Source organism: Peromyscus eremicus, chromosome 4 (genome assembly GCF_949786415.1).
Source record: "Peromyscus eremicus chromosome 4, PerEre_H2_v1, whole genome shotgun sequence".
Classification (NCBI taxonomy): Eukaryota; Metazoa; Chordata; class Mammalia; order Rodentia; family Cricetidae; genus Peromyscus; species Peromyscus eremicus.
Window position 1 is genome coordinate 77,961,366 of NC_081419.1, and position 72,089 is coordinate 78,033,454.

Genomic DNA, 72,089 nt, shown 5'->3' on the forward strand with positions numbered 1-72,089 from the left:
CTGGGAGTGCAAATCTTAGTGTTGCTTAAAATCTGAGGAGTCTTGATTTCATAGGAACCCACAATTTATTTTATTTATTTTTATGAAAGGTAAGAATGGAAAGTACAGCTAAAGAGTTTGATTTTCAGGTGATGGGAATCTTTTGAAGACCTCATCGCCCAGAGCTGTATGTTGTTGGCAGAATTGCCAGGCATGGAATAGATGTGGGGGTGGGGGCATACCGGCAATGTTTTTCCTTATTTCTTCTCTTTGTTTGAGATAGTACCCCACCCTTAGGTCCCTAGAAATAGAACCTCAGGAAAAAAATCAGAAAAAAAGTGTTCCCCCTACAACTGTGTGTTTAAAGGCAGCTCCTCCTAACAGAAGTGATAATAGAAAGGCTTCAAAGACAGCTAGACTTTAGTGTGTTTCTTGTCCCAGACCCTTGGCACTCACTGTACGAATTTGGTAAGGTAGGAGACCACAACTTTCCTGAATTTCTTATCATTTTTTTCCTAGCATTTTCAAAATGAGCACACTCACACCATAGCCTTACACATGTCGAAAATGATGTCATTATCATAGCTGAGCCCAAATTCAAACACAGACAATCTGGCCCCAGAGCCTAGTGTTTAAATATCGCAGTATATTTTGGACTCTGAGAATCAAGATGTTGATAAAAGTCCCCAAATCAAACACATCGCAAGAGATGACTGGAAGGCACCCCACACAGAGCAGCCTGTGATCTGCTTCCGTGTCGTCCGACCATGCGATTGGCCCATGGCTCCCCTCAGATAAGAGGCAGAGTGCACTGGACTCAGGACTGGCCAGGACTGGACTGGAACTGGGCTCCCAGAAGGCTGCAGGAGAGAGGGATTTGTCCTACAGACAGACTACTGCAGTCAAAATTCTGACAAAAGCTGTCAGTCACCTTCATTAATACAATTCCAGGTTTCTCTTACTTTGGATTCTGTCTCCACTTGACCTAGGATTGCACAGTACCCAGCGCCTTAAACCACCCTACCAGAGAATCAAATGAGCTCCATTCATTTGCCAGGACAATCCCTCTCCCCGACTCCCTGCTCTTCCCACAACCCCAGCCTCCTCGGTACTTCTGCATACTCTTAGCTGCCAGCAAATGCTTCCAGTGATAGCCCGTGATAGACTAGCCACTATCTCAATGTCCCATGCCTCTTTTACATTGAGAAAACTCTACTCCCAAAGATCAGACCACATGCCTTCAGCTTCTGGCCTCTGAAGTTTGTTCCTATCATGTGCTTTAGAGACTGTGTTTACCATAAGCCCCTGTCATCGTCTACTTTTATGATGATGTTAGCTAGTACTATTCATTTTGCAATCAACAGAGACTATCTAAAATACAAATTAATAAATTGTATTAATTCATAAATTTCAGCTCGGTGGCTGAAAAATCTAGTATCTTGGATAACCTTAAATCTAGGTCCAACCTGTCACTTTGTTGATGTCACCAGGCGTGAAGTCCTGTTCTAGCACTGCCACTTGGGGAGCCCATCGTCTCAGGGAAAGGCAATGTCCTTCATGAGTTTTCAATTTCAAATTATTATTTGTCCTTTTAAAAAATGTTTATTTTATGTGTATGAATGTTTTTCTTGCATGTATATATGCACACAATGTGTGTGCCTGGTGCCTGTGGAAATCAGAAGAAGGTGTCAGGTCCCCTGGAACTGGAAGTAGAGATGGTTGTGAACCACCATGTTAGTGCTGAGAACTGAACCCAGGTCCTCTGCAAGAACAAGTGTTCTTTGCCACTGAGCCATCTCTCCAGCCCCTATTCAGATGTTTGACAAAACTCTGCATTCAACTTTCCGATCTAAAGGGCAGCCTCCCCTGGAAGTAGTTACAGACACCCAGGGACCCAAGTGTTGGCAGCATTTGCTTCCCCCTCCCACCTCTACAAGCCACACCACCACGAGAGGTGACTCAGTGGTCACTTCAGCTCCACAGTTCGTTCTAGGACAGTGAACAAAAGCCATTGCCAAGCTGTTTGGCTGAATTATACACATTTAAATGAATATTGGACTGAAATCAAACTTATTTTCACAAATTCTAGCAATTTTCTACTTGAGGCAACTTCAGAGATGCTCAGGTCCAACCTGTCAATTGGCAAATGGAGAATTTTAGAAACTTCTTCATGTTAGCAGTAGAGCTGTGACTAGAACCCAGGACCAGTCTTCTGTCTCTCCACAGTTACCTATCACTGATCACAGTGTGGCTGCTCAACCCCCCCCACTCACACACACACAGTACTCACTACAACTCAGAACTCCCTGCTCATTCGTGAGGAACCAGAGGTTGAATAACATAAAGTCATTTGTCCAGTCACCAAGATCACAACTGAAGATGAAAACCAGAGCTGTAATTCTCCCAACTCAAAGGCCTGTGTGTACTGTGCTATGAGCCTGTTTTCCCAGCCTGCTCATTGGCCATTATTCTCCTTCTTAAAGAAAAAATGGCCATCAATAGAGGCAGGGTGATAGAGTAGCACTGGCTGTCAGGTGACCTCTGACGCTGACCGACTATATGAGGTTGGAGCAGACACTTGACCTTGTCTTTAGTGTGTGGTGCACTGTGGCAGCCCCCAGCAGTAACTGGCTCAGGGTTGTCAGCAATACCTAGCTGGACGTTGCTGAATAAATGAGATGCTTTTTTTTTTCTTATACCATGAAAGTGTGTTGTTCAGTTCTTCCTGCTTTCCCTGCCCAAGAAACCTCAGAGTCCTGAGTCCTGTAAATGCCCGTTCAGGTGAGCCATGTCCTCAGATCCAGCTTGAGAGATCACCTCTGTTTTCACAGCTCCGGCAGGGATCACTGCCTCTATCTAGTGTGAATGCCCTGTTTGTTTTCCTTCTTCTCTTTCTGTTTGCTGTTGGAAAAGTCCATTAGTGTTGAGTGACATGACTAAACAGTAGAGTGCAGAACAGTTGATGTGCTAATAACCCTTAAGTAAATACCATGTGTTATTGTCACCTCCGAGCCTTACAGAGAGGTGGCACCATCCCTGGTCCTGGACCTACTCCTCTTTGGCTATGTCTTTCATCAACCTGGAAAGGCAGGTTTGGAGAGAGAAACAATCTTGAAAGGATCCGTGAGCAAGAGGAAGGAAGAGTATGGTAAAGAAACAGGGTCACCGAAATCGTCATCGCAGAGAGCAGGGACATGTGCACCTGCTCACGTACATACAGAGTGGAGCAGAGAAGAAACAAGAGCTGATGATTGAGGGGAGCATTCCTCAGGGTTCACCTCTGAGGCCTCTTCCTCAGAAGCACTGGAACTCTGCAGGCATCACGCCCTAGTGGCTCTAACGCATACCCTCTGCCTCCACATCTGCTCTGTTCACTATTTAGGATGTGTGACCCTCCTGACTCGAGGTGAGGTAGAGGAGAAGATGAGTTGGCTGTGACATAGGGAGGTTTTATGACGTCAACATTAAAGTGGAGCATCCTTATGATGCTCTCTTTGGGGGATGGAAGGAATGTGACACGATCAAGAAGATTCACATTTGACTGGAGGGATTTATGGCTAGTAAAAGAAAGGGCAGATGGGCTCCTCTCCTAGCTAACAGCAAAGACCAGACAGTCCTATCAAAATAAGGTCCTTCGCTCATATGTTCAACAGATACTGACAGTGTCTGGGGCATATCCTAGGTGCATATCCTAGGTGCATATCCTAGGTGCATATCCTAGGTGCATATCTAGGTGCATATCCTAGGTGCATATCTAGGTACATATCCTAGGTGCATATCCTAGGTGCATATCTAGGTACATATCCTAGGTGCATATCTAGGTGTATATCCTAGGTGCATATCTAGGTGCATATCCTAGCTCTGGGAATGTGCTGGTGTCAGGTCTCTTCTCGCTAATGACTCGTGCCCTAGCAATTAAAGTAAACATTTTAAATATAAAATAATTAACTGAAAATAGACTGAGCAGGTTTTACTTATGTATTTAGAAATACACACACACACACACACACACACACACACACACACACACACGTATATGTGTATTCTATGGTTTCTATTTCTATTACAGATTCACAACATACATCAACATAATGACTCTGAGAAGTTCTATAGTATACAGCTCTGGAAAACATCACTTAACTTAGAAATTCTAACATATTTAATAAAAGGGTCCTTTGTGCATGTGTGTGTGTGTGTGTGTGTGTTTGTGTGTGCGTGTGCGTGTGCGTCTGTGTGTGTGTGTGTGTATGTGTGTGTAACATTAGCATCTTGAGAAACTAGACAAACAGGGCAAGGGCTAGGACTTTGATAGCAAACAATACCAGACTCATTACTAGCTCATGATGTTAAGAAAGTCGGTTAAGCATTCTTGCCATTTAATTAAGTTTCTTGCCAAAACTTATTATTATTAATATATCACCAGGTTGCATATATGTATGTATATATATATTTGAGGGAGAGCAAGGTAAGTGCATGGGAGAGGTTGGAGGGAGGGAAGGGAAGGGGAGAAATAATTCTAATTTTAAAAAGTAAAAATTATTATAAAAAAGAAAATGGAATGGCAAATACTGTGTTTTCTGAAAACATAAAACATGGACAACCTAATAGAAGGTGATGTGGGGTAGGCAGGCAGCTGCAGCAGGTGTATCTGGAAAGGTGACTCTGTGCTGTGAGACCTCAAAGGAGCCAGTTACATCAAGGCTGAAAGAAAAGAGCATTGCAGATGGAAGGAACAGTGGACAGTGAGGCCTTCAGGCAAATGGAGTTGGCTGTGACTTTCAGCAGAGCATTGCCACTGCCTTGATATGAACAGAGAGAACCGGCTATGACCAGCACAGATGAGACTTACCTCTGAGAAGGGACAGAGCTAGATAGGCTACAAGTCAGTGTTCTCTGAAGGAAGGAAGACAATGGCTTGGGCGCCATTTTTAGTGCATAGTGTGTGCGGCAGCCATTCACGTTTGGGGACCTCTTATTCCTGTTCCTGGAACAACCATCTCCCCTCATTGTCAGCATTTAGAACCAGAAAGCCACAGATTCAAGCTATCCATATTAATAACTGTAGGGTACTTGTGGGCCTTGGAAATAATGGAATCCTCCCACTCCATACCCCCACTGGCAACATCAAACTTGTTTGTTCTTGAGGACACTGTCATTGTTCCAGCAAAAGCAAGGACATTTAACCAGTCTCTACTTTGCTGTTCTCTACATTTCAAAGTCACCTCTGGTTCCTAAGGTTATGGGATCTTGTTTCTTGGTGGTTACCTTGGCTCACTGCTCGTTCCATCTCAGTTCTAGTGTGGTAAATACACTCTTCTCTGATGATGGCTGTGTCTATAACCTGTCTGTCCAATGAAGGAGCCACTAGCCATCTGTGGCCATTCAGCACATGAAAGGTGGACAATGTAAAAAACTAAATGCTTAATTTATCAAATTTTACCTAGTGTAAATAGTTTTAAATAGATAATTCCAGAGAGTTAAATGTTTTTGGTTTTGGTTTTTGGTTTCTGATTACTGAAGAAGTACTGAAACGCATTCACACAAATAAGCAATACACAAGGCAGTTAGTGAGAAATTTCTTCTGAAAAGAATGGAACATTCTTAAAGTTGGCTGAATTGGCATGCAGAAATGTACCAGCATAGTTATTTGGCCAGGTCACAAAAAGGCCAACTCATCCATATCTCAGAAGTCATCTCTAAAAATCATTATATCATTAGGTGTTCAAAAGCAAATGATCAGGTCTTCTTGGATGGAAATGGTCCATCCCAAATACGCTTGGGAAATGGCCATACTTTCTGTTTCTCTTGTAGATCCAGTGTACATCAATATAACAAAGTCTCCAAGAAGTCCTACCGTATACAGCTCTGGAAAACACGACTTAACTTACAAATCCCAACATGCTAAAGAAAGTGTCCTGTGTGCACATGAATATGTGTGTGTGTGTGCGCACGCACGCGTGCGTGCGTGCGTGTGTGTGTGTGTGTGTGTGTGCGCGTGTGCGCGCGCACGCTCCAAAAACCTTAGCATCTCTAGAAACTAGAAAAACAGGGTGAGGGCTTAAACTTTGATAGCAAACAATGCCAGACTCGCACTAGCTCATGACTTTAAAAAAGTCAGTTAACCTTCCTCACTATTTTAATCAGTAAAACAAATGAATATATCACCAGCTTGCATGAGGATTAAATACAGTGAGTAAGAGCCTATCACAGTTCTTCACACCTTGTGAATTGTCCCCCAAGCAGTTAGCTATTATTTTCATTACACCTGTGTGGGGTTAGGTGACTGAGTGACAGACAGTGGGTCTATGGAGAAAGGTACCATAGCCAGAGCTCAGTTACTGAAAACATTTATGAGCATTGTATTAGAAACCAGAATGAGAGAGGAATCTATGCTGCATCTCATTACTATGAATGTACACCGGGCACCAAATGTCTTTCTACAGAAGTTCACTCTCAGCACAACCACCATTTGGGCCAGGAGTTGAGGCATGCTATCCTTTGGATGTCCCACCCCTAGGCAAAGCAAAGAGCAGACCCTTCCTGTGTGCCTGTGCTTTGCTCTGGTCTGCCCTGCCCATGCTTCTCTTTCATCATGGCCGACCACTGCAAGTCTGTTTCTGCAAACGGACTTCTTCGCTGTTCATTAGGTCCGACAGTAACGCGGCCACCTCCGGGCCTTTGCACTTGCTGGTTGTCGGGCACAGTACACGCTGCCAGTGATCTGGGTCTCCTCCTCTTAGATCTGTCAGTCCTTTACTGAGGTGCTGTCTTTCTCAGCTCTCCCTAAACCAGCAACACATCCTCACCTGTTCTCATCCCCTCCAGCCTTTCTCCTGGCTCCACACATGGGATGTGCCATGTTTGATTTCCTTTGTCTGTTTCCACGTGACAGAGAACGTAAGCTACAGTAGAGCTGAGCAGCTTTGTCTCTATCATCCTCCACAACATCTGGCACAGGAGAGATAAGTACCAACAGCTGGGAACTGGAAAGATGGCTCAGCAGTTAAGAATGCTTGGTGTGTCTGTGGAGTACCTGGGTTTGGTTCCCAGCACTCAAATCCAACGGCTCACAACCGCCTGCAATTACAGTCCCATGAGACCTGACACCTTTTCACACACAGTGTACAGACAAGCAGGTACACACACATATGCACAAAATAAATAAATCCTTTAAAAAAAAAAAAAAAAGGCACTGGCGTAACCAGAAGCCACGTTCTGTTCCTGCATTTAGTTTGCAGGACAGCTTATCCCAAAGAAGGAAACACATCTCCAGCATGGCCTCTGTGGTTTTTATTAGTGTTTTCTGGGACCCATCAAACAAACAAATAAAAACATATTTCTGAAAAATAGAATTCTTTCATTGAACAGAAACCATTTGGATTTAACAGTTTAAGGGGGAAAGGTTCTGATTTAAAAACAAAACAAAAACAAAAACAAAAACCAGTGGCAGTAGGGTTGCTGTCCACCAATTACCAGCCCAGAAGCTGGACGGCAAGAATAAAATTTATAGCTACAGAATGATTAACCCCAATTCAGCTAAACTCGGAAGCCCACATGTTTCAAAAGTTTGTGAGACACCGTTCCAAGAAATTGGGTTTTCTTAATGGTCTCCTTATTCTAGACTCTGGATCTCGAGCCTCACAGCTGAGGATCACTCACCTGTGACACGAAGATCGCCATGAGGGCGTTTCATTCTCATAGTCCATGTTCCTCCATAGGTCCAGATCATGTGCCTTTTACAACCTATATTCTCACATACACTCCTCACATACCTGATGCTCCACTAAGCACAGGACACCTGCTAGGTGCTTTATTTAAACTACAGAAGAATAATGTCATTGCTTCTCCCTCTTACTGCTCTCCCTTTTCTTACATTTTATACACTAAAAAAAAGGACACACTTGCAAAACTAACATCTAACGTGCATAGCTAACCTTTTCAAAATATCCCTCAGCATTTTTCAAAAAAGAAAAAAATAAAAACCAACCCCTAAATACTAAAACTGAAAACGGTTTTATGCTTAAATATCAATTAACATCATATAAACACATTTATAATCTTCATTGATTAAATAGGTCAGGGGTTCATTACTGGCATCTTGTAACCAGGTTAAGTCTCACAGTTCTGGGTAAGGCAATAGAATTCTCCTCCAGCAGACACTGATGTGTGGAACCAAGCAGCCTGTTTGAATTTCTTTTCAGCACAGGTAGGAGGCAAAGGAGAGTTGTCACAGTAAAATGTTCATCACAGAGGATATGTCCTTGAAGGTTCGGTTATTGTGCTCTGTTCTGGAGAAGTGATTCACATCCCAGTTATGAATATGACTGATGTCTGTCCAGTCAGAGGAGTCTCCCAGAAGACAGTCATCATTCATTCAGTGAATAGTTATCCTGTTGCACCCCAGGTATGAGAATAACAAAAGGGATCAGACTTGGTCCCTGCCCTCAAAGAGCTTACAATCTAATCAGACAGGAACTTGAAGGAAGGCTCTGTGTATGAAACTCACGGCCTGGGTCTGCCCTGCTCAGGCAGCACACTGAAGAAGCTGTGGACCTATCCCTGGGATCCAGGGCCTTGCTTAATTTTATCAAGTCATATAAGAGCCTCAGATGATCTCAAACTTGTGAAGTATTAATGTTCCATTACTTGACTTAGGTTCCCATGGAAACCACTAATATGTCACTTTGGAATATTCAAGGAGACTGTATTTGGTGAGCCTTTAGCAGATTAATCACAGATGAACTTATCAATTAAGTGATGATTCCCTAGAGAAAGAGGGCTTCTCTGCAGGGCTTTCTCGTTCCTTTTGAACCGTGGTGGGACACACTCTGCTACTCCCCAAGCTGGCATAGCTTCATTACCTGGAGTTCTCCAAGTCATGAAAACAGCAAATTCAAGCCAAGAAAATAGATATGCAGAGCACTTAATACTGCAGCCTATTGAAATAGGTACCAGGTGCCAAGAAACTGTCACTCTCAGAGAACAGCACAATCTATTTATCCGCAGATCTGTTCCCACCAGTCCTCTCTAGACTCTCCTACTCTCTGACAAGGATAGCTCTGTGATGGAGAACCTGTAAAAAGAGCCAAAGCCAGTTACAGGAATCAGAGAAACTCACAGGCTTGAGGAAAGGGAACCCCTGGGAAAGACCTCGCCACCCTAGACCAAAGCCAGGGAAAGCCATGCAAAGAACAACAGAGAGAAGACTGACAAATGCCCCTAGTACCATCACATTACACACACACACACACACACACACACACACACACACAGGTACTTGAGCACACATACACACACACCCTTGCAGAGAGGCACACAGCACCCCCCCACACACACACACACATAAGCACACAGGCATGCATGTTCACACACACTCACACACAGACACACAGAGGAACATGCCACCCCCCCCACACACACACATAAGCACATGGCCATGCACACACAGAGGAACATGGCACACACACACACACACACACACACACACACACACACACACACAGAGGCACATACACAGATTCTTTCCTCAGTAGATCCTTCTGCAATATAAGCTTCTCTCTGCATTCCCAGTGCAAACATTTCCTCCCGAATTTCCCACTGTGTCATTGCATTCATCTGACTTTGGCTTTCACGTGGCAGCCTGAAAGAATGTCTTCCATCTATTGCATCCTGTTGTCCCTAATGTTAAAAAAAAAAAAAAAAAAAAAACAAACCTAAAAGTACATTGACTTCAAGGTCTTGCTTCTTCTTTACTCTAGGGACTAAAAGATTCTACAAATCTCTTTGTTCTGAGACTGAATGACTGCCTTTATATTGACTGGTTCAATTGATGTTCTTACTCAAGGGTATTATCGTCCTCCTAGAGACATTTGACAACTTCTAGGAGCACTCTAGATTGTGACAGGTACAAAGTGCTGGTGGAGGTCATAGATATTGCTACACATTTTACAATGCACAGTACAACCCTCGCCACAAAGAATGAACCAACCCCAAATGTCAACTGTACCCAGGGAGAACCTTTAAACTACAGATACAAGAGCATGCTCATCAGCCATCCCCATGCCACCACCTCCTTTTCCCGCCTTTTTTTCAATAGTTGGGCTGAATTCTACACAGCTAGAAGTGACCACATGAAGCAAATGATGTTTTTAACCATCCAAGTGTAAAGGGGGTACAGGAGAAACATCCATGAATGAGGGTAAGTCCTTCCCCCACCATCATTCTCATTTATTTAAACTTTCCCAGTCATGTAATCATGCAGTGATTATAGGCCAATCTGGATTATGGAAGTTGCCATTCTCTATTCCCTGTCTCCTAAGTCAAGTCAAATTTCCCAGCATCCTTTGGGTTGAGCCCATCAATCTGAGACCCTGAACTTTGTCCTACCAATGAATCCCATTTCTCTTGAGGAGGTCACATGGATGCTTATGTGCAGAGAACACATGGCCTTTTCTCTAAATTATTTTGTCTATGAAAATATTTAATGCCCTCTTATTTCTTTTCCCTTCCTCTTGACAAGAAGTGCAAGGCTACAGGCCCTGTTGTTCTCAGGGTAGGAAAAAAAACAAAACAAGACATCACAACAGAGGCAACAGCACATCACAACCACATACAGCTTCATAGTTCACAGAAAACTGTGTACGTTTGCTCCCCACATAGGACATACTTCAAAGTAACAAAATAATTTTTTCATTAACTGTAGTGTTCATTCTTCCCATCAGAAGTAGATTTTTTTTGTCCCTTCATAGTACATAAATATCACTGAAAAGTAGTCTTTGAAATATTTACGTCCAGTTCTTCATTGATCATAATCCATTTGCTGTGTGTTTTTGGTTTGTGTCCCAAGGGTTGGCAGCCTCAGTTCTCATTTTCTCTCCATCCACGAGCATTCTTCCCAAATTTATAGACCAGCCGCCGTCCGTCCACACGTTCCAGGATTTCCCGTTTGTAGTAATATCTGTAAGAAGGAGATGAGTAAGGTGGCCGTTCAATCTGAACACTGCAGGAGCGCCTGCTCTGTGGCCTTGCCATTGGAAGAACATGAAGTTGCTCACCTCATGGCCCGGCTGAGCTTCTCATAGGTCATACTACTGTTGTTTTTCTTTTTCCCCCACAGCTGAGCCACAGCCTCTGACTTTAGGAACCTGAAGATGCCTTCTGAACGGTCTTCCCATTTGATCAGCCCTGGGTTCTTGTCTGGGCTCAGGAGAATGTCTCGAATGAACTCCCATAAGTGAGTCCCTCTTGGGTCTGATGAAAAGCAAGACACGATGACTTATTAATAGCTCAAATCAGAGAGCAGGAGGGAGAGAGAATGTGGAGTTACAGCTTCTTCCTTGAGATACAGAATCACCAAATAGTCATTTTAGAATGAACAACTGGTATAGTCAAGGCATGGGAAATTTCAGTGGTTTAACCAATGTGGCACAACCAACCACTGGCAAAGCCAGGACTAAAGAATTGGTGTTAACCATGTAATCCAGGCTGAGTTTCTCCTAAATATTGTTCACGAATAGACTGGGCTTCATTTCAGACATCGATCCTCAGCCATTTATCTAATACCTCCCTTGGTTACTCCAACCCTACAGCTGTGCTTCAACCATGGCGTCAGGAGAGCATAGAGTCTTAATACCAAGAGCATGTTGGATAGAAGGAATTATCAAACAGGGATCAGGGGAACCAACTTAAAAGCTAGGCATCTCCTGGAATTTGATTTTACTTCCAGGAGATGATGTCAGAGCCCCTACCCCATGGGACTTGGGGGACAGTATGAGTTTACCTTTATGGGACAAGCTGGTGGAGCAAAGACACCCTAAGTCTCTGTCAATTCTTGATTGTACAATCTTGACAGTCCTCTGTGCCCCCTCTAGCCTGTGGCTCTGATAGTCCGTATATGTTCATAAGGGTTTTTGGTTTTTGGTTTCTGGGGTTTGTTGTTGTTGTTGTTGTTGTTGTTGTTGTTGTTGTTTTGAGACAGGGCTCTGGAACTCACTTTGTAGACCAGGCTGGCCTCAAACTCACAGAGATACCACCTGTCTCTGCCTCCCAAATGCTGGGATTAAAGGTGTGTGCCACCACCACCTAGCTGTTCATAAGCTTTTATCCCTGGGGAAATCCAACTCCCAGAGAGCAGAGTTGAGTCTTCAGAACAAACAGTCGTTTCTTGGGACAAGACCTCCCCCAAAGAAAGAGTGATGCATCTCAGACACTCTTTTCCATCTCGCTCCTTGCCCTATCCTGTTTTCTCCTAGGCAAAGGGATGTCTCTAAGCTTCTGTCCACAAGTTCTTATCCACTTAGTGTCCTAGTTTTAGAGAAATTAAGATGAGGAAGAAATCCCCAGGAGGTCCCACTTTCAGAAACAGTCACATAAGGAGTCCCTTTGACAGAAAACAAGCCACCTATAGAAGGAAAGGAACAGAGATAGAGGGAATAGTGCCAGGCAACTTACTGTGCTTTTTGGTGTGAGACTTTACAGGGTGGTCTTGTTCCTTTTTCATATCAGGTGACTCGGCTAAGGAGAAAAGTGAGAGCACCTCAGTTCACACACCTCATGTAAGTATTGTTCTCATCACACACCTCGTCAATGTTCACTGACCACCCACTGCGTGTCAGTACTGCCTGGCTGTGTGGCAGTCATAAAACAGAGCATGCATGCCATGGAGAAAAATAATGCAGGGTAGAAGTGGCGGTCGAAGTAGAGAAGTGGAACTTGTTTGCAACTTAATACAACAGAGTCACAGAAGAATTCTGTGACACAGGGACCCATGGGATGTAGGGGAGGTGGCCACTGGGAGAATCTGGGGACAAACTTTCCATAAATGAAGACAGTAAGGACAAAGGGCCTCAGGTCACTGTGCATTGAGTATTTACACAGCACAGAAAGAAGCCAGTGCGGATGTAGACAAGGGGCAGAGAGATGGGCAGAGATCGTTAATGCCTTAAAGAAATTTCTGAAAGGACTTTGTTCTGCTTCATTCTGAGAGAGATGGTAAACCATGGAAAGATTTAGGTCATCCAAAGGTTGTTTTTATAACATAATACAAAAATGTAAACACTCATAACAAAGGAGGATAACGTTTAAGCTAGAGGAGTGCCATTTTTTGGCATGCAAAGTTACATTTTAATCACCTTGACAAAGGGGCCATTGAGTGGCCTGAGCCCCAGCACAGAGGGCCACAGTGGACTATGGAAACACAGATTAGTTTAACAAATGACTCTTTATGGTAACCCTTTCACTGTCTCCATAGAGGAGAAGACAGAGGCAGATCTATGATGTGAAAATTCTCCTAAAAAAAAAAAAAAAAAAAAAAAAAAAAAAAAAAAAAAAACCTAAAACACTGATGTTCTCAGGTATATATGACAGGTTGAAAAGTTTAATCCCAGCAAAACAACAAGCTGAATGATGAAGGCTAGGGATGAAGAGGGGATGAGAGGAACAGCGGGAGACTAGATAACATGCCACAAGAGCAGTTTCCCTGCAGGAACAAGGTCAATTGTCTACCAAGCAGTAGGATGAAAACATAATGCCTGGCGCCTTATTACATAGATTTACAAAGAACTAGAACCAAGAAGTCCCAAGGCTCCCAACACTGAGACAATGAACATTGAAGAGGCGGGGATGCTAGCTAGCTACCAAGTCTGATTTGATTATCACATATTATACGCAAGTACCAAACTGTCACAGCATGGCTCATAAATGTATTATTATTATAGATTAATTTTTTTAAAAGATGAAGAAGGGACCGAAGCGATCGTTCAGCAGTTAAAAGCACTTGTTGCTCTTGCAGAGGATTTGAATTGATTCCCAGCACCTACATGGTTCACAACTACCTATAGCTCCTAATGCCAGGGGATCTGATGTCCTCTTCTGATTGCCACAGTCACCAGGCACGCCCATGGGACATGTACATATACAGGCAAAACACTCATGTGCATAAATTAAAATAAATACATCATTAAAAGAACTGTTAAAGGAAAGGAAAATAACAACTTAGTGGCCCTCCCCCAGGTGAGTCTGTCTGTCTGTCTGTGTCTGTGTCTGTGTCTGTGTCTGTGTCTGTGTCTGTGTGTGTCTGTGTTTGTATATTTCCAACGGTGCCTCAGGTATTGTGTGGACCATTGGTGATCTCATCCCAAGGCCCATAATCAATAGCTATTTTGATACAAAATAGTCCCTAAACACAAGTCAATCCTTTAAAGAAATTAAGCAAAATATGCCTCTTCTTGTGACGATATAGTAGAACTTCCTAAAATAAAGATCTCTGTTAAGACCTTTGAGAGCATTCTAGATTCATCAACACTGTGTGCACAGGGAGGGGGTCCAGGCAAGCATCTGATAGAGCAGGCCACTATTCAAAAAAGAGTTTATGAGCCACAAAAGTTAAAGTGACTAAACAGGCTGAGGACATGGCTCAGGATTAGAGCACTTGTACAAGGAAGGCCCTAGGCTTGATCCCCAGCACCACCAAAAGTAAAATGATAAGATAAAATAGTTAAGAAAAATAACTCCTATTTATTGAGTTCTTGTCATGTACCAGACACGATACTAAACATTTTCCATGGCTTATCTTACGTCATTCATAAAATAATGATATGAGGTAGGTGCTATTATATAATTCATACAAAAACCCTGTAAGGTTGGGTCTGCTTCTATGGAGGATCCAAGAAAGAGCCTAAAAGTAGAGCCAGGCTGTAAATACCAGTAGTTGGATCCCAGAAGCTTTGCCCATAACACTTTCCTAAGGGGAAGGCTCTTTGGTCACATAACACACTTCTCAAATGTCCTTCCAAGAGCCAACCTACTTCTACAGTGTCTTCACACACACACACACACACACACACACACACACACACACACACACACACAATTCCTATGCTGCACTGGTTCTATACTTCCCAGTGTGTGGGTCCACCTACCTATCCATCCATCCATCCATCCATCCCTGAGCTTCTCACACTTCCACATTCCTAGCAGGTTTTCCAAAAGTCACTGAGATGAGAAGAGGGATTAAATAAAAGAAAAACTCCTCATTCTGAGTAAGAATTGCTCTCCTGGCATTGGTGCCAGCAGGGCCTGGCCTTATGTGGTTTTCTCTGAAATCCAAAAGGACCAATACGCGGAACTGGAAAGGACGCCTCTCTCGGCCCCCTGCAGTTCACAGGCCAAGGTTGCAACACCCCACCAGGACATGATGACATTGAGACAGGTCTGGCACCCACCCCGGTTTCCCAGTGATACATCACCCTGACAGGGCCACGTTGTTCTGGAGACAAAGAATGGCATTTACCCAGTAGGCCACAAGCAAAGCTCATTTTCCAATGAGATCCAGGAGGGAACAGGGCCATGATTTCAGAGCCAGGGATGGCTTCAGAAAAACACAAGAGTTTCTTGGCCCACTGGCCTTACTCAGTACACAGGGGCTCCAATTTGACGCAGAATTCATCACTTTGGGGTTATGGTATCTTTGAGAATTGGATGAACACCTAAATGTTCTCCACTGGAAAATGCAAGTGTATCACACTAATGAAATTTCTTCAGTCATTTTGCGAATCCCTGGCTCACTTAGGGGGTTCATAGCCTCTAGGTTAAAAGACTGAATTGATTGTCTTTGAGATGTCAGCCTTTTCATCAAGCTAGACCATACACACACACACACACACACACACACACACACACACACACACACACACACATGAGGCCAGATGTTCCCATCCTCACATGGGAGAATAAGTAATCCAGGACAAAAAGATGAATGTTTCTTCCAGACATTCTTCTCCTGCCAGCACGCAGAGGAAGCCACAAAAACCCTACCAGCCTTACCTCTAAAGCCTTTTGATCTATGAGCTCACTTAATACAACTGCCTCTCTCCGCCCCCTTGTCCTCCCCACTGCCACAACACAAAAGCCAGACCTTTGAAGTGGGCCATATGGTCAAGTGATTCATTTTTATAAAATAATGGCTAGCTCTACAGAGGTTGTCCAGTCTGGCTTTCTCTTGTTTCTCTCTCAAGACACTTGAGGTCAAGGTGTCTGTGGGGGTCCAGGCAGAAGCAGTCCCAAGCCCTGAGCTTACAGTCTAAGTGGGAACCTCTGCTTTCAGCCTACCTGCTTCGCAAGAAAGCAGAGATTAGATGTATTTGCATATGAGTCAGCTGTGAGCCATTTCTTTACGGGATATACAAATCTTAGTGTTCTAATAGACTGTGCCACCCTAGCTTGAGGCTCAACAAGTCAGTAGATAAACACATCAAGCCTGAGTTGGCAGGACTGGCTTCTGCTTCTCTCGAGCAGATCAGAACACTGGTGGCAGCCATTTTATGGAATGGGCAGATTGAAAAAAAAAATCAAAACAAAGCCAGCTTCCCCACCTGCACTATCGAGGAGACCATCAGTTGACACAGAGCCTCGCCTTAGCTCAGCTTGAACTTGCATGAAAACATAGATAGATGTTTAACTGCACCCTATTTTATAGGAACTTGAAATAGCAAGACTAGGACAGATGGCAAAGGTCTTTGGGGGCATTCTGGCCCCATCCAATAGAGACTAAACTATTCTGGAAGGAACTGACTCATATATGGTTCCAATTTCTGTCCTACCAGACCTAAAATCCAAAGAATTCACCAACTGCAGACACCATGTTGTTGTTTTGTTTTGCTTTTTGTTTTTAAGATAGAAGGATTGAATTACTCATCTCATTTTCTAGCTGTTCCAGCGTCAGGATGATAATGGAGAATAGGAGACTGGAGATAGGGGTAGAGGTGAGGGGGACAGATTCCTACAGCTCATTTTAAGGAAAGGTCATCTAAAACCACCACAAATAGGTGGATGCAGGAGACAGCAGATTCCTGCTGTTAGAGCATGCAGGTATAAGCTGCTGCCTTGACCCCCTGCTGTTCTGAGATGCTAGAAGATCTAAGGCACAAAAAGTGGAAGGCAGACCCACCAGGCTGTGAGGTAACAGGGCTGTGACTTCCTGGGAGTTTCTGAGAAGCAGTTGGTTCAATTTTATCCTTAGTTGAAATCTTTTGCCACATTAAAGACCCAACAGGAGAGTCGTGGCAGGTGACGCCACAGGAAGTTGGGGTGGAAACTAGTGGGTGACTTGGGTGCTTTATTCAGCCCTGAAGCTGGGAGTCTTCTCTAGGTGACAACAATTGCTACGGAAAATTACTCAGATGGACTGATCCTCCATGGTGGCAGATACACTACCCCTTTTCTGACATTGGCCTTGCTTCCTGATCACTTCACAAATCACTTCAAGGGACACATACTAAATGCTTGGGGAACAGGGCTGCCTTCAGATCTCAACTACAATTCCAAAAGCACTTAAACTAGCTCCCAGCCCTCTCATTCAAGGGGCTTGATGGAAACAAAACTTCAAACTAAAAGCTCTCAATAGTTACTTCACACAACCATACATTCAACCAAAGCTACGGAAGAGGGGGTGTTATTGTTCAAGCCTATGCTGTCGTTCACACAGACCCTGTTCATTTCCAGTTCTGTCACTGCCCCCAAGGTCAGTTCCTGAAGAACACTTCTCTTGTAGATGATGTCTCAACTTCACAGATCCAAAGAGGCCCAGAAATAACCAGGTCAAGGAACAACACAAAATCTTTTGTTTAGCTAATTCTTATAGGACACGTATAAAAGTACCTGTTGTCTGAAAGCCCCTTCCCAGACCTAGCCCCCAATGTGCCAACATTGCTATGGCCTTTGAAAAAGCATTGCAGATAGTCCCAAGTTGTATCAACCATGACCAATGCAACTGATGAGAACATCACTGACACGGGACAGATGCTCTGATTGCAGAAGCCATCAAGGTTAGGCCTCAAAACGGGCTGGGCTCAGGGGAAGGGGGCATTGGGGAGCGGGAATGTGAGTGCAGGGCTGCTGTCCAAACTTTCAAGTCACTCTATCTGCAGACCATGCCCTCCGGTCCATAGGTGTTTAGAGTTCATTGTTCTCTAAGGCCAAACATAGTTCAAAATGTATGTTTGAGATGCAACTGAAAATGAAATCTAGTCTTCTCTCCAATAAATACAAATGCTATTACCAAGTTTATCTCCAAAGTAAGTTTGTGTTAAAAACAGAGGAAAATGCAAGGAACTTTCATTGTCTCAAGAGAGTGACTAGTTACACAGAGTGGTGCAGAAGAATACTTGTGGAGGGATGTGCGCTGACAATCTTTGATGTATACATACTAGCTGGGAAGTACAGCTACTCATTCAGATGACAATTCAGTTCATTCCCTCGCTTTTTAATGAGAAAGACTCTAGCTAGGTAGAAATGTAGGGTGGTGGTAAGTTTCATTGATAATTAGTAAGCACAGCCAAGAGGCAAACCCAGTCCATGTCTGGACAACTTACCAACTGGAAGGTGACTGGAGGTTGTCATGGAGATCTGGGCCCGGCAGAAAGTTTTACTGTCCAACAAATCTGCAGGGAACAAAAAAAAAAAGAGAGAAAGGACATTGAGAGACCCTCCTGACAACACAACACTGGAGCAGAGCGAGCATGCGAAAGGGCCTTCGGAGTCAGGGAGTTAGTTACCTACTGTGCTACCATAGCTGGGGTCATAGAGATAGTTTTCTTCTTTCCATGTGTTCATAATGGAGGGATCTGCAAGGAATGGAGAATGGGGAAGGTCAGCAATTGTTATCTCTGGGTTGAAGAATTCCCATTCTAAGTGTCTGCTCATCCAAGAGCATGGGAGAAGGAAGAGGCAGCCAAGAGGAGTAAAACTCTACTTCAGCTCGGTGCTACGTTCTAACCATGTCAGCCCATCTTTCTCCCAGCATCATGTGAATCGCTCTGCAATGCTTCTAACCTTGTGATGTACGCTCATTACATTTTCAGGCTAAGCAATCCTATCCTAGACCAACACTCCATTCTTCTAGAAATGCTCTAGCCTTGCTTGACCTCACTCCTGCCACATAATTGCCAGGATAATTTTACTCTGGAGTGGAGGGAAAGCTTTGTTGGGGATGAATAAATATATAATAAGGGGTTAAAGGGCATTCTTCTTTCTGGTGGTGGTAGGGAACTGATGGTGTTTCTTTCAGGAAAAAAAAAAAAACTGGCCAGCTCTCTCACAATTTCTTCACTGTTGAAATTCAAAGAGTAGCTAACCCTTAAGAGAGTGACGGCCACTGTTGTCTAATTTTTCTCCAAGTAGCTTAAGAGTTGATATAAAATTCTCAAAACTCAGGAGAAGGGGAAAAAATATTACCAAATCACCTAAAAAGCTTTTTATGAGTGGGCTTTTGCATCTCTGGGAGAAGCAGAAATGGCCCCCTCTCCCCGTTTCTTATCGTGTATGCTATGTCTCAAGAGTTAGTTGGAATGAGACACACTCTTCAGATTGTGGATAAGAAGGAAACTCCCTTCCACCTGCCCCCAAGTAAGCCCAACTCCCACACGATTGCCAGATCCAGGCCAGCTTCCAACACAAGAATTCTCTCTGCAGGCTGGCCAAGAGCTTGATGCTCTCACCTTGTCCCTGGCATCAAGCTCTGGGTCCCCAATCTGGGCTACATTGGCTTTGCCGATACCCAGGTTCCCACATATGAAGGCCAGAATGGCAAGCCACTGGCTGAGCTCTGTTTTGTTTTTATAGCATAAATGGTATAAAGCCTGACTCACTGGTTAAATCCTTCTGTTTACAACATGGGGATTTAGCTGGTATTTGAACTCACAGCTACGTGTTTGGACACCCTAAGCCCAATCTCTTGGGGTTACACCCTTTGTCCTTGTTGGGTCACCTTGTACATCTGTTGTTGTCTCTAAAAACAATCTCCAAAGAGGTTTGGGGGTGGCCCCTCTGTGAGCCTCCTCTCCCCTCTTCCTAGGGTGGACCTTCTCCACCCTTGAGCTCAGCTTTTCTGAACCAGCAACACAAGAATGTCCGGATGGTCAAGGAGGATTATCATCTTCTTTGGAGCCTCTCCAATATCACCCTGACCTTGCAGTAGGGCTATATGTAAGGCCAAGGCCATGGCCATTCTCTAAGCCAAATCCCGATCTGTCTATAGAGCTTGGGCAGGTCTTCAAAACACAGACCATCCAAGCTACAGGACAGGCCTAGGAAGGCTTAATTAACATGTTTGGCAGCTGGGTTTTTTTTTTTTTTTAATAATGGTAGACCAGGGCCCTTATAAAAGATTAAATAACTGCATGGGCTAATTTTGGTGCCAAGTGACTCAAAAACCACCCCCAGGTCAAATTCTGTCCTTGGTGACTAGCACGCAACCCTCTGGGAGATCTCAGGCAAACTTTGTCAGCGCGCATGGCCTATAATCTACCTGATGTGGACATAGGTAGTGACTCAGGACCAGTGGCACCTGCGTAGTTTTTTTGTGCCCATGAAGTTTGGGGGACAGAGGAAAGAGAACAGAAAATGAATGTAGACATTATGAAACCACAGGCTTTGTTCAGAGCCCAGGATAGGATCTTTCAAGTAGAAATATCCTCATGAGGATTGTGCTTTACAACTACCTTCAACATCCCTGTGGATGCTCAGTAGGGCCCAGAGACTATACTCCCTGCAGCATCAAGACAGGGCTCCCTCCTTGTGGAGCTTACTCCAGTGGAAGGTGGAGAACAAAGACTTCTACCTTCCCCCTTGCTTTTCTGAACCCAGCCTCACTCTTCCTGAGAAGAAAGCCCACCTTAGAGTCTGTATTTACTCAGCAACTGGCCTTGGATCTGGATGGTGCTGTGAGTGGTGAAGGATGGCTTACCACCTATCTACACATTAGACATAATTGGTGGTCATTGGTCCCAAGAGCAGGAAGAGGCTTATGGCAGGTGGGCCTTGGAGGCAGGGGAGTGACCTCCATGGATTCCCTGCCAACTTTTCTCCCGTGGTCTTCTGTTCTCCCTCCTCTTTTTCTCCCCAGGGCTTGGCCTGGCCAATTTGGCTCCCTCTGCCTCTCCCCACTCACCTGTTTGTTCAGTCTTGACAATGACATTGTGTGTGGACTGGAAAAGGTCACTGCTGCACTGGCCTGTGAAGGACAGATGGAAAAGTCAGAGAGCCCAGACGGAGTCAAAACCTGACACTTCCACAAGAACATAGGCTCTGTTGAAGAGCATCTGCTATCCTGCTGTCTTTCCTGGTTGGCCGGTGGGAGTCTCCCTAGCCAGCCTCGGCATACCCAAGTCTGGGACCATCTCTGGCCCCAGAGAACTGGTAGTCCAAGGCATCTGTACAACTGGGATTAATTGGTGTTAGAAGTAAGGAATGTCATAAACCAGAAGGCTACCTTCTCCAATACTAGGAGCTGCAAGACATTTGCTAGTCTAGTCTTGGTCTCCTCCTGTGTAAATTCAGGGGACTAAACTGATAGAGTTGCTTACATGACTTCTATGATATGCTCTCACACTAAGATATATGAAATGAAAGTGAAAATGCACAGAAAGACATGTTAACTTCACTAGCACTTAAGACTCTGATCTTAAACTCTTATCAACCCCACCTTTACTAGATTCGTCTATGAGTCACACCTGGAGAAAATACCATGAGCTTTCTTTCCTTTACCTATGCCTTCAGCACTCGCACGTGTAGTGCATGCCAAATAGCCTCCTCTTAACTATAATGTATAAAAGCACACATGTGAACGAGTATACAGTGATTTTCCTCCCTGCAGAGAGTATCAGTAGTTCATATTTCTGGCCTTCAGTTTTCCCATCTTTAAAATGAGTACAATATTTTACCATAAGTTTACTTGATAAATCAATTCACAGTATAAACATATTCATAACAAATATAAACTAATAGAATATGTATAGAAATTAAAACAACAAGCCCACAGTGGGAACTCCTACCATTTGGCACTTTGAGGCAAGAACAGTAAGACCAAGCAATTCATGGAAGGTCAAAGATGGTTACCACACCTCCCAAGCCTCCCTGCCTTAGGCATCAGTCAGAGCAAAGCTTTACAGGAGTGGGCATAATTAGAGGTGGTATTTTTAATTCTTCAACTATAAGTCTGCTCTTTGCAAAGATTCCTGAGGGTTATTTAAATAATAGAGCCTTGTTTTGTTTGATTCTAGTAAGAAAAAAATGAGTAACCACCGCCATGAGACGAGTGGAGAGAAGGGAATGCCAGGGTGCCAGATGAGGACATCCAAAATGACACCATGGCTGCCAGCATCATTGCCACACCCCCTGCTGATGGCAGCTGTCCACATGGCTCTAGAGCTCACATTTACTGAGCCCTACTTACTTGTCAAACACAGGCTCTGCTGAGATATAAATGCACTTTCTAATGGGTCAGTGTGTGCTTTCTCTCTCTCTCTCTCTCTCTCTCTCTCTCTCTCTCTCTCTCTCTCTCTCTCTCTCTCTCTCTCTCTGTGTGTGTGTGTGTGTGTGCGCGTGCGCGTGCGCGCGCGCGCGCACGCGCGGGCATGTATAAACTCTCACCATGGACAGTTTGCAAGGTGGCCTCCTGTGTGTGAGATGAGAGATCTGAGGGTAGAATCGTGAGGTTTTAGGAACTATTCCAGAAATCACTGTAGAAATAGCCCATGTGTTTTCAAGCCATTCATTCCGTTTTCAGAAGTATTTTAATTGTAGATCTATTTTTAAATATTTATTTTTTATTATTTTAATTGTGTGTGTCCTCATGTGTGTGCCTCTATATGTAGGTATGTGCACATGAGCACAGGTGTAGCATGGATTGTCATAGGTGTTGGATCCCCTGAAACAGGGGTTACAGGGGATTGTAAGTGCCTGATGGTTGGGTGCTAGGAACCAGCACAAGCCCTCTGCAAGAGCAGTGCATGCTGAGCCACCTTCCCAGGCCTGGTTACATACTTTTAAGAAAAGTGAGAAGGGGGAGGGTTAGCCTTCTCCCCTCCAGACACATGGATCGGAGTTTCGCTTGCCTTCTTAAATACACTGGACTCCCATTTTAAGAACATGGGTCTAGTTGGGTGTACTGGTGCATTCCTGTAATCCTAGAACATGGATGGCTAAGTAAAGAGGATTTTGAGTTCAGGGTCAACCTGAGTGACACAGAGAGTTCAGGGCCAGCTATATAACCACATAGTCCAACATAATCTCAAGATAACCAGACCAAATTTTTAAAAATTAAAATTAAAAAATACTGGGTCAATAAGGTTTTTTTTTAAACTATTGGTCTTTAACAAGCAAATTAATGACTAAGAATTAAGTTACTAGACTGTTTAAAAAATGTAAAGGAGGGCTGGAGGGATGGCTCTGCACCTAAGGGCACTTACTACTCTTGCAGAGGACCCTGGTTCAGTCCCCAGCATCCACATGGTGGCTCATAACCATCCATAACTCCAGTTATAGAGGATTCAGCACCCTCTTCTGACCTCTCCATGGGCACCAGGCACGCATGTGGTACAGACACATACACACACAGGCAAAACACTCAAATAAGTAATCAAATCAAATAAAAAACATAGGAATTTTTTTTAATGTGAAGGAAAATCCTGTCCTACTATGACAAGTATTCTGTGGATATTTGGCCAGCTCTGTCTCTCTGGAAATTAAGGCAGCCACAAGAAGATTTCATCAATGTTTCTAACGGATTAGACATGTCATACCCTAGAATTTGCACCTACTCTTTCCACTCTCTGCTACCTCCCTGTCCTGGGAAATGGTAGTCACAGTGTCACGTCTGACAGGGAACCTGGCCAGCTGTGGAGTCCCTCAGCCAGCTGTGGAGTCCCTCAGCCAGCTGTGGAGCCCTCAGCCAGCTGTGGAGCCCCTCAGCCAGCTGTGGAGCCCCTCAGCCAGCTGTGGAGTCCCTCAGCCAGCTGTGGAGCCACTCAGCCAGCTGTGGAGTCCCTCAGCCAGCTGTGGAGTCCCTCAGCCAGCTGTGGAGCCACTCAGCCAGCTGTGGAGCCCCTCAGCCAGCTGTGGAGCCCCTGTACTTCCCGGCACCACTCACCATTCCACTTAAGATGCTGTAAGTTGCTGAAGAGCAGCTGCCCAGCAGAGCCCGCTGCCCTCGTGAATTCCTGCAGAGTCATGCTACACAGGTGTTCTCCGCTGATGTCAAACTCCTGGAAAGGGATGCAGCTGGCATCCAGCTGGTTGGTGTCCAGGAGGTGCTGCAGCCATTCCCACACTTGGTATTTGGTCCAGTACTGCGGGTGGATTTCATGCCACTGGCCTCCAAAGAAACCACTAGAAACTGCAAAAATAGGATATGGCCCTGTGAGTGGCCCCTGCTTATTCCTGGGCAGTCTCAGACTCAAGAGGCATGGCTGTGGATAATATAATGGGGACCATAACCACAGTCCCCATCCTGTGAGGCTGGGGGCTGAATACAGAATGTGCTCGGGATAGCAGGCTCCTAGCTCATGGGGGGTTACCCGATAGTGGCAGGGCATCGTCATGTTCTTCCTAACGTGATGTCCATCTCTGAATACTAGATAATACGTGATACCTGAAGTACTCTAAGTTCACAGCCGCCCCACTCACAAAGAAGCACCAAAGTGAAAGAGTTGCCTATGGTTTCACCTATTTTCCAGCTGATTGTACATATGCAAATACATTCACCTTGCCAGAACACCTCATGAATACCAAAATCTTAACATCCTTACATAATGTCATATTTGCATATAACCTACACATTTTCTCTATATTTTTAATTATCTCTAGATTAACTACAATCCCCACAACAACGTAAATGCTATGTAAATAGTTCATGCTAGGTTGTTTGGAAAATGATGACAAGAAAAAAAAATTGTATTTGCTCAGTACATATGCATTTTGTATGTGTGTGTGTGTGTGTGTGTGTGTGTGTGTACATGTTTATGTATATGCAAGTGCATGCACATGTGTGTTGAGTGGGTGCATGAAGACTAGGAGCCAATGTCTGGGGTTTGGTATAGCTCTCCATTCACTTTTAGAAACAAGGGCTCTTCACTGAACCAGGAGCTCACCAATTTGGCTAGCCTGGCTAGCCAGAGAGATCCAGGGATCCCCCTGTCTTTGCCTTTCCACTGTAACTCCAGTGGAGTTACAGATGTGATCCACCACACCTGCCTGCCTCTCACAAAGGTACTGGAGTGGAGGGGGGCAGGTCTAAACTCAGATCCTTATGCTTGCCTAGCAAACGCTTTAGCCATGGGCCCATCTCTCTAGCCCAAGATGCATTTTTTTTTTTTAATTAGGAGTTGGTTGAGTCTGTAGGTGTGGAACCCTGGGATGCAGAGGGCTAACCATGACTCTTTCCTCTTACACACACAGAAAGACAGACAGAGACGGAGACAGAGACTCATCAAACACAGACCATTTTCAACCAAAAATGAGGCCTTCAATTAGGCTTCCTTTTCTCTGAGGGCTTTACTCTTCCCTGCAGTGACAAATCTCGCCCCTGACTGGTGGTAACTGCTCCAACACCCCTTCCCCACTCAGTTCCTATCAAAAGCTTCCTACTGCTCACTGAAGTAAGATCTAAAGCTGCCACGCCAGGCCCTGAAGCACTCTGCCAACTGCTTTCCAAGCAGCTAGGGTCCTGCGTTTTTTCTGTATGGTCCCCAGGCCCCTTTCTCTCCCACCCTTTGCTGCTTTTAGCTCTCCTTCTTTTGAATTCAGAGTCACAGTTTCCCCAACTTCTTTGAGAACTGAACTTCCAGGAGTCATGCTCAATGGCACCTGTTACGTCCTGCTTATCTTTACAGGCTTCTAAGTTCTGGCTTATTGTTCTTTGCAAACTGTATGTTCAAGGTCACAGACCTTATGTCTTATTCATCTTCACGTATCCATAAAAACTCCTTCGGAGCCATAGTGGGAGCTCATTACCTAGTCACTATGATTCGATTTCAGCTGAATGCTCGAGTAATGCAGGAATCCAGTTGTACTATGAGATAATTTGGATGAAGACGTAAAGTACATTCTAGTGGGTAAATTGCTGAACATGTTACATGTCAATGGTCCATGTACATGACTGCCTTGTGCTCACTTAAGAGGACTTCACAGAACTGGCCCAAGAGCATGCGAGGTCAAGAAGGGAGTACCAGCCTCTGGGGCTGTGTTTCAAGGCCACCGAGGCACCTCAAGGTCTTCCGAAAACACAGGTAAAGAGGAGGAGCCCTCTTCCAAGAAAGGTAAGCAGCAAAGCCAAGAGGCAGACACCTTGTACCCCAGCAAGCCCAAGTTGGGCAAATGTAACTGAACTTGAGACACACTCAAGATCTGGACCATTGCTGCATGGCCTTTCCTGGAGAGATGGAAACTAGTATCTGCTCACCCAAGACAGGATCCCAACAGCAGACAAAAGAATCAATACCAAAGTCTAGCTCAGTGAGCTGTTGAGTTTAATTTGGTGTTACTTATAGGCACATAGGTGAGAGGTTCCTTTAGGTGACTCTAAACAGCTGTCCCTCCAAAGGAGTCTTCTCCAGCCTACCCATCAATTGTTAACTGCTGCCACATCTTTAGAGAGGGATGGAGCCTTGCATACTGCGTTAGTTTTCCCATCACAAAGTAATGTTAGTGGATCCCATCGTATGTGGTCTTCTGTGAGAGGTCACAGCTATTCCAGTTTCTAGAAGCCACAGTTGAGCCATGATCAGGGGACAGCATTTTTATGAGGAAAATGTATTTGCAAGGAAAATACCCCTAACTGTCCCTTCAAAGTCATGCTGACTAAGTACTTAAAACTTCAGTGCCACTGCAATCAGTAGGGACTGCTGGCCAAACGCAGATCCCAGTCCAGGAGGTATGGGCTAAGGCCTGAATTTCTGCATTCCTCGCAAGCTTTGCCATGCTGCCGGACTGTGGAGTGACAGGGAGATTCAGGACTCTATCCCCATAACGTCTCGGGGCTAACCCTCTACCCTACCAGCGGAAGGGAAGGAAGGGGTGAGGCTCTTAGGCCATCTCACTTTTTCTCCCCCTTCCGAATCCAGCCTTTGCTTCCAGACCTCAAAAGCAATAAGAGCAAGAAGGCAAGATCAACCAGGACATCAAGGTGCCTGCCATTGCTACCTGCTGCTCACAGGGTGAGCATCTTTGCTCCCACCTTACAGCCGAACAAAGGCATTCCCCAGCCCCTCCTACAGGGGACAGCGCCAGGGCAACTTGAGGTCTACAGAAATTCTTCCCCAACACAAAGCTTATGACAGAGGTTTGTGTCCTTATTTTTTTATTATCATTGTAATAATATGACAAACATGACATTGTTGAAGGATGAGAACTAGGTTTTTGTTGATGATCTCTAGCCCTAAAATAATTTCATTTTCAATAACAAGTAAGCTGTGGGTTTGCCAACAAAAGAACAACTCTCAGGAGCTCGGTGGCGGGCCTGAGACACTCTCCCCTATGCACTCAATGGGAACCTAGTTGCAGGCAGCTTCTGATACTCTGTTTAAAGCTGGGAGACGAGAGCCACAAATTTGCCCAAAGTTGACTGGGAGAGGAATTCTCAGGCAGAGAATCATCAGAGTCCTTCATGTCAGGAAAACTGAAAACCCAGTGGGTTCTGTTCTCTGCCATGCAGCTGACCTCCCCCTCCCTTCGGTCTTGACACCCCCAGAGCTAAAGAAATAAAAGTGACATCTGAATTCTACTCCCCGATAAGTCCACCACACCAGTTTTCTCCAAGTCAAACAGTAGAGACGGCACCTGAGGCCTGCCAAGACTTCCTGCTCTCTTCGGAAGATTATCTTTTTCTAGGTCCCCTCAGCAAGTTCAAGATCTGCCACAGAATATGTAACTGTCCAGAAAGGGCAGCTGTTTTAGGAGACAAGTGACCTAAAACAGGAAGGCCACCTGTGCAAGCTTCCTGCCATGCTTGGCTGGGATTCCAAACTAAAAGAGGAGTGCCACGTGGACCTGCCACTCAGCAGAGAATTTCACCGGACCATACCCTCACTTCTGCTTCTCAAACTTTTCTCTCTAACAGGATACATCTGTGTGTTAAGGTAAACAAGAGCAGCAGCATGGGGTGAGGGAGTGGTAATTAGCAACAGGTGGGGGGTGCGCTGAGTCCCTAGGCCAGCATTGTTGTATACCCAGCAGCCTGGCTGTGCCCAATGCCTTCACAGTGAAGCATAGAGCCCCTGATTCAGCTTTCACTGGGAGCCACAGGCTGGATCACCGAACGTTACATACAAGGCTTGTCACGAGGGTCTCCCACTTTTGAGTCTGTGTGCTCCAGAGTAAAGTACTGGAAGACAGCACCCAGTTCCCTGACAATCCTCTCTTCCTTAAACTGGGAAGTGATGGTAAATAAGTTAGAAAGTTTCAAGTATTATAATCCTTTCTTCTTTAACGTGTGTGTGTGTGTGTGTGTGTGTGTGTGTGTGTGTGTTAAATACATGTGTGTACTCCTGTACACACTCACCCTCCATGATCCTATCTTGATATCCTAATGAAACACTATTGAAAACTTCAACAAGACGTCTCCCTTCCCTGGGATATCTCATCTACCACTTCTATTTCCACCCCGAATCTTTGCATTTTGGAAGGAGGTGGTGATCTATCTCAAATGGGCCTTAGCAGAGAGCCCTGGAGGCCTACAGAGAAAACAGCGTTAAAAGTTTCCTCATATAAGAAAGTATGGATCAGTGGTACAGTCTGTGATTAGCAAAACACTGAGTTCAATTTCCAGCAGAGAGGGAGGGAAGGAAGGAGAAAGGGAGGGGGAGAGAGGGAGAGAGGGAGAGAGAGAGGGAGGGAGGGAGAGAGGGAGGGAAGAGAGAGAGAGAGAGAGAGAGAGAGAGAGAGAGAGAGAGAGAGAGAGAGAGAGAGAGAGAGAGATTTGTCCCTAACCTCCATGTCATCACTGAATACAACCAGGCATCAAGTTGGAAAAGAAGTCAGACCAGGAGAGAAGGGGGCATGGGCAGTGCCACTGACAGCCGCAGGGCCCTTACCATTGCATGCGGAGTAGCTGTCTGTCCAGGCTGGCTGCTGGTGGAGGAGGTTGTTGGCTGGGTTGAGATTCATTACACCACTTCCTTCCAGAATCATGATCTGCAAGGGATCAAATAGTCACTCAATCAGCGCCTCTTATACGAATATCACTGGAGAATGACGATCATGGAGTTCATTTAAGAGAGAAAGAAAGACAACAAGAAAGAAAGAGAGGAAGGAGCATGTCCTTCCACCCATCGCCACAGCCCTTTCAGTAAAAGCAAAACTCATGGCGATTAAAACTTTCCAGGTTCAATTTTCATATGCATGAGGCAAGTTTTTATAGCCACCCATTCATAAATGAATAATCTCTGATCAGAAATGAGGCCGGGAAGAAAACGCAATACCTGCTCGCAGGGCAAGCCTGGCCAGTATCCAAGTGCTTCACAAAAGTGAAAATACCGGAGAGATTTTATTTGAAGTGTAATTTTGATCAGTGAAATCTCAGACCCAGCCCCTGTGTGAGACAACATCGTAAGTCCCCACCTAAGTGTCCCCCACACTTGAGGACACAGGAAGGCTTCCTCCATGCAGAGTCCTCCTTGAGATGAACTGGCCTCCATCATATCTTAGTAGAGTTTTTTTTTTTTTTTTTTTAAGCCTTTCAGCTTTGGGCTAAGATTAGGAATCCTTTGATTTCTGTGACAGACACTTCATCTTTCTGGTACAGAAAACTAAGATTTTATGTTTTGCTAAAAAGTTCGGGGTGGCTTTTCTTCTGATGGAGACCTGGAACATTCAACAGGTTTTGAAGCCATCCTCAAAGTGACTTCCTCAGATTCTCGATTGTGGGACCCAGGAGAACAGTTCTCATTCATAGCCCATCTGGAACGTTGGAGCAATGTAAAACCTCTACATCTCAGAGGCATTTATGATGTGCCTGCCCCCAAACTGGACACCCTACACACTACAGGTTGGAGCCTGGGAGTGTGTGCAATCATGAAAGGGAGGGCAGGCTCTTTTCTGGACCTCGTGAGGCTGTAAAAGTCTCTCGTTCTTCACACTTGATCTTAGCCAAAAGGCCGAGAAGCGATGCCCTTGTTTTTTATAAAATGTTGCGGCATGGAGAGCCACAAATCATGGCTTTTTTTGTCCTATTTGGAGAAAATTTTGCATCCTCGAGTGTCACCCATGTCAACAGATTGGAATGGTCCCCTCAGAGTAATCACATACATACACACACACACACACACACACACACACACACACACACACACACCTAACTGAGCTTCAGCTCCTCTGGTTGGTTCTATGTAGAACCTCAGAGAAAAGATATATAACCTTGAGAAAGCCTATAATACATTCATACATTCACGTATTCAGCAAATATTTATTGCCCTGATGAAGAGCTAGGTACCATCTGCAGGTTCTGAGGACAGAGCTGGCTTAGGGGTTAACCTGGGCTACACACCACTTGTAATTGTTGACTTCCTCATCACTGTTGCTTGGTGAGCATGTAGGCTCACACCCAGCGTGAGAGGAAAGTGAAGAAAGACAGGCAGAGTAGAAATGATAGACAATTCAGTTAGTGAAGGGAGGCTTGGGAGGGCACCCAGGAGAGCTTGAGCCTTCATCCTGGTACCTGTATGAGAGCTTCAAAGCCAGAAGAGCCGGGATTCCTGCAAGCTCTCCCATTTGCTAGCTATAGTGAGTGCTAGCTCACAGGGGTTACCCAACATCTTTTCACCCTCAGTCCCCCATGTGTGAAAACACAGATGGACACATCTAGCCCGGACACTGGTTACGGATCAAACACATTTCTATCCTTGCAGAACTTAGCACAAAGTTTAACAATTAAATGAAACCACTGTGGGGAAAGCGGCTACTTCTGTGGATAAGTTGGACTCAAAACAACCCCAGGCTGCCCATTTCTCAATCTAAAAAGGTAAAACTGATTCTTAAGGCCCCTTCAAGAAAACTTTTTTGCTCTCACCAGGTCAAACCTTTCCTTTCACACAGTCATGGAGACATTTTCCCATCGGGCTTTTCAGAACAATCCACCTCAGCTAATTCATCCATCGGGGACTTGGCGGCTGGGGAGGGACAGGGCCCAGCCCTGGCTCGTGTTTGCTCAAGGCTGGGTTTCTTCCTTGGCAGCGTTTGCTCACCCACAAGCAGTGGAAAGGTTACTGTTTAACCCCAAGAGGGCTGAAGCTCAGAGCCCAGCCCTGCTGCAGGGAGCAGCCCTGTAGGCTCAAAGAACAGGCAGGGATAGGCCTCCCACCACCCGTCCCGCAGGGCTGCTTCAAAGTGGATATGTTGGTGGGGATGCGACCTGCTGGATCCAGCAGGAGCCTCCCTTTTAGCCAGTTTAGGGCTTTGTTCTCCACTTCCTGAAAGAAAGGAGGTGGTATGGGGCAGGTGGTATGGGGCAGGTGGTATGGGGCAGGTGGTATGGGTTTGGTCCCACTCTTCTGAGTTGAGGAGGGAACTGAAACTCTAGTTCCTCTGCTCACTGTAGATGATGCTAAGTTCTGTATCTGTCTGGCCCAAAACTTCCTGAGTCTCACTTTCTCCAACTGCAAAATGGGTATATCATTAAACTCAAAGCCTGAGAAGAATCACCTGACACTATCTATGCCAAGGTCTTAGATGGTCATACTAAGAGCTGGGGCTAAAGAGGTGGCTCCGTTGGGGAGAAGACTTGTTGCTTTTGCAAAGGACCCAGCACCCACATGGTAGATCGTAACCATCCCTAACTCCAGTTCCAGGGAATCTGATGTCCTTACCGCTTCAGGCACCAGGTACACACAAGGTGCATATACCTCCATGTAGGCAGAAGACTCATACACATAAAACAAACGTCTAAAACAGCAAAATTTTATAATAAAAAGGATAAGGACATTTAAAAAAGAATTTGGTGAGTGTCTCGGGCCAGTTCTCATTGGGTTCCTTTCCTCGAGGCAGACGTCATTTCTCAACACAACCTCGTGGAAACTTCCATAACTATTCCCAACTCACAGAGAAGCCTTTAGGATGTCAAGGTCTCAGCTGCTTTATCATCTCCCACTCTGTACCCTCTCCCAAGCCCTCCTCTCTGCCAGCACCCCCTTTCCAGGGGAAAGCAGGCAGTGTGGTGAGGGGCCCTTTTTACAGGGCCTATTAAATGGTTACCACTCATAAAAGAGTTTATGTGGCTTAACCCCTAGTGAGTCAGAGTTCATGGGAGCTCCCCTAGGCTTGTGAGTAGAGACGGTCCTGGACCCTGACAGCAGCTGCGGGGAGCTGCAGGAGGCACCTTGGGTGGACTAGGCTGGCCAAGGCCTTTGGATAAGCCTACTCCCTTCCAGGCCCAGTTTTTCAAATATAAAATGTAGACATTTGTCCTCCAACAGACTCTCAGGACGGTTGAGGAGATCAAATGAGATAATGGATAATAAATGTGCCTTAAGAACTATAAAAAAGCCCTATTATGACCAACGTACCCACACCCCCGTATACTAATATAGACTTTCCATGTTGTATGCTGATTGCTTTATGGGGTATAAAGAGCTACCCTTTTAATTAAAAGGAGGAGCAAGAAATATTTAGGACTTGTTTTCAGCTCCCTACTTAACCTTCAGCATGGCTTTCCTTAAAAAACAAGTAGTAAGTCCAGTCTAGCTAGAGTCTGTGGGACCCCAGTTAGGTTCCATGCTCCATTTCCTAGCTCTGTGACTTTGAATCTGTTCCTCATTCCAAGCCTGGGATGACGGGGATGAGAGGTGAGTTACTCTGATTTCACTAAGCATAAAAAAGAGCTATTCTAGAGGATAATGCAGTGGCTTTAGAAGTGTCCAGTCCAATGTGTGGTGCGCATACACTCCAATTTAAAAGTAGCCTTTTCTTTCTTTTCTTTAAACAGCAGATGTCAAGGTATTGCTATAAGACATTTCACCTCTGCTGGGACTGGGTCTATACATCAGAGGCTGAGAGAGAGGTGTTCTATGCTATGTGTAAGAAGCAAGCTGGAGAAAGGACTCACTTCTCTCCATCCTCAGCTTAAGGGATGCCGATGGTGCTGTCAGAGGTTGGGTGGAAGTACAAAGGACCAGATCCTCATCATGCCAGACAGTGGTTAATCACAGTGTTTTAACATCTCCACAATCAAAATTGGGGGCTAGGTAATTCTTTCTTGAAATTTCTAATTAAGGCCTAATATGTATGCATATTTTGGAGGATGCAGTATGGCAATTCATACATGTATATAATATATAATTAGTATTTCCTCCTTTCCAACATGTCATTTGCTTGCATTTAGAATACTTCAGTCCCAGTGTTTTGAAATATATGTTGAATGATTGTAGACTGTGATTACACTATTGCTCTGGAAAACACTAGAACTAATTCTTCCTCTAATTGCATTTTTGCTAGTTATTAACCTTTTTTTTTCTGTACCCCCTTTCTCCCCACCTTTCCAGCCTCTAATGTCCACTATTCTCTCTTCTTCTATGAGATAATTATTTAACTTGCCACCAAGGAGTAGGAGTAAGTATGCAGTGTTTGTCTTTCTATTCTGGCTTATCATTCACCATGATGCCTGCTAGTCCCATCCCCATTGCCACAAATAACAAGATTTCATTCACTTCATGGCTGAAGATTAGTCTATTGCATATATGTACCTCATTTTCTTTGCCCACTCATCTGTCAATGGACCATATCTTGGCCACTATCAATCCTGCTCTAAGAAACATGAGAATGCAGCTAAAGCTGGGAAATTCTTTCTTGTAGAAGTTGTCACACACAGGTAGCGGATCAAGAAGGACCCATGGCTTCTACCCACTAGATCTCACATGCCAACAGCTAGAGAGAGAGAGAGAGAGAGAGAGAGAGAGAGAGAGAGAGAGAGAGAGAGAGAGAGAGATCCATCTATCCTTACTTGTCCCCTGGAGCAAAGTCACTCCTGGTTGAGAACAATGGTTCAAACTAAAGCCTGCAGAGGCGACAGCTGGGGTTCTGCTCTCACTGGTATAGCAACCTTGGGCTGGACCTTTCTTTCTTTTCTTTTCTTTCTTTTCTTTTTTTGTTTTTGTTTTTGTTTTTCTGGTTTTTTGTTTTTGTTTTTCAAGACAAGGTTTCTCTGTGTAGTTTTGGTGTCTGTCCTAGATCTCGCCTAGTAGAACAGGCTGGCCTCGAACTCACAGAGATCCACCTAGCTCTGCCTCCCAAGTGCTGGGATTAAAGGCATGCACCACTGCACTGGGCCTGACCTTGGCCTTTCTAAATTGCTCTCTCCTCTCCTGAGAAGCAGATCATATCTGTCCTGGCTGCATGAGCTGAAGATTAAACACAAAAGGGACTGGTGAGCCTACCAAACCATGCCTGGCACACAAAGCCATTGATAATCAGTGGTTGAAGAGAAGTACCAGGTACCCTAGGCACATCCTGGTCCTAGATTGCATTTAACTGGAGATAAAATATGAATTATGACTTGGTCTATTAAAAACTATACTATAACAAAGCAAATTTTGTTTCATACCCAAAGAGTGAAATAAAATATAAATTATACAGGGAATGTTTTAAATGTTCAGTCTCTTATCCCTTCTTCATGGGTAGGAATAATCAGAGAGAAAAGTATTTGGTTCTGTGTCCTTATTGATAATCTAGATTTTTCCATTTATCCAAAATGATAACCCTCTGTGCAGAAGTTCATAAGCATGATAATTTAGGGGACAAAAGTCAGTACTTTATCTAAAGAAGAGGGGCCGGCCATGCTACCCAACAGAGAAAAACCCAGAAAACTACCTCATGCTAGTTGGGATATGTTGGACAATCAGCAACAAATTCCCTACAAGTAACGAGCTGTCATGGGCCACTAAAGATTGACCAACCCAGAACTAAATTCTACAGAGGGAAAGTGCTATGGTGGATTGGGTCGTCATAGTCCTATCCTTGCAGGAGAGACTGACCTCTGTGTCCTTTGCTGTCTTAACGGGTGGTTTAAGGTAAACAATACTACACTCTAAAGTGCTAAGCACAGAGGTTGCTTCTGAGCTCCCATGATGCCCTGAGAGCACTCTTCTTCTAGGCCTTCATTAAAGGCTCCCTTCTCTTCCAAAAGAGGGACAGCTCAGCCACCATACACAGACTGAACCACTTGGGAGAAATACGTAGAGGAAGAAATGGAACACTTGATCTGACTCTAAAATTTAGATGTTTGGGGCAGTCAGTGGGGGATTTCTCACATAGGAGAAGGCAAGGCCTCGCCACAGAGACTGACTCACCCTAGAGCTGAGCTTGAAGAACATGTTCAAGAGTATCAGAAAATTCCAACTCAGCTCAATTTACCTGGTCTCCAGGATAGTCCTTAAATGCAAAGGATCATGGCATATACCACAAGGGTTGAGATTTTGGTGGCCATGTTGATTATGGGGAAGTACTCTCCTATTTACAGCCTCACTTTCCCCCTATGACAGAAGTAAATAAGAATGTTTAGAAAGGACTCAAGCATTATATATATGGCCATTGTCCAATCCTTGTTAGCTCTTAAGACAGGATTGACCCACAAATCTCTCTTTAAGCTGGAAATTAGCAGGTTTGGAGGACATTCTTGGGGTCTGGCTGGACTCCTCAGAAGCAAAAGAGTGTACAAGTCTGGGAGCCATTGGCTATGGTCTCTGGTGGCCATACTTGAAGTCCTGACTTTGCCAGATTATCACCAGGGCAAATTTATACAAGTATTTAACTTCTTCAGGCCTTGATTCCCTTATTTGTGATATGAAGATATTCTAAAAAGGATTTTTGAGTGAAAAAAAATGTAGTGACAATTAATACATATTTAGTTTTGGACACTTAATAAACATCAGGTGACTTTTACAATGATAATATTAATAACAATCATCATCCTCATCATTTTTGGACCTCCAAGGAGAAAACTGAGAGCCAAATTCATTTTATGCAAGGCCTCAGATCTCTGTCATCTGCACAATTCTCCAATTCCAGCTGCTGGAGCGGCCAAGCCTTAAGCTTGTTCTCCAGGTTCCTGTGCTGTCTTGGACCTGGAGCTGCCCAGTGGATGCACCATTGCTCCACAGCTGAGCAGTCCACAGCTGGACTGTTCACAGAAGTCCTGTTATCCCCCTATGGACACTGTTCTTGTCTGGGGGACTGAAAACCATCACTCCATCCCCTCCCCAGTTCCCTCCTCTTACCAACCACATTGTGCCTGAGGCTGCCAAGCCCAGTGGAAGGGCATCCATTCTCAAGCTCCATGTGACCACAGGCTTTGCATTGCCCACAGCCCATGGCTACTGTGCTGGGGCAGCAATAGATGGGGAGAGCAGCATGGCTGTAATAAAACATGGCCATAGGCTTCTCTGCCCTGTAGGATCCCTTCATACAGGAACACTCAATGGCTCCAAGGATTAGGCTCTGAAACTTGGGGTACAGGGACAGAAAAAGAAAGGAAGGAGACAGCTTTGGAATTCTGATAGGGTTGTGAAGTCCTGTATCATACAGGAAGTTCTGCCCAGCCTCAGGACTCCTGACAAGACCAAACACTGCTCCACTGGCCTCTCTCCTAGAACATGCAGAGAACCTCCCAGAAAAGACAAACAAGGCCATCATGGACTTGCTCAGCTAGAAGTGGGTCTTTCTTTTGCTCAGTGGTAGGACTCCCAGCAAGGACCAAATGCTGTAAAATTCATCATTTTTATTATATTATAGTGACCAAAACTTTGAGAGTATTTTAAATGGGCCGGATATGTGCTAAAAGTCTTGTAAAGATTATCTCAGTGGATGCTAATGCTTACCACAACTCCGTGAGGCATTATATCATCTAACAGGTGGCCTACTGAGGCTCAGAGCAGTTTGGCAACTTGTTCAAGATCATGGGACTCAGCAAGATTGGAAGTAACTGAAAATTCAAAGTCAGTCTAACAACAATGCTCAGAAGAGTCTAGAGCTCCCTTCAACTCATTTGCACCCACAGTCCCATTCCATATGTGGCCACAGCATTTCCCACACCACTGAACTGCCTCACAATATATATGCACAATAAATAGCTACATATCTACACATGCATACGGACCTATATGCTATAACTGCCCCCTCCTCCCCCCATAATGCCATGGAATTATTTTCAACTTAGTATTTAAGAAATAAGTTGGCCCATAATTATTGGTGCTTTACCTGAATTAGATCCCAGGCCAAAGGGTACGGTTTACTCCTATCACAGATGGAAAGTGTACTGAAAACAGTCAGCAGTATGGAACCGATTTTCATCAGGGTCTGTGTTTGTATTCCCTGTCCTCAGGCCCAGGAACTGTGAGTGAAGGGCACAGTGTACCTCCTTCCCAGCTCCCTTCTTCTTCACTCAACCACACACTCTTCACATTGCCACAGAACTGGTTGCCATGGGACACGTTTATTTCTCAAGCCAGGCAAGCAATTAAGCCTTTGAAATAATTCCTTGTTCTGTGACAGCAACAGCCAGACCATTCTCCATCTTTACTCAAAATTGCCAGCAGGTGAATTCACAGCATTTATACCAAAGATGTTGCAACAGCTTCCTGACTTCCTGTTTCAGTTTGACTGTTCTTTCAAAGGACTACTCCCAAGCAGGAGAAAAGAAAACTCGTGTTCCTGTGAAATGTAGTTGAATTGAATACAGGCCATAATTTGTGCTTTTACAAATGAATCAAAATGAGACTCAAGCTTGGAGAATGTATCTGACCCTCTTTGAGTTACATCATAGCCAACTTCATCTCTGCCTAGTGTGTTTTGAAACAGGCATTTCTTGTTTCCAAGGGCAACATCTGAAGTCTATCTCTGGGATACTGAGTGTTTTCATGACCAATAATGCAATATGGGGAGGGTAAGGTTGGCTCTATGGTAGATACACCTTATTGGCTGTAGGCCACTGGGAAATAGACATATCGTGCTGATCTCTATCAGCCTCGGTGCCAGACCCAGACAAGATGGCACATACTGACAGTGGCAGGCACCAAAACTGATCAAAACAAGATTACCTAGAACAACCCACAGGGCCTCTGTCGATTTCATTCAGATATGATATACTATATTGAATCTCAAAAGATCACAGAGCCTTTTGAGACCTCAATAGAAGTCATTGCTCTCTCCTTCTACCAAAAATGTGCATATGCTTCTGCTTTGACACTTCTGTCCCATGGGCCACAGTCCCTCTAAGGATCAGCTGTTGACACCGAAAGATCTGTTGACATCATTGAAGTTACCATGGATAACATTACAGTTAGTATAGAACATATAGTAAATCTCTGTGCTCATGTGAGATTAGAATTTTAAGAAAACTTTATGATAGACACAGGGTAGCAGAGCTAAGTGTGGTGCAGTCTCTGAAAAAGGTTTTGTGAGATTTCAGCCCTGTTCTTTTCTTACCTGGCGTGGGTGCTGCCCCAGTGCCTCCCACTGGGACCAGGAAAGGCTCTACTATCTCTCTCCATTGGCACCTGAAGTAGGACCCATGTCACATCCTAGGTGGGTCATTTCTAAGAATTCACCATTTTCCTTACTACCTCAGAGCCTCAGAATGTCTCCTTGCTATGGCCCCCTCTGGGTTTTAAAGCCCAATGGCTGTCAGGTAAAGCACAGCGAAGACACAGCCTCGTTCCTACTGCAGCTATGGATGGACCTTGGCAGATGTGGAGACTGGAACATCCCAGATGACTCCTACAATAATCACCTTCCAAATTATCTTGAGAAACTGGGTCTGACTCTCAAGTGTAGCAGATACACCATGGCATGCTGACCACTCAAGGAAGAATTGAACTTCAACCCGCATGGGATCCTACCCAAACCTCTGAACCAAAACCTGTATTTCTAAGCCCCTCTGTTACAATCCTTGAGCACTCTCACAACTGAAAATATCTGGTCTGTACACTCACTTAGCTGGCCTTACTCCCGTTTCTCACCACCAGGTAATTAACTCCTAGAGACATCAGCCTTGATGGAAATTTCACAAACATGAAAACAGCCTTTGTAAAGCCAGAGAGACAAAAGATTCTATCAGGAGAATTTAAGACCCAATCTTTCTGTGGAGAACCTACTGGTATATTGTTTGTCAAAACGACACAGTTCATGTGTTTCCATTAGTTTGGCTATTTGTCCCTGTGCTTTTTCCAATCTTGGTCTCAACAGTTCTCACTCATACAATCCCTCCTCTTTCTCGCCAATTGGACTCCTGGGGCCTGGCCGTGGATCTTTGCATCGGCTTCCCAGGTTGACCTGAATCCCCAGGGGAGTCTTTGACCTGGAGGAGATGGGAATAGGGGGTGGGCTGGGCGGGGGGGGGGGGGGGGGGGGGCGCGGGCGGGAGCGGGGGGGGGGGGGGGGAAACAGAGGAATCCATGGCTGATATGTAAAATTAAATTAAATTATAAAATTTTAAAAAATTTAAAAAAACGACACAGGCCAGCCCCTGATGCTCAGGACCTCCAAACTGCCACATTCAAGAGGGTCTAGTTATTTATAAGTAAAGACTAAACAGATACCCTGACCTCAGGACCCAGCACTTCCAGGTGGCCCTTATGATGTTTATTTGTGGTTGTGTTGCTTCAAAAGAATCTTATGACTGGTTGGGTGACCCTTGACCTGACCTAGCCCCACCTCCACTTTTAAAAGATTATTTAACCACCAAGGTGTTAAGCCTTACGCCCTTCAAAACTGATGAATCAGCCTTCTGAGGAGAGAAACCATCTCTGAGAAATGCTTGTTCAACTATTACAAATATGTACTGGTCCCTTCCAGTTAACTTCTATACTAGATGCACTGCATCCTGCTAGGTGTTCGGGGAAAAATAGTGAAAAAAAACAGATACCACCCTGCACTAATACATTATCAGCCAAGACACACTTCCAAAACAGTAACAGATCTTTCCAGAGTCCTCCCAGCTCATTCATCTCCTTGGTAATGGAATGGGAGCAAGAGCAGAGAATGCCAGGCAATCCTCTCTGGTATTTGGGGAGAAGTAGCCACAGAAAGAATTTCAACAAATTTAAAAAGCAAGTCCGATCCTCTTCTCTCCAGCAACCCCATCCCCTTGCCCTCGGAGAAAACCCTTGCTAAGACACGGACTTGGCACAGGATAATGCCTCTGAGTTTCACAAAGCAGCCTCAGCCAAAACCAATCTCCACTTGGGGCAGGATAAAGCAGCTGGTTGTCTACATGACTGAAACTCTCTTCCCAAGACAATGGTGTGCTTATGTGTCGGAGGGTTAGGAGTGGGTTGTTAACACAGAACCCACCGGCCACAGAGCTGTTAATTCAGTTGCTGGCAGGGGCTTCTGTTATCTTCTGAATACCTCCAGGGGGATAAGCCCTACCTCCTCATTTGAGTTGGCAGCCGGATTATTTTTTTGCACCTGTTGCTCTACTCCGATAACATTGCAGTTAAGCATTGATTTGTTAGAAAATAAACAGAAAAAAAGCAAAGAAAGGCATCTGCCCAGACAGCCTGAGCTGGTTTACCTCAGCTTCATGCCAATTTGTTTTTCCTATTAAAAAAAAGCCAGAGAAAACCCTGTACCTTCAGTTTGGAGGCCATCCTCCCACTCCCTTGGAAGAAAAGGAGGTATCAAACAGGCCAGTGGGAGCTGGCAGGGCCCAAGAGCCAGAAGACTTTGTACTTTTCCATTGGCTAGTTTGCAAGGGCACTGAGGGGTGTCCAAGGTCTGCAGAATGGTATGGCCAGCCTCCAGCCAGCCTGGGTTCCCATCAGAAATGAGATGACAAGGGTGGAGAAGGGACTATTGGGTGATGATCCAATCCCAAACTACTCTCCTCAGATGGTTGACTTTTGCAACTCAGGGTATTTGGGGAGGAGGTGGAGATTTATCATACACATCCCCAGTCCCAGTTCAGCCTCTCCCACAGATGCCCAACATCTAGTCTAGACGAAAAGCCCTGGTTCCTAGACCATGGCTTTCCCATCTCAGAAATGAGTCTAGCCATACCTATGTAAAAACCAGGTTGGAAAAACTCACTCATCCTCTGCCAAAGGCTTTAAGATCCCAGGATGAAAAGGACCTGAGAAGTTGGAGGTATGATTTCTCCTCTAATCCAAACAACATGGTGCTCTCATTTCTCATTAGTTTGTCAATAACACATAATGAGCTAAGCCCCAAAAGGGCCACAAAGTACTAAAAACATCACTCAAACAAAGATGACGAACATCAATTAGCCAGTGGCTTCATGGCTTCATCACCCAGCTTTCGGTACAGTCAGAGGAAGCGTCTTCATATTTCTTTTCAAACATAGTCATAGGCAATATACATCACTCCCCCCCCCAAAAAAAACCTTTCCCCCAGCCTTCTCTGGACCATAGTCCCATTACCACCAGGGGCTCAAAGGGTCAGAGAGCAGTGGGGAGAGACTGTGGAACAGGCAGGGCTTGTGCCTTCTCTTCTGAGTGTTAAGGACAGGGTGATCCAGTAGGGGTGGGACATGGTTGGCTGAGCACTCCCAGGCATTCTTGTCATGAGCGGGGCAGGGAGTGGAGTTCCTCACATCAAATCAGGCAGCAGAAAAAGAGGAGGTTTAACAACACCCTTAGTTGACTGAAAAATAAATAAGACCAACTGCCCAGGAATGCGGGAAGGGTGGAGGGAGGTAAGGGGTGGGGACTGGAGGCAGGGAGGGGTTGAGATGGACTAGGACAATGGATTTGACCAATTCAAGAGTCAAGTTTCCTCCGAGGAAAGCACCAAAATGTCAAGCCAACAGCCACCAATCTGAAATCTCACAAATTGTAGAATCACAAACCAACAAAAACTAAGATGGGAAGGCAGTTCATATTTATCAAGTGTTTACTATGTAGTCTGAATGGAGCCAGACCATACATGGATTATCTCCTGGAATCCTCCTGAGAACTCTAAACATAGCTACTAATATCTCCATTTTACAAAAGAAAAGGCACAGTGAAATTAAAAAAACTTATCCACTGATCTGGTAAACAGACAGGGGGTATTATAAGTGTATTGGAAAGGGTTGGGGAAAGCAACATAGTTCTTCATAGCTTTGAAAATGGGTCCTTCTGTCACTAAGGAACAGAGAGACGTCTCCTAGCATCTCAGGATGGGTCCTTGAATTTACCCCCTACATGTGAGGAGGAGATGTGCTGACCATCCTGCACTCTAGGAGGAAGGGTATCCTTGAGCAAACAAGTCTAGATCTTACAAGGTTGTTGACTTATGGCCCCCAAAACATATTCATGAAAACTTAAGTCTGGATGGAGGAGACGCTGATACAGCACAGTGAGAGCCCTTTGGTTCAATCCCCAACACCAAACCCAACCAAAACCCTTCAGTCTGGCCTCTTGTTGAAAGGCTCAGATTGACTCAGGGGTTGAAGTGGCTGCCTGAAGCCACCTCAGACTTATTAGCCTTAATAAAAGAGCACTAATAATAGCAGGAAGCATTGATGAAAATTACAGAGAATTTATAGCCTCTTTGGAGGTCACCAGAAGTCTGAGGGAGATCTACCAGTACCAGGAACACCATAGCACCGAAAGAGACCGGGTGTGTCATTTGGGAGCCTAATTTCTACCAAAAGAGATCCAGCAAAGCCTCCCCTCCCCTTTTCTTCTACCACCACAGAGCCAAACCTGGTAGGTCTCCAAACTAAACCCAGAAACCCCAGAGAACCTTGGGAGACCCTATCATCGTCTGTGCAGTTTCAGAAACACATAACATCTAGATTTCCTCGCAAATTTAAAGATGGCTTCTGAAGAAAATGTGGCTTTCTCTTTGTTCAGATAACCATTCAGTTAGAGGTAAGAAACTCAAGGTCCTTTGTAGATTCCTTCTACAAGAACCTGGCCCCTCAGCACTCTGGGGCTCATTTTCCCTCCAGAACACGTCTCTACTGCTCCTAGTCCAATGGTCTATGCATGTAACAAACTCTGTGGAAATTCAAGAGTGAAAACCCGCCGTGAAGGCAAGCACCTCAATCCCACAAAGGCTTTCCTGAGAATTAAATCCTGCCACACTAATAATGACTTGGCCCGCCCCATGGTTGTTTTGGAGGAAACTTTCAGTGTACAAACAAAACAAGAACTCACCTCCATCTTCCCCTTTTCTGACCCAAGCCTCAGCTTTATCCCAGGGTTAGTTTATGAATAAGATGAACATATGCAGAAGTCCTCCAAAACAACTTCCCAGATGGTCAGGCCCCAAGAATTGTCACATATTTAAAAAAACTTCACCGTAATGAAAGGCAGCATAAGCTTCAGAAAGTAGAACTCAATGCACATGGAGAAAGCAGAGCCCTGTTCAAACCTTGTTAAGAATGCTAAGCTAGGTGTGATGGCACATGTTTGTAACACTAGCACTAGAGGTACAGACTCAAGAGGATAAGGAGTTTGAGCTAGCCTGGACTACATAGTGAATTCCAGGTCAGCCCTAGCTACATAGTAGAGAGAAGAGGGAAGGGAGGGAGGGAGGGAGGGAGGGAAGGAGAGAGAGAGAGAGAGAGAGAGAGAGAGAGAGAGAGAGAGAGAGAGAGAGAGAGAGACTATGCAGGTCAATAGCATAGCAACAGGGCATTAAACCAGTCTTCCTAAGTGCAGATCCTATGTAACACCGATCCTACCTATGTAACCACGTAAGTCTCCTCTGATGCTGGCCCTCTCCAAGACATCAGACCCACCTTTGCCTTTACCCCATCAAGACTATCACCACTGAGGGTGGAGTGATCTTTCCTGCCCCTGAATGCCCCCAAGATCTTGCCTTCTCAGATGGATTGGAGAAAAAAACAAAATATAACACTGAACATAGCTGGGACCCTCCCCACCCCCACCCCCTGCCCTGTCCTACAACATACACCCAGCAAACCGCATTTACTGACAGCATTATTGTTACTGGCTTCACTATGCCTGAGGATATCCACAACTCCAAGTCCATAAGCAGAAAAACATTCTCCTGTCATGGTGAAGAATGTGGACCAGCTGATCTACTCAGCGGTCATTTCCTGTGCAAGAGAATGCTGTACCCTAGTTCCTTACCCCCTTCCTTTCCCCATGGACCCTTGGTGCAGTGTGTTGAAGCTTGTGAGCCTCTTCTCAATTATACTGAACGTGTGATATTAAAATGAGTGCTTCATTCATAGACTGAAGTAGAACATCTGTCACACATCTAATCACCTCTGTGATATCAGATGTCAGTACTCCAATACATTTGTAACAAGTACAATGTGATATAAAATATTAATGATTTTGGGGGGAATAACTACAGTGGTAGCTAATACTAATAAGGAGTTTTGCCTACATTCATATTGAGAGATATGTTAAATTATAATTGAAAGTTACTGAAAATAATGATATCCTAGGTCCCCTGAATTCTCTCCTCTAGACACTAGGTTAGAACTCTGAATGTTTTACTAACAGCAAGGACATTCAACTTCGTCTTTAGAAATGACTTGCACCTGTCCACAACATCGCAACAATTTAGCAAGAGGCAGACCCACAAGATCTTAGCAAAATATATAAGAACACACACACACACACACACACACACACACACACACACACACACCAAAGCCTCTAGATGCTAAGATCAATACTTTCTCCAGCAGTGATCAGTAGATACTGGGGAAACTCTTAAGAACTCTAGGAGTGGGCACCCTTTCACACAGAGGTATTATCTGGTGAACAACCTGTAGAGACCTTTCTTCCAGGGCCTCCTGCATGCCAGGCATCAAGGCATAGGGTAGAAATGTGCTGTAAGCCCACCCTGATGTGTGCTATGTCCTGAAGCCAGCTAAATATGAGGCTCAATTTGGAAGTTTCCCATTAACGTGGACCATCCCATTTCCTGATACATTCCATCTCCAGTAAAAATTAAGTATCCTATTTCTTCCCCAGAGTCAGAGTTTAGAATCCAAGCTGGTTATGATAGGAAAAGAAATAATAATTTTTTTTAAAAAAACAGAATTTAATACTCATCTGTTCCAACCGAGTGGAGATGGAGAGAAAACGCCCAGACTGAATACTTCTCCTTGACTTCCAGCCTGCAAATTACTACTACACATTACTCACAAGCATTGTCTGGGTGCTTTCACATTCTTAATTTAAATTACTTAATTTAGTCCTTATTAGCCCTGAATGGTAGATGCTATTACCCCATTTTCCAGATGAAGAAACTTAGATGCTAGAGTTTACAGAATCCCCCCAAAAAGCACTCAACTGTCCAGTGGTGGTGTCCAATTTAAAGCCAGGTGTTCTGATTCTACACGCAGTGTTCACCTTGCCACACCCCCGCAAAACCCCTGCTGAGCCATGAGTACTCAGTGCTGCCCGCCCCTTCAGACACAGCACTCAAAAGCTGCTCCTTTTTTATGATCTTCCACACAGCCTCTCGCCAGCGGAGGGAAGACGGCGGAATCACAACTAGCTGCTCTTTCATTTCTTAAAAAGAACAAAGCTGGCATAGGCTAAGTTTCAGGCCAAATCTACAGCCCACACAAAGTCCGAACAAGTCTGTTCAGCAGTCTCATGGAAGACAGAGCTGATAACAGCCCTCCCCCTCCTCAAGACTGTACCACTAGCCCTACTGTGGGAAGCTTGCTAAAGAGCTCCTAAGAGATTCTGGGACAAACTCTGTATGACGGCCATGTTCACCAGACTCAGTCATGGTAACAAGAACCTCCTCATTATTCTAAGGGAGGCTCATCAGAGTTAAGCTGCTAACAGGTGGGGGATGGGTTAATATTGACTGAAGTTTCTCAGATCCATACCTGGCATACGGTCCCAACCCCAAAGACTGTTTATCATTGAGTCTGTGATACAAGGAGAGCAAGAAGCAGCAGAAAGGCCACCTTAACTTCACCGCGGTTACATCAAAGAAAGTGCGCATCTAGACAAGGTTATTTAAGATAAGTTTTCATAGTGAAAGAACAGGGTTCATGGGATGTTCTGTTCCCTTAACAGACACACAATTATCTGTTTGGCTCTTTGCCCCTTTTTATTTTAGGCATGTCATCAGGAATCGTGTTTTGGGTGCACCTATACACATCGTAATTTAAATAAGTGCTCAAAAACCCTTAACAAGGATTATAATGCCGAGAAATAAATGAGAGATGGGGAGAAGGGATATGAGTGAGGCCAGTAGCCAGGCGATAAGGAGCCCAGCCCCGCACAGCAAGCCAAAGACACACTGTGGTTAGGTGCTAGTGAAATCATTTTCAAAGGAGCCTTTTATGGGATGTCTCTTTTAAAACCAAGTCAATTAATACTCTAGGAGCCTCTTTAAGTGGGACACCGTGCTTGACCGTGTCGTAGGCTCTGTCTGCTGCAGGTACAGCGCTGAGCCATCTGGAAACAGCACAGGCTCCGGCTCGGCCCAGCCAGCCCTGTGGCCCACGTGATTACCATCAAGTCTTCCCCTCGTACAGGGTCTACATCTTTCTTATCTGCCTGCTCACCCACAGCTGCAACGCATCTCAGGCCGAGTGGATGCCAGTGTGTGAAGCCTCCCCTTCAGCTGGTCTGGAGGTAGCTATGGTGCTTCTCAAGTGCTATTCATGCATCCCCCTACTCCCTATTATTCCAAGCTGCCCAGTTCTGCTATCTCACCAGCTCTGGATCTGTGGATTAAGATGGGATACGATATGCGATTTGCCCCTGAGACCCCACCCCCTACCCCAGTGAAGGCTGCCAGTTTCATCCCTCAACAGTCTATTCTTAGTCAAAGTTCTGAAGACCATAAAGGAGACACTTAGGGCCCCCAGCGGTTGTCCTGTCCCGGGGGCATCTATCACCCCTTTCTCTGTTCTCATAGACTCTAATCCTGCTGATCCTCAGCATAGTTATTGCACCTACTCTTGGCCATCATAGCCAGCAGAATCTGTGAGTTCAAATACATCTTAAAGATAATCAGGATGTATAAAAGAGGAAATTAAACCCCAGAGAGGTGCAGTGTCCTGCTCTGGGCCACTCAGCCCTGCCAGGTCTCCTGATGGCCGTGCTGAGCGCACTCACTGTCGCACCAACGACCTTCCCCGTACTGTGTTCTGATCACTCACTCTGAAGACAGCGCCACCCGGCCTTCAGGGACGACCCTTAAGAAATAATCTTTGTTCCCATCTGAAAGGCAGTAAAGTTTTCGTCAACTAACTCCAAAGGACTGATAGAAATGTCTATTCCGGAGCATCTTGTCTTCCTCACCATGATGCCATTTGGCTAGAAAATATGTGCCTTCCTAAGATACACGGTCATGAGCAGCCATTCTCCCTATGGTATCGCTGATTTCCTACATATCTTCATACTCTGGTCCTTTAAAATTCTGACCAGTGTGAAAAAAAAAAATCACAAATTTTAATAAGAGCAAAAATGTCTGCTCCTTAGAAGAAATCTTATCACTTAAAATCATTTTATAAACAGGTATGAAAATGTCAAGTAAAGTGAATTACCCACCCTCCCTCATCAGCTGTTGGGAACCGAAAAGTTGGCAGCCTCCTGCCTCACTGCTCTGAGGAAGACCCCACTACAGATTTAGCTTACCCAAGCTGCAAGTCACTACTCTATGCTCGGTTAAACAGTAACAAAGGCAGGGGCAGGGTGTGTGGTCTGGAAACATCAAGCCAATGCTCCCAACAGGGGCCCCACCCACAACAGAAAAGTCTGTTGCTTTGCCTCCATGGAAGAGGAGAGCCAGCTGGACAGGAGAAATGGTTTGAAACACCGGCGAAGTGGTGGCACCGAAATTTTGGTTTTGAGTTTATATTTGGTTCCTTCCAACTGTAGCGCTGTGTGTTGGCAGGCTCTGTTTCCGTGTTTTGGCATCCTCCCCGCCTCACCGCCCCCCAGAAGTCTTCAAAGGCCATATCTGTTTGAAAAGCCCTAGGGATGCCTCCATCCAAAGGGAGAGGAGACTGAGTGAGTTCGCATATAAGCCTCCACAGCTGTGTGTGATGGTGCACTACAAATAAGATTCTCCTACGTAGGTTAAAAACGTAAGACAGTCCAACAAACATAGCCCCAGTTTTCAAATCCCCAGAGAGTGGAGACAATAAGAAGGAAATAAAACCTAGTAAGATTCCAGAAAGCGCAGTCCCACTTCCTTAGAGCAGAATGTAGCCCGAAAGCGCTCACCTTCTGACCTGCTGATACCAGCTAGCTAACAGATTGCCACTGAGAACACAGCTGAACTCTCGGTCTCCATTTTTGTCTCAGGCCTACAAAGAAGTCAAAACAGTATTGAAAGACGATTGGGATAAAGCCAGTCAGTGAATGGGAGACCCTTACGGTACCCACAAATATGGAATTATGAGTGTGATTGGAGCTTGTCACAGGTCTAGAAAGGCCCAAGGCATTCCTATGAGAAATCGAGGTATAATGATATAATAAGAAAAACATCAGGAAGCTTGTGTGGATATAGGTAATATAATTTTTAGCACACACACACTAAAAAAAATGTTATCAACTCTGAGACCTTTTGCATAAATGAGGCCTGGGTCCAACGCACTTCCGCACCTACAACTACTGTAAAAGGTACTGAATAAGGATGTCTTGAGTGGTAATATAACTTCCAACATAGTAGCTTCCTCAAGATTGCTCTCTTTCAGAATGTCTGCTGAACAGTCTGGAAACATGGAAGATGGTATTCATGATATTTGGTAGTGTTTAAATGTGGTTACAAACTTCCAAATAACTCCCAGCTCTTCCATCACAGTTTTTAAATACCATGGGCCATGGCTCCATATTCTAATCACATTCTTGACCGTGAAATTCTGCTCATAACACGTCTGTATCTCTTCTGTTAGAACTTGTCTCTTCTCTGGACCTCAGGGGAAATAGCACACAGCCACTTATGATCCCTAACTTGCCCTATACATTGAATGATACTGTCATGATACATCCTCACACCAAGGCCTACAGAACCAACTGCGGCTTCCACCAGAAATCCCAGACTCCAAACTCCCCCATTCTCCCTGAGGTCAACATGGAGAAACAGCAGAGACATCTGAGGACTCAAACTCAAAGAATCTTACACTTCATCTCAAAAATGCATCACCCCCACAGCGGCACTCAGAGTACCCCAAAATAGACATAAAAAATAGTGACTTTGCCACTTTAGTGTTCTTGTGAACCAACAAGATTAATTGCCCCGCCTCCCTCTTCTCAATCCACACTGGGACCAACACTTGTACATGGAGCATAAGCAAAATCAAAAGAGTCCCTGTATCGAAGGCATTTGTTGGTGAGTCATGTCTGCCTGTCTGGTCACAGTATCCCATTGTGGAAAAACAAAGGGTTGGTCTGTCCCCTTGTGATACGGTAAAATCATTTACCTAATTTGAATCTTCTTTTTGCACAGGATAGTTTTTAAGGGTACAGTCTGCTTAACTTGGCCACCTGACCCCTGTTCCTTTTGTGAATATAGGTTATTTTGCCTATCTACACCCATTTTCCCAAACTGGAGTATACTGAAGGTGAACTGGCTTTTCCTTATTGCTTGTAAGTCAGAAAAAAATACCAGCAAAGACACCTCTAGGCCGTGAGACCACGCGCTCTGATCCCTACCTCATCACTGAGCAACATCGGAATCACCTGTCTCCATCTGCTTTTTGTTCCAGAAAAATCTAACCCAGGGATATGGCTTTGTCATACTACATGGACAGAGAAACCAGGGGACTCTTAGACTCTTGCTGATTAGAACTCCAAACAATGTAGGAACTTCACAGATAACACTCACAGTAGCCCAGCTGCTCTCACCCAAATAAACTCAAACAAGACTCAGTAGGTGAACCCAGGTAAGGCAAGCTTTACTTCCTGCCAGCTGCCTCCCGGAGCCTCTGGTTTATTTTCAGCTGTCTGAGTCAAGACAGGTTTCTCTTTCCACGAAGGTGTTTGAATTCCAAGTTCAAAAAAAAAAAAAGATTTAAAAGTGAGGACTTACCTCATTTACCTAAAGATTCTGGGTGGGCAATCCTATGGCTCTGTCGATGAGAAGGCAGGTAGCTACCACACTAGCTCCTACCAGGACAGGGAGCCACGGCCTTATCACGTCTGAGCTCTCATCAGAGTGAAGATAAATGCATATGACAATAATTTAAAATCATTTTGTTGGATGTTAAGCAATAAGCCACCAACCGGGAATTCCCTAAGTCACTTCCCCCTCCTCTGATTGGCTGCCCGGCCCTTTAAAAAAATAAAATAAAGGATTACAAACATTGGCTCATTTGCATTTGGCCAACTCACACGTTAGTGTTCAAACAAAACAGGTCTAACCAGGTTATGCCTGTGTCTCAAGAACAGAGACAACCTGTTAATGGGTGAGGAATTGATTTGGTGGTGACTGTGCTTTGCAGCTTAGAGGCAGTTTCAGGTGAAAAGCACCTCACTTCCCAAAAACGTCCCAGGAAGGGGGGTGGGTATAAAAACCAAAGTCCCCCAGGACAGATGAAGGAAGAGGGCTGTGGAAGTGCTCTTGAACATCTGTCTCGTTTTCTAACCTGTACTTAGTCCTCTCTGCTTTGGCATCAAGACCTTTGCCCTGGCTGTGCGGGTACCAGGTGTGGAAGGAGCTTCTAGCCCATTCTGTCTCTGGGCACCATGACCAACCGGCTCTTTGTAGTGACACTTGACAATTTCAGAGGACTTTGAACAGGCTTTTTCCCCAGCCCCAGGTAAGCACCTTGGAGGAAGGTCAAAAGGGGATGGTCCTGGAAGGGTCCACTATGAAATATCTAAGGGCAATAATCATCCTCGACAAGGCAGGGGCTGGTTAACAAGATCATCTTCATGTCCCCTCGACACATTTCAGATGCTTTTTTACTATTTATCAACCCTCCCTGTAGGATCCAAAAAAGAGAAAAATCAAAATGCCAACAGACTCTGAGCAAGACAGGGACTACTGAAGAGATCTCCGGAGTTCACAGATCCCCATCCCCCTGAGCCAAGGGTGTGCAGGGAGTTTCCTGTCCTTGCTTCACTGGGTCCCAAATGTTTCTCCACCTGCACAGGTGAGCAAGTGCCCTGGCCAGGAAAAGTACAATTCCCTAACCATTAACTTTCCCCCTTGGGTCTTGCTGGGCACCAGCCTTCCGTGAGCAAAGCATCCAGGCAGGTTTCCTGAACTCTGGGAGCCTGCTCCCTCTTTGTTGGGAGACAGGAGGGAGTTTTGGCAAAAATATAAAGATTTTGCGATCACAACCCAGAAGTTCCTTCTGTGGAAAAGGAATATAGAAGCAAAGGCTTGTGAAAGGAACAGACACCAGATGGTTGTTGTACAGCTAACGAGGATGGAGAGCCAGCCAGCTGCAGTATTCTGTTGTACATTCGCTTGGTTTAAGCAACATGAATTCAGAGACTTTTCAAGTGCAAAAACAGTGGCTGGCGGGGCAGGGGTGCATTCAGAGGGGTCTTGGAAGAAGGTGAGTTTTTAAAGGAGATATTCGGATACAGTTTGGGGTAGGTCTGTAAAGCCCATCTACTTCAACCTCCAGCAAATAAACCCACCTCCCCTCCAGTTCAACCAAGTCTACCTGCCAAAGGCCCTATTAATATGCAAATGTATGCCCTGGGCCTGATAAAAACAGTAAATGTCATCATTGCCCATTATCACATTAGCCCCAATTAGTTTATCAGCTCTAGATCTGAGAGAGAGGCCCCAGGGAACAACCGGCTGGAGTTTTGTTGGAGAGATGAATCAGGAGCAGCCCAAGCTGCTCTAACTCCACCCACCACAGGGTGTTTACAGGGGGAAGAAGCTGGGGGGAGGGGAGGGCTCTAGGAAAAGCAACCTTAGCCCACTCCCCACTTTGTCTGACCTTGACCTGAAACAACAGGGAGGAGTAAGGGGCCGGGCCGGAGGTGTATAGTCCTGAGGTACGAACATCAAATGCAAGTGTCTAAAACGCTGTGGCTCCCAGCCCAGGGCCAGCCATCTTTAGTTACAGGCCCTTTAACTTCAAGATGAGGCCGTCTAGTTCTATCTCCACTCTGGTTTTCACTTTTATTCTAACCAGCTAGATGGACACTCCTGAGAAGAGTCAGTCTGGAGCGTTGGTGGAGGTGGGAGGGGACAAAAAGATGTCACCTTATAGCCACAGCCACTGTGGAGGTTTATATATATGAAGTACCTAATGGAGTGTCTGATAATTAGTGGGTCCTATTAAGTATTGCTCTTTTTCTTTACTTGGGACTGAGCTGACCCTCCTAGAAGAAAAACAACAGACAAAGCAGTACGTACCCCTCTCAGGAGAGAGAGAAAGAGAGAGAGGGAGGGGGGAAGAAGGGGGAAAGAGAGAGAGAGAGAGAGAGAGAGAGAGAGAGAGAGAGAGAGAGAGAGAGAGAGAGAATTGATTCTTAGGCATGCATTTATGGAGAAATCCCTCCAAATGAGATCATTTGCTTGATAGTCAACTTCAATAAGATAGTGTTGATAAGTAGGTAGATAGATAAATGATAGATGTTAGATAGATAGATAGATAGATAGATAGATAGACAGATAGATAGAGTAAACCCCATAATAAGTTTTAAATGGTAACTATGGAAACATCAGAGAAGATACTTTACACAGATAGAGTATATCCCTGAAAGGGAAGCAGAAAGAGTGTCATTAACATCAGACTTCTACCATTCATTCTGTTTCTAAGACTCTCCACGAGAGAGATAAGAAAGAAATAGAGTAATGAGGTGAGGTAAAAATCAAAATGATACCAGGACCTGTAATAAAGTCTAGAAACACAAACTCTCTGATTAGAAATCTGCCTTGTCTTCTGCATAGTCAAGGCTCTGTCCGCCTCAGGCTTGTGCAAAGACATGGACCCTCTGAGTCAAGTCCTGAGGGGATATGTCTCAGTTAGTAATGGGCCTGCTGTACAAGCTTGAGAACCTTCGTTTGGACCCCCAACACCCAGGTAGAAAGCTGGGCATGGCAGAATGCAGCTGTAACCCTAGCACTAGGGATGTGGTGATGAGAAGTTCCCTGGGGCTTGCTGGCCAGCCAGTCTTGCTGGCCAGCCAGTCTTGCTGAATCAGTGTAAGTCCCCATCTCCAAACAAGGTGGAGAGTGACTGAAGAGAATATCAACCTCTGTCCTCTATGTGCCCATGTGTACATGCACTCAAGTGTATATACACATCCATACCAAACACACAAATGGTGTGGGCAGAGCAGACAGGGCTATTGGCAGCGGTGTGGTGTGGAGTTCCTGAGTTGGTTGGTTTGTCTACTAAATGATCCATTTAACAAAATCAAGGAGGCAAAAGGACCTAACTGCTAAACCAAGGGCAAGACAAAGAGCCTCTCTGAGATTATCAAGCCCTAAGGGGTCCAAGTCCCAGACAAAGCCCTGATGTCATTACAGGCCAATGACAGTGATGTCCTTGCTTTGCACAAAGGCAGATGCTCACTTGCTTTACACACCCGTTCCTAACTAGAAGCCTGTATTTATCGTGTGTTTGTGTATATTTCTGTCTCTCATTCTCTCCTGATGATATGGATCTACCCCAGGGCAGAATGGGACAAATATGTAATACGAGACACAACAAAAATGTTAATACAAGCTGAACAGAAACAAGAAACTCTCTCTCTCTCTCTCTCTCTCTCTCTCTCTCTCTCTCTCTCTCTCTCTCTCTCTCTCCCTTTCTCTGTTTTTCTCTCTAGTCCTGTAAAACGCACAGGGGAGAGAAAGTCAATCATTTATTATCCTAGCTATAATTAAATAAGGAACTAGGGTTCACACATACCTTGCCTTTTACCATCCTTCTTAAATTTTGAATGTTAATGATTAGATTCCAGAGTATCTTCCTGTACTCTGAGATTGTTCATGGGCCCTGAAAGTGGTATTTCAGTTTCTTTGGGAGGTCACAGGTTGACAGTTGTCCTAATATTTGCATGGAGCACTCTGTGGCTATTGTCATCACATCTGGGCACCCACAGGCTGAGCAAATGCTCTGAACTGCCAAGGTAAGAAACAGCCTCACTGTGGAGTAGAGGAAGAACCCAGTGGTTCTGAAAAGAGTTCAGTGTGGTAACAGAGAGAGAGAGATACAGAGGGGTGGGGAACTTTCTCCATCATTTGAATATGTCCCCAGTCATACTTAAGCACCAAAGAAAAAACACCCCCTCTAAAATATTACTCAGGGCCCCCCTTTTGCCTAGCATCATGTGCCCCTGCCTCGTCTCTTCTCTAGTACAATATCTTGCTGTTCTCTCTCTGGCTTTATCTTTCCTCGTGAAGAGTTTCACACACTGTCTCAACCTAGTGAAAACTTCACTGCTGGGACAGGCAGGTTGGCTTTTGAATCAAACTACTTTGAGCCTCTCAGGTTCAATTCTCAGTCTCAGGAAAGGCCAGAAAAAGTTGGCCTCTGCCAGACAAATTTCCTGTGGCCAGTATTTTCTTTTCTGTACAGGGAAAAGTTTTTCATATTATAGCAGGCTTTTCCCATCTTCTGTGCTACTCTTTTTATGGCTGACAAATTAAAGTTATATAATGTATTATATAATGTATATCTAAGCTTTACAACATGATGTTCTGATACATGTATATCTTGTGAAATGAATAAATCAAACTCATTAGCATATGCATTACTACACATACTTAGCATTTTTGGACAGTGAGAACACTTGTAATCTGTTCTCAGCAGTTTTCAAACACACAATACATTGTTTTTAAACTGCAGTCACCACGTTGTACAATTAGCAGTTGTTTTCACATGTTATGTTTTGCATAAGATCCATGAGATTGCCCTTCCAACTATCATGGAACCCTAAATATAAAACCAATTAAGGTATGGCCACAGCATATGGGCTGAATTCCAGCCCAGTCCAGGCTAAGGAGTGAGACCTTGTCTCAAAACAGTAAAAATAAATGAATGAACAGAAGAGCAAAATGAAACTGGGAAGCCAAAATGAAAAAGCCTAAAATGTGAAGACAGGCCTGGGTCTACCAGGCCAATCTTCGGCCCCTATAGTTCAATAGCAAATACTGAAAAAGCTAAATGTTCAGAATAAAAATTGAGGGGAAAACCCATTGCAAAAGTAGTGATTTTTGTCTTGCCCGGGAAGACTTGAGAGTCTTTTGACACAAAGGTCACCCTGCAGGTCACCAGGCTTGGTGGCACTGGACAGGCTAATGGCCAAGTGAGACTCTGGATCCAGAATTGAGGAACAGCACGGGGGCCTGTGACAGTGAGAACAGTAAAGACTGAGAGCAGCAAGGAGGCCTCACTGGGGAAAGTGAGTCACTGTCCAGCGGCCATCATTCTTCACAAGCGGTTTAGGGAGTCTCAGAGTGACCGCTCAGATGGCCATCCCTAAAAGTATCTTCTAGGTAAAGCTAGGACTGTTCATGCCCTTGAACCAAACACATCTCAAAACCTCCTGAAAGTGATACCAGAGAGTAGACACGCACAGCTACAGGGACTATGCAAAATGCTTATTTGCATAAATAAGTTATCCATTCAGGCCATTCAAAACTTTTGCACCTGTGCTCTGGTAGGATGTCAGGAAAGAAGGCTCTGGAATTATTTCTGAATAACTTCATATTTGGGGGAAATCCAGATGAAATCTCCCTGCCGGTCTCGGGACATGTCCGTGATTTTTCTCTCCACTCCCCACCCCAACTCTCAATAACCACATGTTAGCTCAGGGTTTGAAATTAGTCAGTCTCCTGCTCTGGACAGACTATATGCCAAATAGTCCTATTTTAAGAGTTAACTTCTTTCATGACATTAACCCAGGGAAGTTTGATAAGAGTCCTGATTTAAGGTTGGAGGCAAATAGCTCTGAAATTCTGAAAACCAAATATATATATACATACACATATTGTGTAGGTGGATGTACAGTAAAACCGAAATAAGGAACTTGGCTACAAACAGAACCAAATCTGCATAGTCAGTGCATTTGAAAACTTCTGTTGGGAGCACAACCCTGCTTGCTGCAAGGGAGACCAGTTATGGTCTGCACAAATCCCCTCACAGTGAAAATCACGAAGGCCACTGAGCTTTGGTATTCTGAACAGAATGGCATAAGGTGGGCTGGAGAGATGGCCCAGTCAGTAGCACACCTGCCTACAAGCATGAGGACTTTGGTTCAGAGTCCCACTTCAAAGTCAGGCATGGTTGTGTGTGCCTATAACCCTAGGTGATGTCCAGATCCAGTGAGAGACTCTGTGTCAAAATAATCAGGTGTAGAATCAGAGGAAGACACTTGAAATTGAACTCTGACCTCCACGTGAACTTTACATGGACACATACATGGTTTATAATTAATAAGAAGAAAAAGAATCATGGAGAAATGGAGAGGAAGGAGCCACTCAAACAAGGTGAGTGCTAGAGACAGGTAAGGTCCACTGGCTGTGGACTCTTGTTCCATCAACAGTGAAATCCAATGTAAATGGACTTTTCCTATCAACACTAAAACACTTCAAAACCTTTATTGCCCTCAGCCTCGTTCATCTTTGGCTCTTCAGAAGTTTCTAGAACCACCAGGGCAGAAAACCTTAGATCTCACAATTGTGTGGTCATGGTAAGGAAGGGTGCAGTCATGGTGAGGGAGGGGTGCAATCATGGTGAGGGAGGGGTGCGGTCATGGTAAGGGAAAGGTTCATTCATGGTGAGGGAGGGGTGTGGTCATGGTGAGGGAGGGGTGTGGTCATGGTGAGGGAGGGGTGCGGTCATGGTAAGGGAAAGGTTCATTCATGGTGAGGGAGGGGTGTGGTCATGGTGAGGGAGGGGTGTGGTCATGGTAAGGGAAAGGTTCATTCATGGTGAGGGAGGGGTGTGGTCATGGTGAGGGAGGGGTGTGGTCATGGTAAGGGAAAGGTTCATTCATGGTGAGGGAGGGGTGTGGTCATGGTGAGTGAGAGGTGCAGTCATGGTAAGGGAAAGGTTCATTCATGGTGAGGGAGGGGTGTGGTCATGGTGAGGGAGGGGTGTGGTCATGGTAAGGGAAAGGTGTAGTCATGGTGAGGGAGGGGTGCGGTCATGGTGAGGGGCAGGTTTGGTCATGGTGAGAGGGGGTGCCCCTGACAAATACCCGACTTTCGATAATCCACTTTTTTCCAGCTTGCTAGGAGGAGGGATAAAGCTCTTTGAACTTGAGCCTTGGCTGGGGGTAGAATTCTTTTTAGAATCAAGTAAGATGAGCGTAGAAAGCCATGAAATCACACCAGCGAAAGTATAACTGCCGTCATCCAGAGCTCTGCAGGTCACTATGGGGTCTGCAGTCTCACTCAAAGGAGACTCGTGCATTCCATTCACTCCATTTCCTGTCTTCCTCAGGGCTTCCACCATGCACAGCACAGAGGGCAGACCTGTGAGAGAAGATGGTGACCCAGAGAGAGGAGCTAGAGAAGATGGTGACCCAGAGAGAGGGAGCTAGAACAGATGGTGACCCAGAGAGAGGGAGCTAGAGAAGATGGTGACCCAGAGAGAGGGAGCTAGAGAAGATGGTGACCCAGAGAGAGGGGAGCTCGGGGGCTTATAATTGACCCCAATGACTGCAGCATCAACTTGGTCACAATTCTACCTGAATCAATCTCTCTCTCTCTCTCTCTCTCTCTCTCTCTCTCTCTCTCTCTCTCTCTCTCTCTCTCTGTCCCAGGCCCATGTTCCTCAGAGGGAAGTACACCCATCTCAGGTGACATGCAAAAATGTTTTCAAGGGCAAGTCACTATTCTTAAGTTACATGATTTTGATGTGAAAAAAAATAATAAGTAAAAGTGACTCAACTGAGGAAAAATTCTTAAGATCTGTAATTCCAACGAGAATGGAAATAGCACAAACAGTAGCAAGGAGACAAGAGTGGTTGAAAGGGGAGGGGAAATGGCTTAATGATGGGCACTCTGGTGTTCCCAGTACCATGACAGATAGCAAGCTCTTGGGACTGCATCCTGCCAAGGGAAAGACACTTACTCTTCCACGGTGTAGTCTACACCTAAATTCCTAGTTTGAAGTCTCTAAGTGTCCAACCTCACCTCAGAGGGTACATCCTGACACCAGTATGCGTCTTCTATAGAAGCACGCTGTGCCTCCCTGCTCCCCTTGTCCCACCACCTGGACAGGACCAAGACGGGGAAAACAGCATTCCCAGGGCCATCTTCCCATTCAGCCCTGCCCGTCTACCTTCATTCAGAATTTGAATTTCCTGGGATCCTTTGTCCTTGGAAAGAGTCAAAATTCAACAATTAACAAATGTTCTGGACCTCCTGCCTCATGCCTAGGATGTACCAGGCAGTGGTGCCTCAGTCACAGGAAAAAGATAAATGTGTGTGTGTGTGTGTGTGTGTGTGTGTCTACTGTGGCAGATACAGACTGTAATGAAGTGGCAATCTGTTTCTGATTCTGTCCCACAGGGCTGGCTGCTTTGGATTACTGCTTTTCTCTGCCAGCCTGGCAAATGCAGGCCGAGTCTTCTTTGGGGTCCTATCTCAGAAATCCCTGACATCATCCCAAGTCGCAGAGCATCCAAACCTACTTGTTGAATCAAATCAGATGGCACCAGCTCCAGGGTTGAAACCCCAGGCCTAGGATCATTAATGTCCACTGAAGATCCTGTGCCTTGCCCATCATTTAGAAGCGGTTTCCTCTTTACATCAGTTAAATCCCCCCCCCCAAAGTGTCCCTTCAGTGTATAACATAGACCCTGTTGAGTCTGGTGACTTTTGGGGGGTTCATACAGTTCTTAATCATCAGGCAGAGGCTGAGGACAAGAGCTCTCTTCAAGCTGCAGACCTAGGCTCCTCCAGAAGATAACTCCACTCCCTATGGTGAGCCAAGCCCATGGAGGTGTTGAGCACCCTGCAGTGACTACAGGAAAGAGTGGGCACTGAGAACTTCAGGACTGGGGGAAGGCCAGAATCTTTTTGAAAAGACAGTGCAGGGCTGACCCTTCTGCCTTCACTCTACACCCACTCTTTTCTCTCTCTCCCCCACCCTCCTCCAGAACCCCTGCCAAGCTGAGCAGGGAGGAAGCGTTAGGGTAGTCAACTCAGTCTAGATGTTCCCCTATTTTAACACTGAATGTCCAAGGAAACCCCAGTCAAACTAGGAGAGTTGGCCAACCCAGGCACATGTCACACAGACATTCTCCAATCAGATCTTCTCTAATAGCCTGAATCCTTAGATGAGGGACCATCTCTAAGCCTCTGTTTTCCTGTCTACATTTGGACTTGACAACACTCCTCACTCCCAGCACTGCTGCTGGGCACAGAGAGAGGGCAAGTGATGGGGCTCAGCATCCACCCCGAATGCCTGCATCCTGAGTACCTGTGGATGATATACTGAGACCTGTATGGAAAGGAAGAGCTCCACGCTGAATCAAAAACCCTGTTTGCTGGTTAATCCTGGCTAAGCAACCATCTCTCTTTGGGTGGCCAACATGTGGCAGGGAAGAAGAGCCATACTCTCAACATACTGGCCACCAAAGCTTCACTTTACCCAGCTGTATTATTTTGATCAAGTACTTACTATGCACTGGATTGGATACTGTTTTATTAACACGCAGCTTATCAGCTAATCCTCAAAAGGGCTCCAGAAAGTACCATCATAATCCCACATTTTAAGAATGAGAACACTGGAGGTGAGAAAAGTTAGGTGACTTTCCCAAGGTCACACTGCTGAGAAGGACAGATGGGAACCAGCTTAGGCTGATCTCGGGGCCCCTCTCCCAACCATGCACAAGGAATGTGCTCTCCTCTAGCCTCAGTCGGAGCAGACAGCTGCTCTCTCCTCCAAACAGAAGGAAATTGGCATTTGCCTCCACACTGGGCAACCTGATCAGTCTTAGAAGGCCGGAGAATTAGCAGGCAAGCCTTTGCTTGCTGGGAGATGGCTTACCCTGAAGCCCTGCTGGTTTTCCCAGAACCCTGAGCTAATATTTACATAATCTTATTACGTTGCTTTCCAGCTTCACAGTAAGGAGAAAACCCAAGAACCCACTTGGGTGATATTACCACTGTGGTAGAGACAGCTTGTTTGTCAGCCCACAACAAACACAGCCTAATTACACAGGGAGAGGTCCCTGCCTTGAGAACACTGGGGTTCTTATCTGACTCCACTATGTACTAGTGATGTTACTTTGGACAGCTTGAGACTCAATTCAACCATTTTTAAAGTGAGTATAAGTTGTCCCCACCATATTGCTGTCATCACCACCTCTGCTACCACTTAAATGCACAAAATCCCGTTAATGCAGTGGTTATATTTTTCATCGTGTGTGTGTGTGTGTGTGTGTGTGTGTGTGTGTGTGTGTGTGTGTGTGTACAGGCACATACATTCATGACACATGTAGAAGTCAGAGGACAACCTCTGGCGTTCATCCCCAGGTACCTCCCACCTATTTGTTTGAGACAGTGTCTCTTGCTGGCCTGGAACTCCACCATCATATGCAGGGAAAGCTGGCCCATGAGCTTTCCAGAATCCTTCTGTCTCCATCTCCCATGTTATAACACTGAAATTATAAGCATGTGCCATCATACTCAGATGTTGACAGTCTAGATGTTTACAGTCCCAGGGATTCAGACTCAGGTCCTCACACTTCTGAGGCAAGTACCATACTGACTGAGATGTCCCTGGCACACCCTGGCTACCTTATCTCTATTTTATACTTTAGAAAACCCAGACACAGAAAGGTGGGAAACTGGGTCAAGGCTGCATGTGGTAAAGCAAGGGCTAGAACACAGATCATCTAACCTAAAAGCCTTGCCCATCATTGGTGTGTCCTCTCTCATAGGCAAAGCTCTCGAGAAGGCTGCCCACATTGGCAAGCCCAGCCCGCATCCTCTGCTGCACAGTCCTCAAGCCCCTGCTTTTCAAGAGTGTGTTAAAGGAGAGGGAGCTATCCTCAGGAGCACCCTCCCCAAGGCAGCCTCTCCTCCTCCTCCCTGACCCACACTGCCCCCTCCCAGGTGATGGCGAGTGAATCACCAGTCCGAGTGTGCACACTGGAGCTTGAGAATGACTCAGGAGCACAGAGGGACTAAAGAAGGAGGAGCTAACTGCAGAACAAAGCCAGGCAGCCACTTCTGGCCACGATAATTACAAGCTGGAGCAGCGACATGAAGGCCAAGGGAGGTCTAGTTTACAAGGTCATAAATCACAACCTCAAAGACTTCTAGGAGGTCCAGAGTTTCCACCAGCTACTGTGGACCCAAGTAAAGTTTTAAAAACAAACAAATAACAGCCCCCCAAAAAAGTCACTCTATCACCTTGCAAGGTCCCCTTGTTACTCTTCCGGAGTTACCCTGCTAAGTGCCTATAGCTGGCCCTCACTTGCCCTTATTCCCCAAAGGGTGGGGAGGATGTGAGGTTAGGGGGATGGTAGACTTGTCAAATATGCACAAATCTACATCGCCAGGTAAGCCATGGAAGTCCTGACTTGTCCCACTGTCCTGTGATAGGTTGAAAATGGCTCTTTTTTTTTTTTTTTTCAATCAGGACAAAAAAATGAAACACTTGCATTCTTGTGTATCCAGCCATTATGGCAGCAACCTCTATGTCCAGGCCAAACCCTGTCATGCTCTAGGCAGTGTTTTGGTTTAGAATCAGATAGGCATCTTTGTATTCCAGATTGGTCATCTGTGACAGTGTGACATTGGCCAAATGACCCAATTGGATTCACTGAGTTTTTGCCTCTTTGTAAATGTATTTCTATTTACTATTGATGATAGTTTTTTGTTCATTTGTTGTTTTTCAGACAAGGTCTCCTATAGACCAGGGAGGCCTTAAGCTCTCTGTATAGCCAAGAATGACCTTGAATTTCTGATCCTCCTACCTCTATCTTCTGAGTGCTGGGATTACAGGCATACACAACCATGCCCAATTTATTCAAGGCTTGGGATCAAATAAAGGGCATGCTAGGCCAGCACTCTCCCAACTGAGCTACATCCTCATCCCCTAAAACTATTTTTTTCTGACTGAAGATCTTAGCACTGCTAAGTTGACAGAGTTACTAAGCAGACAAAACTGGATGACATAAGGGGAAAGGGTGCTCTGGTCAGTTGTTTTATTTACTATTGCTGTGCTGCTGAATTCTAGATCCTCTTTCTGAAGCTCCTGGTCATCAGTCCTACACAATTTCCATGGATATCTATCTTCCCAGAGTCATGCGAATTTGACTGCTGACCTTACTTCTGGAAGATAGATAGATGATAGATGATAGATAGATAGATAGATAGATAGATAGATAGATACATACATACATACATACATACATGCATAGATAGATAGATAGATAGATAGATAGATAGATAGATAGATAAATAGATACATACATACATAGATAGATAGATAGATAGATAGATAGATAGATAGATAGATAGATAGATAGATGATGGATAGATAGATAGATGATAGATGGATAGATGATAGATTAAATAAAAAGATGATAGATTTAGAGTTATGTTGTTATTTATACAAATAAATAACATTTGTGTCCAATAATTGGCACATGTACATGAATGCATGTATGTGCTTGTGTGTGCAGATGCTGATGGAGTCCAGAAGAAGACATTAGATCCCCTGGAGCTGGAGTTATGGGCAGTTGTGAGCAGCCTGATGTGTGTGCTGCGAACCACACTGGCCCTCTGTAACAGCTGCAAGCACTCTAAGCCATCTCTCCACCCCTATAAAACCTTAAAGATTTATTTTATTTTAAATTATGTGTTCATGTGTCTGGGGAGGTGCATGCGTGAGTGCAGATAACCACAGAGTCCAGAAGAGAGAATCTGATCCCCTTGAACTGATGTTCCAGTTGGATGTAAGCTACTCAGTGTGGGAGATGGGAAAGAAACTCAGGTCCTCTGTGAGAGCAGTACCCGCTTTTAGCTGCTGAACTACCACTCCAGTCCATCTTGAGAATTTTTTTCAATGAAGCCAGTGAGATTTAGAACCAACTCCCAACTGGGTCTTTAATTCTTAATCTAGAGAAGGGGTGGCAGCTGTACAGCTGTAGTGTCAATCACTGTGATACAGAACTGTTGTGGTTAGTGGGTGTTTTGTTTTGTTGTTTTGTATTATTTTGTTGTTTTTTTTTTTAAACAACAAAGTCAGGGTCATATGAGAAGAGGGAACTTCAACTGAGAAAAGACCTCCATCATACTGACCTGTAGACAAGTCTGTAGGGCATTTTCTTGATTAATGATTGATGTGGTAGGGCCTTTGCCCCTGAGCAAGTGGTCCTGGATTGTACAAGAAAGCAGGCTGAGCAAACCAGGAGCAGCAAGCCAGTAAGCAGCACTCCTGCATGGCCTCTGCATCAGCTCCTGTCTCCAGGTCTCTGCCTTGAGTTCCTGCCCTGATTCCCCTCCATGGTTGACTGCAAGCAATAAGGTGAAATAAACCCTCTCCTCAGCAAGTTGCTTTTGGTCAGTGTTTTATCAGAGTAATAGAAACTCTAACCAAGGTGACAATTCTCGGACAGCCTCTTGAAGGTTCCAGCAGCTGCAGAGTCCCCTCCCTCCTCTTTCCATTCCAAGAGTTCACCCTCTCACCAGCACAGAGCTCCGGCCACGAGCTCTTTCCATGGAAATGCTATTTGGTTACCAGATCCTTTGCATCTAGCAACACAAAAGGTGTGTGACGCCTGGTCATATGATCAGGATATGCGCCTAGCCACAGTTTGACAGTGAGAGAGAAACATTCTATCACCTCAGCTTCCTCATGCCTTCTTCTAAGTGCTACCTTTCCAAACACAAACTCCCTATAATAACAAAATCAGAAAATATACTTAATGTTCAGGACAAAATACTCTGTGCCTGAAGTTCATTGCCCTGCTACTTCTAAACTGGAGCTTTGGAACTGTGAAGACTGTTTAATCCTCAAAGGCAAGTCTTCTCTACATCTCATGGCCCAATTCCCTTCATTTCATTGGGAAGCCATTCTTCAAATGGCCTAACCTCCTGACGTCATAAAGAACGAGCTACATAAGACAGAGCACAGTGAAGTGTAGCTGGCCAGTGTCCCATGGCCACTCAAGGAAGGAACTGTTGAAATCCCTAACAAAACTAGTAGTATACATGGTCAGTTCAGGCATGGGCAGATATTATTGTACAGTCTTCATGGAAAGAAATTCGGTAGCTTCTACCGCAATTTTAGATACTTGTATGCTTTAGCTCAGCAACTCTGGTTCTTAGAATTCCTCCAGTGGGTATATGTACAGAGGACTACACAAATGTGTGATAGAAAAACTGAAAGTAAGTTCAGTGTTCTCTAATGGGAGACTGCTTCAATAAACTGTAGACCATTTATGAAACAATGAAGTTATATTTAAAAGGTAGATCTGGGGCTGGGAATGCAGCTCACTGGTAGAATGCTTGCCTGACCTGCATGCTGTGTTCTGAGTTCCATCTTCATACAGAAGGAGGAGGAGAGGTGAGGGAGAATGTGGCAAGAGAGGAAGAGAAGGTGGTAGTGTGGTGGTTCTAAATACCAAGACAATAAAAAAACATCCATAGAAAACGGAAAAAAAGTGCTGAAGAATAAGATTCGTAATTACATTTAAAAATTACATATATACTCATGCACACACATATTCCCTTTGGATATGTCTGGAAGGGTATATACCAGCTAGTTATTGATTGTTTCTAGGGAGTGAAAAGGGTAAAGGGCATGTTCTTCTTTTTAATTTTGCCCACAAATGAAAATTTGTTTTTACATATAGAATCAAAATATGCCAATACAAGAGATCTGTCCAGTCCCATCCTAGCCATCTCTCTAGTTGAATCCTCCAGTAAAGCAATGTATAATCCCAAATGAATGTGTATTCAGAGCTCTGCAGTTTATGGAGCAATTTCACAAATGAAACCTCACTTAAGTAACAACCTTTTACCCTTATGAGATTATCTCCATGATATATCCCCATTCTAGAGACAAGGAAAGAGAATATCCTGGAGAAAAAGATGTTTTCCCCATGACAGTGGCTGGTAGCTGGTGGGGCCAGGTCTGGAAGCCAGGCTGTCAATCTCCATCACCAGGCACCATTCTAACCCTCTCAGCAAATATCTGTGGTATTTCTTCTCTGATCAGAATCAGCACTTCTCCGGGATATGGGAAAGCCAGAATACCAAAGATTAGCTAGGAAAGCTGAGAGGGAAGAGGAGATCAGAGAGACCAGAAGTGAAGGACATGGTAGAGAAGGGATGATAAAAAGGGTTGAGAAAACAAGAAGCCTGACATCCCAACCTCTAATTAAATGTAGAAGCCATCAGCAAACCAGGAAAGCAAGACCCCAAAAGATGCCTCCTTTCCTCCGCTAACTGAGCACGGGTTATTTAATGTCATCCTGTTCTAAGCTCTTTGTGAGCTGAGCCTAACTCCAGTATGGCAGCAGGATCACTCTTCCATAGCAGGTCATATGAATGCCTGCCCAGAGAACCCAAAGGAAGATGTACCCAGAGCACCATGTAGGAATCGAGGGAAGCTCGGAGCTCTTCTTAAAATGTGAATCTGCTCGTCCAATACTCATCAGTGGTGTCCTGGCCTCTTGGGATAAAAACTAGCCTCTGTGGCACAATTCAGAGGGCCTTTGGCATCTAGTTACTTTCTAGTCTTTTCTCCAAGTGTTTCCCGGTTGGGCGCCATTTGTAACTGGAGTTTTCTCCAGTCCTGCCTGGCCCACAGTCAAGACAAATCTCTCTCACCTGCCAGTTCTGCAGCTGCTCAGACCCAACCAAGTAAACACACAGAGACTTATATTGCTTATAAACTGTATGGCTGTGGCAGGCTTCTTGTTAACTGTTTTTATATCTTAAATTAACCCATTTCTATTAATCTATAAGTTGCCACGTGGCTTGTGGCTTACCAGTACCTTACATCTCGCTTTTCATGGTGGCAGCTGGCAGCATCTGTCTGACTCAGCCTTCCACTTCCCAGAATTCTCCTCTCTCCTTATCCCGCCTATACTTCCTGCATGGCTACTGGTCAATCAGTGTTTTATTTATTAACCAATCAGAGCAACACATTTAACATACAGAACATCCCACAGCATGGTGTCTCCTTTAGTACTTGGGTACTAATAGGATAGACTCAGTTTGCCCTACAATACTCTCATTACACATATTATTTCTGTGATGAAAATCATGTGAGACTTTCTCCACATTCCAAGCAATCAATGCCACAAAGGACACAGACTGGGTGTCCTCTAATCACCTAGAGACTGTATCAGACCTCACAGGTTAAGCATCTAGTTCCACTAAACTTCTATGGATTATAAGCTCCAGGACATTTGCTTCGGACAGCTGTACTTTGGGGTTCCCAAACACCTGCTGCTTGAGTTATAGTTAATTTTCTGGAGCAGCTTACAGGCCTCAACTGGACACTTACAGTTTATTATAATAGATACTTTAAATGATGCAGATGGACAGTGAGATGAAGATCTGTAGAAGGCAAGGTCTAGAAGGGTCTCCAGCACACAGGCTCCCATTCCCCCATGGATTGGGGTACACCATCTGCAGCATATGGATATCTTCTTGTTTGTCTTCCTGGAAACCCACAGCTCAGATCTTGTTGGGTTTTTCTGGAAGCTTCATTAGCTCAGCACGATTGACTAAATCATTAGCCATTGTTAATTAACTCAACTTCTAGCCCCTATCTCACTCTCAGAGGTACAGAATGGGGCTGAACTACAACTATCTAACCACATGGTTGGATTTTTTTCCTTCCTTAGTATGTTTGTTTGTTTGTAGGAAGGGTTGTGTGCATGCCTCTGTGTATGTGCATAAGTCAGAGGACAACTTGCAGGAGTCAGTTCTCTCCTTCCATCATATGGGTCCCAGGGATCCAACTTGGGTCACCAGGCTTGACAGCAATCCCATTTGCTCACTGAGCCATCTCACCAGCCCCTGGGTTTTCTATTGTCCGGGTTGTACCTTAAAGGAACCTAGAAATGGCCATCATCAGTCAACTCAGTATCATAAATACCATTTCAGACTTTGGAGATTATGACATATAAAGAGTTGAATGCCAACAAACATGAAACCTAAATCTACATCTCACAATAACACAGTCCCATGAATGGGCAGGCTGTTCTCCTCTAAACTATAACATACACTTTTGCAAAGCCCAGAATATGTCTATTAGTCCTTCTTCTTCCTCATTCTCATGGCTACTCATCCTTTAGATCACAGCCCAAACACAGCTTCCTCTGGGAGCCTTTCCCCATTGACTATCTTACTACCACTCAACACACACACACACACACACACACACACACACACACGCACGCACACGCACACACACGCGCACACACACACACATACACACACACACATACACACACACACACACATACACACACACACACACACTAGTTTGTTGAATTCTTCTTGACTCTTCATCTCTTAAACTCTTAGAGCTTTTCATTACAATGTCTTATTTATTTGCCTCTCTCTTGGGATGGAGAAGCAGAGTGGCTGGTGCATCCTAAGAACCTGTAAACATGTACTTAATGATAAGGAATGGCATAGTATGGATGTCACCTCCTCAGTAGATGACAGGTATCAGACTTCTGCAATGACAGCCTCAGCAGCTTGGTGTGTGACACATAAACCCTGCTACCTTCATCTTCATAGCCAGTAAGTCACTGTATATCCTGGGAAATCTTGAGACTTGAATGACAGACATGTTATGAAAGGCAGTGACCATTGGGAGATGTACTGTGTGATATTTTTTGGCAAGTTCTAACCACATCTCCTTAAGGGTAGAAACAGAACACCCTCAGGTTTACAAGGTGGTAATAGAACCAAAGGGCTGAAGTGAAGATCAAAAGGTCATTGAATCCATGTCTCTGCCTCCAGGCTCAACTGGTCTAGTCACAGACAAGTGGGAGTTTCCTTGCATTATTAGTAAGAACAATATTATTAGTAATATTAGTAGCCGTATAATAAAAATTAAACACAGGGACGACGGCATCAACCTCATAGGTCACCCTTTCCAACACTCAGTAGGATACAGGAGCTAGTCAGTGAGCTTGTTCAGTGAGAGAAGAGGAGAAATAGGTTCTCTATTAGCAGACAAAGACAATGAGGAGAGCCAGGCTAGGAAGGAGCCCTCCCACAGCAGCTGGGAACCACACATTGTCACCGAGTCACAGTCAGACGTCTCCTCTGCCATTTCCAACCAACTCAATTTTTTTCCCTGTGCAGAGGGTTCTCTGTTTTTTAAATGCTTGCCCACTCGTGGTATTATTTGATTCCCACATCAACACAGTCACATGTTCATCCAAGAATTGGAAGAAGCCAAAGTTGATGTAGGCTACAGGTCAGTGTCCCAGGATTCTCAGACCTAAGTGAATGGTTGAGCCATGATAAAGGAACCAAGATGTCTAGTGGCCAACTGAACACTCTCTCCCACTTAGATCCAGCTTTCTTGGTGTGGAGAGAAGGTAAGGGATAGAAAAATCAGGTTATATAGCCCATAAACAACATCTTACTGAGGTATGAAAGAACCTGATACATTCCAAGCACTGATCCAGGGTATATTGGTGAATGAACTGGTCATCAAAAGAGTAACCACAGCCACCTCCTGAAACTGATGTTCTGATGCTGTAGCACGTCATAGTCACCAGAAATGGCGTGGTTTTAGATTCCTAGAGGCCTGGATTTATAGTTAATCACAGAGAAAGTGCACCTCTTCTGATCCTTTTTCATTCTTTACACACTTCAAAGGAAGGCTCCATGTGCAGGGATCTCATATCCACAGAAAGAGCTGGAGTTCCAGGGTCCAGGGAGAAGTCAATCCCCTTGCTGGGTTTTAGCATATGTAATTTTTATTTCTATAAAAGCTGCTGCTGCTTATTTTCTATTATTGATAGAGATATGATTGCTCCATAAATGCATGAAATTCTTTTTTTCACTGAAATATAGTAGTTGTGCATATTCTTAGGGTGTAGGGTAATGTTTGATAGCAGCATACAGTGACTGATGGTCATCAAATCAGAGGGTGAGCTTTTCCATCTCCTTTAACATTTATCTCTTCTTTGCTTGGAGCCTCTGATGGGCTCCTTCTGGGTCTTTATAAAATATAAAATAGAGCGTTGTGAGCCATAGTCACCATGCAGTGCTATAGAAAGGACATCAGAACTTCTTCTGTAGTAAGTGACTTGTTTTAAAGGAAGATCTAAGAGGTTAATCAAGTAGGTGGTAAATGTACCAAATAAACAAAAGGATGTTTGGGGGACTTCAATAGGGGGGTACCATCACACTGGGAGGTGCCAAGAGCAAGTCTACATCTGGAGACCCACATATACTAAAGTCACCTCTTCTCGGGCTTTAAGAACCTGGGGCCTGAGGAGATGGCTCAGTGGGTGACATGTTTTGCCATGTAAGCATGAGATTTTGACTTCAGATCCCCAGGACCCATGTAAATATCAGGGCATGGCCATGTGTGCCTGTGATCTCAGTGCTAGAGAGGCAGACACAGACAGATCCTTCCATTCTGCTGGCCTGATCTAGCCAATCAGTGAGCTCTGGGTTCAATAAGAGACCTGTCTCAAAAAAAAAAAAAAAACAAAAAAAACCCATAAGATGAAGAGAAATAGAAGAAGAAACCTAATATCAGTTTCTGGCCTCCACACATGTAGGCATGTACCTGCATACTTAGGAACATGTTCACAAACACACACGTATTAATTAAGAGCCAGAATGAGACAGCCCACAGGCTTGCTGCCTAATGTTTTAATTATTAATAACCTTTAGTAGGCTGTCTTCAGCGCTCTGCCCACTCCCCAGTCACCCTGAGCTCAGTTCTCCGGGAGGAAAGTTCCAGGGCTGGCTAAGCCCTGAAGCCTGACCTCCCACTGCAAACTGGCATCCTTATCTCAGTCACCACACTGTCTCAGAGGGCAAAGGCTGCCTGCAAGGAGCTCCCTCAAACTGAATGACCCTGAATTCCCAGAAGTGAGCAGCCTGCTCTGCATGAAGAAAAAGCAGAGAGGCCAGTTCCACGGAGCTCAGCGGCTCCCAGGGCCACGAAGCCTACAGAGGTTCTAAAACACCTGTGTTGACCAAACACAGTCGCCTTGTTGATTGAGACCACCAGAGACAGCCTCCTAAAGGGAGGGACTGGGAAGCTGTGCTCTGTCCTCCATTTGGGAAAAAAAAACGGTTATTTTGCTTACTGCAATGGGAGAGCCGATGATCTTGGCTGGAAACGCCATGTCAACAGGCCTGTTTGAACCAAGTTACAACTCACAGTTGTAAGGCAGTAAGTATAGTGGTTTAGTACACGGGCTTTGGAACTGAAAGAGTCTGGATACAGACCCTGCTCACTATCAGGAGGAAAAGGCTGAGTAGCCTCAGGGAAGCCTCTTCCCTGCTCTGTGGCTCAGTTGCCCCAGCTATAAAATGGGGATAATAACAGTATCTACACATCATCAGGGTGTCTGAGGGATTCCACAGTGGGATACATCGAAAGTGCACAGTGCGTGACTGACTTGGATAAGCAAAAGAAACTGGTGGGGCTTAAGGTGGGCTTGGTCCGACCTTGGCATCTAAGGAGGACTCAAAGAAGTTTGCAGACAAGGGGAAAGAGGGGAGAGACCAGGGAGAGTCTGGGGAAAACGATTCTGGATCTCCAGCTCTTACTTACCTCCTTCCCTTTAATACATGAGGCTCCCAGATCGGAGACCAAGATTCAGGATCATTCCTCACCACTCACCCGCCCTGGAGATCCCGCCAATTTGCTGAGTGACCACGGGTGTGCAACAGCTTCTCACCAAATAAAACAAGCCAGGGAGATGTAGGAGGAAGTTTGAAAGAGACGATCTAGGCCACTCTCATGATAAGGGGGTGTCAGAAGACCCTTCGTTTCTCTGACAGAGGGGTACTCCCTCTTGTCTTCCCACCCTAGCCTACTGCTTTCCCCATCTGGAGGTGGGGGTGGGGTCTCCTCATAGAAGATGACCGGGCAGATCACTAATTTCTGGTTTCCTTTTCTTCAGCAGTTCCCCCCCCTGAGAGCCTGCCAGATGCCTGTCCTGTGTTCATGAAATACACTGTGTGCTGGGTACACGATGGCTTACCTGCTGGGCTCCACAGATGAGAACCCAGAACTCAGGTAGAGCCGGTGACTCAGCCAGTGAGTGGCATTGCCAGGGTTTGGATCCAAGTTTCCTGATTCTCACCACTTGGCCCCAATCTCCACACTCTCCTATAAAGTGCAGAGTCAAAAGTTCCTGTAAGGATGTCTGTCCCTTGACCTACCAGTTGTCTGACCCAATGTCCATAGCGGGTCATTGTTTCTCCAATTGGTTGAATACAATAGTTTAGGAACCCACCAGAAATAGAGTCGGGTTGTGCCAGAAGGGTGGTGCTTCTCAATTACGAAGTGCTCACCAGTCTCCTGGGGATCTTGTTACAGATGCAGATGGAAGGAAGTTGGGGGATGGCTGCGGATTCTACGTTGGATCAGGGCTCTTACATCATACACAAGATGCTGGTCCTAGAGCATTGTCTGAACAGCGCAAAGCTCTCTGAGGAGTCAGTGTGTGCGAAGTCAGCAACTAACTCTTCTTTCCCGTCACGTAGGCTGAAGCCCATTGCTTAAACTTGGGTGTGCAAGGTTATGGGCAGGTTTAAGTAAGTTCCCACATATTAAGTACTTCGTCTAGTCTCATTTGCCACATAGTGAGCACTCAGAAATGCTGCCACCTTCCAACAGATCGTGAGATCAAAATGGCTCTGACCATGGTCAGCATAGCACAGGGCACTTTGTAGCAACTGCTGGGGAAGGAGCAGAGGAGGGCACCCCCAGGCCATGCCAGCTTACTTTGCCTTTCATTCTGTGAACTTCCAGCTGGCAGTCATTTGGGTACTTTTCCCCTAAAATCCCTTCTGAGCTTTGCGGGGGGGGGGGGGGGGGGGGGGGGCGCGCCGGGGGGAGCGCGGCAGGTTTTATCTACAATATTCTGAAAAGACAGAAGGCAATAAAAATTGATGAATTAACTGTACTGAACCCAGCTGATAGCATCAGCAAGAAGGTAGAGACACTTATCAGTGAGTTCACAGAGATAAATTAAAAGCCCCCGAGGCCATCAGATTGGTAAAATGTTACGGGAAAACCCAGGAAGGAGCAGGAGGTGTGCTGGGATCCTTTCCTCTGAGGGAACTTGCCTCTGTGCTTTCAGCACCCTCTCAATTCTCCTTGTCACTCAGCGACTTCCCTTGCGTGGCTATCATTCATAGCAAGGCATGAATGGCTGTCAGCACTTGGATAGAAGTCTGGGATCTTGTTTTCTCCTGAATGCATGTCTCTGACTGAAAGCAAAACACTCCTGTGCGAGCACTTTGGACACTGGCCATGGGAAAGG

At 45.0% G+C, this 72,089-nt stretch overlaps 2 protein-coding genes across 3 annotated transcripts in view; one reads left to right on the forward strand and one right to left on the reverse strand.

The window, feature by feature from the left end:
* Nucleotides 1-9,708: 9,708 nt before the first annotated feature.
* Nucleotides 9,709-49,882, reverse strand: Ehf (ETS homologous factor). 2 transcript variants are annotated; one of them, XM_059261016.1, is made up of 10 exons: nt 49,732-49,882; nt 47,925-48,007; nt 28,842-28,941; nt 23,903-24,148; nt 20,924-20,986; nt 18,531-18,599; nt 18,348-18,416; nt 12,430-12,492; nt 11,034-11,229; nt 9,709-10,936 (listed from the first exon to the last, which is right to left on the reverse strand). In XM_059261016.1, exons 3-10 carry the CDS (start codon nt 28,936-28,938, stop codon nt 10,837-10,839), a joined length of 903 nt encoding a protein of 300 aa, XP_059116999.1. In that variant the 5' UTR covers nt 28,939-28,941; nt 47,925-48,007; nt 49,732-49,882; the 3' UTR covers nt 9,709-10,836. The 2 variants fall into 2 exon arrangements, with proteins under 2 accessions (XP_059116999.1, XP_059116998.1); XM_059261015.1 differs by lacking the exon at nt 47,925-48,007.
* Nucleotides 49,883-70,793: 20,911 nt separating this feature from the next.
* LOC131907827 (ankyrin repeat family A protein 2-like) overlaps nt 70,794-72,089 on the forward strand; it is a 7,343-nt gene continuing 6,047 nt past the window's right edge. Inside the window, exon 1 of the mRNA XM_059258908.1 lies at nt 70,794-70,837. Within this exon, the coding sequence (XP_059114891.1) occupies nt 70,794-70,837 (44 nt within the window). The remainder of the gene's footprint in view (nt 70,838-72,089) is intronic.

Excerpts from the sequence above, each read along its gene's own strand:
- Ehf (XM_059261015.1), bottom strand. The coding sequence starts at position 28,938 with ATGATTCTGGAAGGAAGTGGTGTAATGAATCTCAACCCAGCCAACAAC. Across the intron at positions 20,987-23,902 it reads ACAGCATCTTAAGTGGAATG|GCCAGTGCAGCAGTGACCTT; the intron begins GTGAGTGGTGCC and ends TGTCCTTCACAG. Across the intron at positions 18,600-20,923 it reads TGTCAAGACTGAACAAACAG|ATCCCTCCATTATGAACACA; the intron begins GTGAGTGGGGAG and ends CATTCCTTGCAG.